The sequence below is a fragment of the Notechis scutatus genome, chromosome 14 (assembly GCF_049901735.1).
Source record: "Notechis scutatus isolate UNSWTSFEM ecotype Mainland chromosome 14, rNotScu1.2, whole genome shotgun sequence".
Classification (NCBI taxonomy): domain Eukaryota; kingdom Metazoa; phylum Chordata; class Lepidosauria; order Squamata; family Elapidae; genus Notechis; species Notechis scutatus.
Window position 1 is genome coordinate 5,438,876 of NC_142022.1, and position 62,894 is coordinate 5,501,769.

At 43.9% G+C, this 62,894-nt stretch overlaps 4 protein-coding genes across 6 annotated transcripts in view; 1 reads left to right on the plus strand and 3 right to left on the minus strand.

The window, feature by feature from the left end:
* Positions 1–7,835: 7,835 nt before the first annotated feature.
* LOC113427645 (mucosal pentraxin-like) lies at positions 7,836–10,386 on the minus strand. The gene is made up of 2 exons (XM_026690155.2): positions 10,311–10,386; positions 7,836–10,137 (listed from the first exon to the last, which is right to left on the minus strand). Exons 1-2 carry the CDS (start codon positions 10,384–10,386, stop codon positions 9,533–9,535), a joined length of 681 nt encoding a protein of 226 aa, XP_026545940.2. The 3' UTR covers positions 7,836–9,532.
* Positions 10,387–13,299: 2,913 nt separating this feature from the next.
* CAPN1 (calpain 1) lies at positions 13,300–49,553 on the minus strand. Of its 2 annotated transcripts, XM_026690166.2 has the most exons (23): positions 49,205–49,534; positions 43,110–43,188; positions 39,969–40,265; positions 38,925–38,994; positions 36,326–36,444; positions 34,663–34,796; positions 34,190–34,358; positions 32,738–32,821; positions 31,253–31,338; positions 30,484–30,558; positions 29,511–29,671; positions 27,358–27,533; positions 27,226–27,237; positions 24,554–24,765; positions 22,911–22,950; positions 22,603–22,668; positions 22,097–22,154; positions 20,207–20,271; positions 18,933–19,001; positions 18,580–18,658; positions 17,233–17,349; positions 15,968–16,026; positions 13,300–15,477 (listed from the first exon to the last, which is right to left on the minus strand). In XM_026690166.2, the coding sequence occupies exons 3-23, from the start codon at positions 40,233–40,235 to the stop codon at positions 15,451–15,453; spliced, it is 2,145 nt and encodes a 714-aa protein (XP_026545951.1). In that variant the 5' UTR covers positions 40,236–40,265; positions 43,110–43,188; positions 49,205–49,534; the 3' UTR covers positions 13,300–15,450. The 2 variants fall into 2 exon arrangements, with proteins under 2 accessions (XP_026545951.1, XP_026545953.1); XM_026690168.2 differs by lacking the exon at positions 43,110–43,188 and having other exon boundaries at positions 49,205–49,553.
* Positions 49,554–51,517: 1,964 nt separating this feature from the next.
* Positions 51,518–60,345, minus strand: SPDYC (speedy/RINGO cell cycle regulator family member C). 2 transcript variants are annotated; one of them, XM_087943284.1, is made up of 7 exons: positions 60,050–60,308; positions 57,874–58,131; positions 56,628–56,686; positions 55,030–55,115; positions 54,083–54,254; positions 52,757–53,039; positions 51,518–51,859 (listed from the first exon to the last, which is right to left on the minus strand). In XM_087943284.1, the coding sequence occupies exons 2-7, from the start codon at positions 58,085–58,087 to the stop codon at positions 51,798–51,800; spliced, it is 876 nt and encodes a 291-aa protein (XP_087799410.1). In that variant the 5' UTR covers positions 58,088–58,131; positions 60,050–60,308; the 3' UTR covers positions 51,518–51,797. The 2 variants fall into 2 exon arrangements, with proteins under 2 accessions (XP_087799410.1, XP_026545946.2); XM_026690161.2 differs by having other exon boundaries at positions 51,541–51,859; positions 60,267–60,345.
* A 1,701-nt stretch (positions 60,346–62,046) lies between these two features.
* SYVN1 (synoviolin 1) overlaps positions 62,047–62,894 on the plus strand; it is a 23,273-nt gene continuing 22,425 nt past the window's right edge. The window contains 1 exon segment of the mRNA XM_087943586.1: positions 62,047–62,101. The gene's annotated coding sequence lies outside the window, so the exon portion shown is untranslated.

The window sequence follows — 62,894 nt, forward strand, 5'->3', positions numbered from 1 at the left end:
ACACACATTTCTTATAACAGTAGATGCCTATTCCAACTGGCTGGAGCTCCACAAAATGAAGAGCACCACCACAGAAGCAGTTGTCAAAAAACTAAACAGACTATTCGCTACGCACGGGTTACCAGATGTCCTGGTCTCAGATAATGGCCCCCAATTCACTGCTCTGGCATTTGAACAGTACCTAGCAGACCGGGGAATACGCCATGCTTAACCCGCTGGCTCACCCGGGCCAATGGCAGGGCTGAACGCATGGTCCAATTCATAAAGAAAACGCTACACAAGATGGACCATGGGGACATCGATGACAAGGTGACCAGGATGCTTCTCCTCCAGCATATCACCCCAAGCAGCACCACAAACAGAACCCCGGCCGAACTGCTCATGGGCCAAAAACTTCGCTCACATCTTGATCGCCTACACCCTGCCTACACGCTGGAGAAGCCCCTGGGGTCCAGCAGCAGATGTCGCACATTCAAGGTAGGCGACCTAGTCTTTGTAAAAAACTTTTCCGGCGACCCATTGTGGGTCCCTGCTACCGTAACCCAAACTACGGGCCCTCGATCCTACCGTTTACAAACCGATGATGGAAAAACGTGGAAGCGCCACATCGACCAACTTCGCTCCCGACTAGCACCTACCCCCATCACAAGCCCTGAATTTCAAACCAGGGGGGGGAAGGGAAACCGAAGGGACCGGAAGAGAAGTAGCATACGACCCAGTAAGCGAAAACCAGCAATCAGCACAACCAACCCGGGGATACTCACCGGCCGAAGGAGAACCAAGCCAGGGGATCGCCTCGCCACAAAGCAGTACTGCAACTGAAGCAAATCCAAGGAATCCAAATGACAGCCGTGACGGAAGCAGAGATGACAACCCCGAGTCACCCAGCGAAGAGGTTGGACTATCGTTGCCATCAAGTCCGGCACGCAGCACACCGGAACCAGAGCCAGGGCAAAGACCGGTGGAGCAACGTAAATCGAGTAGACAGGTGAAACGACCTGCCTATTTGGAAGAATACATCACCCCACCCCTCAGACGGAACCTAGGGGGAAGGGGTGTTACGAACTAAGCAAACGCACTAGTTTTAAATCCTAATAGTTTTACTTCCACAGCAGGCTCGTAATCCTGCACTTCTCATAGGATTAGCAGATCGTGATTGGTCGTTTCCGACTAGTCTGATTGGCTGATAGCGGGTCGCCGCTGATTGGACGCTTCCAGCGCGGCAAACTTAAATCATTGGACACTGTGACAGCAGCCAGCTCTATAAAAGGAGCTGCGAGTTGTTCTCTTTCTGAAGTCACTAATAAAGAGTTGAGTCACTATCCGATGCCTCGTCTCCGTTCCTTGCGCCCACTCCTCCAGATCTAACATTTACAATAGCTTTACAAACTTCACAATAAAGTAGAATTACTATAGCTCACCTGGTTTTGTTTCCTCTGGTCTACCTAGCAGGGCTGACTTGCAGCTGAACTTTTTTACAATGCGATTGTGAGTGAGAGAGATAGCTTTCGTACACAAACTTTGGGGTGGTGTAGTTGAGGAGCCCATCGATTTTCCTTTTACGGGTGATTTGTGTGTGTTTTGCGTTTTTTTTGGACAATACAGTTTTTGTTAAAATATTTTCTTTTTAAAGTGTAAGCTGGCTACAACTATTTACAACCGGGTGACCTCTAAATTTCAAACAACAGTTACATGTAGTTCTTGACTTATGACTATAATTGAGCCCAGAAGCAAGCAAATGTTGTGGTTGTTTTACCCAGGGATGGTTTTTATGCCAGAAACTGGCAAAAAGCGCCCAACATTACAGATGTCTGTAAAGATGAGCTGGCTGCCAAGCGCCCAAAATGGAATCATGTGACAAGCATGTGTCTGGATGGCTCACTGTCCTAACTCCGAAATTGAGCTGTAAGTGGCTTTTTACAGTGTGTGTTGTAAATACAATGGTTACTAGGTAAACCATTGCAAATTGAAGAAGACCTGCAAGAGGAGAGAATCCACCTTGCCTATGAAGGGTCTTATCTTTATACAGAATTTATACAGGCATCTGATGCACACATCCTCAAGGATTTGACCAACTCCCCTTCATAGGCTGGAATGGGGCAGCGAGATCTTCACCCCCATCGCATCCGACCTAGCTTTCATTCTCAGCTGGCCTCTACCAGCAGTCCATCCTCGGGCACTGGGGTCCACCGTCCTCCTCCACTACCCCACAGCCACATGATCATAGCCAATTTACCCAGGGAGACTTAATCATGGCCAATTCGCAGTGCAGGAAAACTAAATGCCAGCCCATACCCATGCCAAGTGATGGGTCTCTGCCTTCTCAATGGGTGGTAGAGGCCTCGGGCGCCGGAGAGGCAAGGGACAGAGCGTTGGGGTCTGGAAAGACCCACGGGTGGGTACGGCACCACACTTCTCCCTTCACTGCCCTGCACTTCACACCAGCCCCGAAACGCCTCCAACCCAGCGCAGGAGACCTTAACGAGGGGCAAGGTGGCCTGCATTATAGGAAGTGGACCTCAGGACTAAATGCAAAGGACAGGGCAGGAGAGGCAGAAGCACCGGTACCGGACCAGCACCAGTGGGGCTTTCCAGACCCCATTGCTCTGTCTTCCGCCTCTCCGGGGCTGTTGTGAATCAATAAAAAGTAACTAAGCCCAAATGCAAAGCGGGTTTTGAAAGCCTGCACACCTGATTGGTCCTTAAACAACGAACAAGGATTGGTCCATAACAAGTCCCTGATTGGCCCATATTAGGACACTTCTTATTGGGTATTAGTTGAACTTGTTGCACATATTATTGGTTAATAAGGTAGCAGCCAACCCTATAAAAGGGTTACTGCTGCCCATAGCCTTGCTCTGTTCTGTTCTATCTACTGTTATTAAAGAGTTGAAGTCACTGGTCAGATGTCTGGTCTCCATTATTCTCCAAACTTAACAGGGCCCCAAGGCCACTGCCATCCACCGAGAAGACAGAGGCCAATCCCTCGGCACACGGATTGACTGATATTTAATTGCCCTGCTCTACCAATTGGTCAGGAGTTAAGTTTCCCTGGGAGAATCAGATGTGAATATGTAGCAGGGAGGAAGGATAGCTGACCAGTGGTGAGGGGACAAGAGAACGAATGCCCAGGATAGCTCAGGCTAACGTGGACATGAAAATGTAACTGCAATCAATTGTCCTTGTGGTGCCTTCTCAAACCCTAAGAACCACAGCTATGGCCAAATTACGCCAGGCAAGGAAATTATAACATCTATTCTCCATCAGCAGCCACAGCTACCATTAAAATGTAGAGAGGAGGCAGCATCACGTCGCCGGAGCTTGTAGAGTTTTTGGATGGTAGCGCAGTTTGCTCTACGGAGTTGGTTGGTTCAGTCAAGCCCTACCCTGCTTTCGGCTGATCTCTCTGTTCTGCGAGTCTCGGGCAGTCTGGGTCAGCTCCTCGGCCCCCGTTTTGGCCTCTTGGAAATGGCCTGCCGCAACTACCAGGAGGGCACGTCTCCATGAGGCAGCTGGGTCAGGTGTGGAGTCCGGTTCATGTGTTAGCGGTTGAGGAGGGGTGGGGTGTGACCACTGGATGGTCTGGTTTTCTCTCTGGGTGGCCTGGTTCTCTCTGGGTGGAACTTATTTGGTTAGCTGGAAGCGCTTTTTGATGGCTTCCTGTGAAAGGCTTGGTAAGTGCGGGGTAAGAAGGGTGAAGAGTGCCTTCCTCATCATCCTCTTCCTCCCAGAGCCTGTTGGCATGCCGTCACAAGGCCTCATCGTCCTTGAGGGTCCATGCCAGGTGCTTAGTGGGTAGGACAGCTACACGCTTAGCATTCACTTCTGCTGGGTGACAGTGTGACTGGTGTTTGCCGAGGGCCCGTTTCACCTTGAAACGGAGACCACACAAGCACGGGATGCTGGGATTTTCTGCTCTGTTCTGGGTGCTGGCATCATTGGAACCCCCATCTCTACTGCTGGGGTCCGAAAGTCCAGGGGGATTAGGACTCATTACTTTAGTCATATCAGCAACCAGCAGCAAACCCTCTACAAGGTGGCTGGCCTTGCAGTGGGGTGGCTTGGATCTTAGCCCCAGTACGGCGGGTCAGAGACACCATCCATACCTTTTCCAGCGGTCGCCACGGGGAGGCGCCCAAGCCGTGCAACTATGCTTCAATTAAGAGAGTCATAGTTACTCCCGCCACCTACTCTATTATCAGCCAACAGCTCTACCTGGCATTAAAAAGGGCAGTTGAGGCTTTCTCTCTCTGGTTCTAAGGACCATCGCCATGGCCAAATGACGCCAGGCAAGGAAACTCTAAAACCTATTATCAGCCAACAGCCACGCCTAGCCTTAAAGTGGGCCGTTCAGCTCTGTCCGCAAGAAACAATCAACAAGCCCTAAGAGGCCTGTAGGGGGCGTGCATAAGCGCACCAAGGTGCCTACCGTCCCTGTCCTATTGTTTCTCTTATTCTTCTTTTATTTTTCTTATATGTACCCATTTCATGTATTCACAACTATGTATACACTTATACTTATTATCTTGTAAACAATTGGCAAATCAAATAAATAAATAAAAATAAAAATAAATAAAAGCTAACATCAGACCAACACGCAGGAAAGAACTGCCAAACATGTAAATAACAAATAACTCAACCAAAGAACCTCAAGACTACTTCTACCAACAATGAAACAACAAGCCACTAAAACATAAATTGAGAGCAAACTCTTTTCCTCCTAGCGCTTCACTTGTTGGTAATTAAACATCTGCAAGAAAACCACTAAGTCCTGAGAGTACCAAGAACGCCTCATTTCCAACCTGAGCCACAAATGTTGTCCTGTACTGTATACAGCGTTGTATTGAAATGTATCCCCATGTTTATTTTCTAAGAAGTCTGGTTGGTATCGGCATTCTTTTTAAGGAAGTGAAGGTGGGAGGGAGGTGATCCAAAAGGATTGGCGTCCAGTCGGAGTACTGAGGGGGTCCTCAGGGACTGGGGGAGGCGTGCAGCTGAGCCCGCTTGACTCCTCCGGGCTGATTCGCCCTCAGTGCTCACTCAGTGACTTGGAAGGGTCACCCAGTGGAGGCCATCCTGTGCAAGACTCCCAGTAGCTCTGTGTGTATGTTTCTGCATCTGTGTGTTTGTGTGTATGTGTGTGTTCAGGGATTGAATGAGACAGGCAGCAGTCGTCTACCTGGCTCATTCAGTCCAACCGTCAGAGACCGGAAGCTCAGGAACTAAATGACCTCCCCTACTTAGAAATTTATGTGTTTTAGATACATTGCTACTTTAAGCAAGGCCCCAAAGTTTTTTTGCCATAATTAATCCCATGTTGCCAATAGTACCTTATCAGGCTTCTTGGCTAAATGTGGTGCTGGATAGTTAATGAAACCAGTGACTCACCTTTGGTGTCTTCAGTTTTGACTGATTTTACTCAGTGAGTGCCTCTGAAATAAAATAAAAAATAATCATCACCAAATGTCCACCTGATGTTCAAAGACTAAAAAACCAATTCAACAATTTCACAAAGAGGCTTTTGTGTGCTTTACACGGCCGGTAAAAAGAGCAAGATACAGTGAATTGGAATGTTGTACCCTTGAGCATAGCTCAGACCCACAGTTCCTACTGTTCCCAAAGTTACCACAGGTGCTAAAATTACTCCCTGAGAATAGCGCCCCCATCGCACAACGTCTAAGAGTCTCGCTAGAATTACCTGAGGTAAGAGGCTACGGCACGGTCCAAGGTCATCCAACACACCAAATCTTCAGCTGCAGAGCCGTTGAGCTCACTTTCCTGGTTCCAAGAACAATGGCCAAAGTTACGCCAGGCAGCAAAACTCTAAAATCTATAGTCAGCCAACAGCCACAGCTAGCCATAAAGTGGGCCGTTCAGCTGTTTTCTGGTTCTAAGAACCATCGCCATGGCCAAATTACGCCGGGCAAGGAAACTATAAAATCCATAATCCTTCAGAACAGCCCCACCTACCATTAAAAAGGCCCGTTGAGGCGGGAGTTCCGGTTTGCAGCGCTTTGGGGCAGGCAGGAATCTGCAATCGTGCACGGTTTCTGCCTGCGCTCGCCGCTGGAGTGCCCCGAGCCACCCGGCTTCAGGGCTAAGCCACCCCGTAGAAGGTGGTGAAGACAGGGGAGATCTGGCAGGGTCGAGAGGAATCGCACCTCTCCTCCCCAGCCGGCTAAACTCCCTTTTCCGAAGGCGGTAGAGCGGCGGTCAGAAATGGCCGCCTCAAAAAAGCACTCAGCCGGAAAAGAAAGTGCAGGAGGAAATTAAGAAGTGAAAGTTTTTGGCTGACCGGGACAAAAAGCAACAACGAAGGTACCCTGGAATTTAAAATTTGCAAAAGATATATCGTTCCCAAAGACTTGCAAACGGCAAATGAAAGTTAAAAGGGAAAGTTCTTTTTTTTTTCACTCTCCTTCCTAACGTTGACAGCGAACAGAAATGAATGAGAAATCGGAAAAACCCGCTTTGGCATCAATAGGTAACTAAACTGGATAATTAAATGTCAAGGGGATAATAAGGTGAGATAATGGGATAATGACAGTGAGAACAATCAAGTAATGGAACAGACGTTGCCCTCAGAAGTTGTGGGAGCGTCATCACTGGGGGCTTTCAAGAAGAGATTGGACTGCCATTTGTCAGAAATGGTGTAGGGTCTCCCACTTGGGTGGCAGGTTGGACTAGATGACCTACAAGGTCCCTTCCAACTCTGATTATCTGTATCTGTAGTTAAATGTTTTCAAAAGTCTGCCCCAAAGTACAAAATAACAGATGGTTGTCTTGGCTGTGTTTGTTTATTTGTGGTTTACATTTGGTTTATGGAACTAGCCATAAACTAGTTTATGGAACCAGTCTGTCCTTCAATGACAATTTCCGATATGGCCTATTTTAGCAGAGCACCCTGAGTTAGAAGTGGGTGACTGATTCCTTGTGTTGGCCAAACCCAGTTATTGATTGACAAAACTGGCTGTTTTCTATCTCAGGCAAAATATCAGCAACCAAATTGACAAAAATGAAAGTATAGTGGAGGGGGAATTACAGGTCGTCCTCCTCATACAACTACAATTGAGCCCAAAGTAATGTTAAGTGAGTTTTGCCCCATTTTATGACCTTTCTTGCCATAGCTGTTAAGGGAATCGCTGCAGCTGTTAAGTTAGACACGCAGTTAAGTGAATCCAGCTTCTCCATTGACTTTGCTTGCCAGTCAGAAAAAGGCAATCAGGTGACACTGCAACCGTCATAAATATGAATCAGTTGCCAAGCGTCTGAATTTTGATCATGTGACCATGGGAATGCTGCAATGGTCAAAAGGTCATAAATCATTTTCTCCAGTGCTGCTGAATGGTCACTAAATGAACTGTTTGTAAGTCAAGGACAAACTGTATAGCAGCGGGAAGATTACAACCTGCTTTGAAATGCTACCCGGTAATTTTTTTCCTCCTCCGGGGGCCTATTTCGTGGTGTCAAGAGAGTCCTTCTAATAACGTATCATTTTCAAAATTTACAAGCCAAATAATAACACAACAAGAAAAAAACATAAATACAGCCCTGTTTATTGCAGAAGATCTCGTAGGACAGGTTGCCGCCTTTTCCAATGTAGTTATCGGTTTGTTCCTTTATTGCTTTCGTCCAGAAGATGCAGTCACAAGGGGCTACATAAAATAGGTCTGAATCCCCAGCCCAGCAATACTAAAAGTATAGATATAATTTCTTACAGCAGTGATCCCCAACCTTTCTTATGCCGCGACCCGGTATCTAACCTTTTTATGGCGCGCTGCCCGGCAATCCCCAGCCAACCAATACTAAAAGTATAGATATAATTTCTTACAGGATTTTTCAGTGGACAGAAAGAAATAAGATTGATTCATTTAGCATCGCATTAGAAAAAAATGTTAAAGGAGCAATTTTCTGTTGTTTTTTTTAACCAAAATAGTAAACTCTCTGTCTCTTTTCATCTTTGGGTTATAAGCTATAACACCCCCCACACCTCCACACACAATTCAAAATGTTTCCTATGAATTGAAAGACAAAGAGTCACAAGGATTAAAGATCTTTGTTGAAAAAAAAGATTCCATATTGTAACAGAAAACTGACCACACACCCAAGGTCAGTAAAATGCACCAAGTTTTGTACAGGTAGTCCTCAACTTATGACCACAATTGAGCTCAAAATTTCTGTTGTTAAGTGAGACATTTGTTAAGTGCATTTTGCCCCATTTTACAACTTTTCTTACCATATTTGTTAAGTGAATCACTGCAGTTGTTCAATTAGTAACATGGTTGTTAAGTGAATCTGGCTTCCCCCATTGATTTTTCTTGTCACAAAAACTGATCACATGACCTCAGGACACTGCAACCGTCATAAATGCAAGCCAGTTGCCAAGCATCTGAATTTTGATCCTGGGGTAACGGTCGTTACTGTGAAAAACGGTCATAAGTCACTTTTTTTTCAGTGCCATTGTAACTTTGAATGGTCATTAAACGAACCGTTGTAAGTAGAGGGCCACCTGTAATTCCAGCTAAGGATAAAAAATCGAAAGCCCCCTCAAGAGAATTTCATCATAATTTCCTAATGATGCTGACATATTTTTTCTTACTGCATTGAAGGGAAAGAAAGGGAAGGTGGGTATATAACAAGGAATCTTATATATCTTATGATTATATTATTTTGTTGTTTGTAGGTACAGTGAGAACTTATGCACCAGAGACAAATTTCTTTTATGTCCAGTCACATTTGGCTAATAAAAAAACTATTCTATTCTATTCTTTATTCCATTTCATTCCATTCTGTTCTGGTTTAATCTATTTGCATTAGAAAAAGCTCATCAGGTATGCATCTTTGCAAAGAAGTCCTTCAAAATTGCAAGCCATCCCTTTTCCCCTGCTAACATTTCCTGTTATATACTTGAAGAGGGTTTTGTTCCTTACCGTGTTTATGCTTAAAATTCCTTTCAAATTAAAAATCTTCACGTTTTTGGGTCTCAGGGCCCCTTTATGCTCTTAAACATGGCTGAGGAGCCATACAAGGTTTCCTTGGCGTGGGTTATTGATATTCGCCATATTAGAAATTGAAAGAGAGATGTTTGGATATTTGATTTGATTTGGACTCCCTGAAAGGCTCCTGGAGACCCCCCAGCAGAAGGGAGATGGGTCGGTTATGAAAATCCAAATAAAAAAATAAAAAAATAGCACTGGGTGTGAAAGCAAGCATGGCCAATCGCATACCCTGTGGGGCAAGCAGGGGCCTAGAATCAAGGGGGCTACTTTGGAGCTTGCAAAGCTGCTTGGTTGGTTAACAGGTTCAAAGCAAGGTTGAGAGGCACCTGAAGATGTGTGAACTTCAACTCCCAGAATTACCCAACATGCCTTAAGATGTACAGACTTCAGTCCCCAGGATTCTCCAGCCAACCATGCTTGGAGGAGATTCTGGGAGTTGAAGTCCAAACATCTCCAAGTGGTCAACGTGGACATCAGGCCTGCAGAGAGAACTTCTCAAGGAAGTCGCTCCTCCTGCTCTTTGACGGATGGCTTCACAAGGGCTCCATCAACACGTAGCCTTGGATTTCAAACTTCAGCGAGGTCCAGGCCACTAAAGGGGCCGGCGTGGTATGTTGCTGGATGTTGCGTATCTGTTCGGCAGGCAGGACGTTGTCCCAAAGGTAGACCTCCGCGATTTCTCCCACGAAGGACTGATCCGCATCAAAGGTGCCCCCGTAGGAATCTTGTTCCTGCCCCAGCATGACCACCAGATCCACCTTGACCTCGTAGCCCTTCGCTGTTGCTTTCCTTGGCAGGCGCTGCCCATTCAACCAAAGCTGAACTATCCCGGTAGCTGAATCCCAAGTCGTACAAATCGATTCCCAACTGAAGGTAGACCGGGCCGTGAGTTTGGGCATTGTGAAAATGGCGCACTCCCCTCCCACACAAGTGTGGTATTCTTCAGGGTGTCGCATCAGGAGAATCTCGTTGTCGTGATCCTGGGAAGCAGCCGAGAAGAGGACAAAGCTGCGGGTCAAATCGGTGAAAAATTCGAGGGAGAGGGTGAAGTGTCGCAGCCCTTGTTGTAAGTTGGGCTTCAGGAGAACGTAGGAGTTGGTAGAAGCCTTGGGGAACACGAAGACCTTTCCTTCCAAAACTAAGGAAAAAAGGGGAGAAAGACCATCAAAAGGTGGACTTGCTGCCCACGGAGCTATTCAAACACACCTTGCAAGAACCTGCGGTGGATTCAAGGTAGATTCATGGAAGGTGAAGGTCCTGCTACGGAATGAAAACTTCCCAAGGGACCCCCATTTTTCACCCATAGCTTACTCTTCTCAGTCAAGATCCCGGAGATGCAGAAGGTCACGAGAAGGGCTGTACAAAACCATGGGGGCTTCTTCTCCATGATGTCACCCAACGTTGCCCGTTCCTGAAGTCTGCTACTTGGAGATCCACTGGGAAGATCCCGTCAGTCCCTAGCTTGGCTGCCTTGGTTGAGTTAGAGAGACGTTCTCAACGGTGTAGAAGGTTCCTCCTGCTTTTGAACAGAGTCCACAAAACGCCCTCCGAAATACTTCCAAAAATGGCAAGGAAGTGCCACGGGCACAAGACAGATGGAGAGGCAGCTGTGAGATACACAGCCTACAGTGTGGTCATATAATGCCATAGCCGCTGTGTTTTTTGGCATAGTTCGCAACCAGCCTTACAATGAGGCAGTCAAATCTGCAATGACCTGATATAAAACTTTCCCTCTCCAACAATCCCCACCCAATAAATTTTATTTATTTATTTGTATCCCATCTTTACTATTTTTACAAACATATCCAATACATCTTTCTCCACTTATTTTCCCCGTAACCACCACCTTCTAGGGTGGGTTGGGTTGAGAGAAAGGGACTGGCCCAAAGTCACTCAGGTGACTTACATGGCTAAGGTGGGATTTGAACTGATTTCTCCCACAAAGGACTGATCCGCATCAAAGTTGCCCCCGTAGGAATCTTGTTCCTGCCCCAGCATGACCACCAGATCCATCTTGACCCGCTTTCCAGCTCAGTGATTTAACCCAGGGGTCCCCAACCACTGGGCCCCGGACCGATATCGGTCCGTGGATCATTTTGTACCGGGCCGCCTATATTGCTTGGGCACCGCCATCTTGTTTCGACGGCGCTTGAGAAAGTGCTTCCGGGTGAGCTTGTCATCGGTTGGAAAGCGGCGTTTGGGTGCTGAAGGAATCCTCGCGCCTTAGTTTTGTCGAAGAGGGGAGGGGGCGGCTTCGAACGAAGAGCCGTCCCGATGGCGGTGGAGTCTCGCGTTACTCAGGAGGAGATTAAGAAAGAGCCCGAAAAGCCCATCGACGGCGAGAAGGTACAAAGGAGGAGTTGAAGGTGGCAGGGAGAAGCGGGGGACGGCTGGCTGGCCGCTCGCTCGGCTCGCCTTGCCTTGGTCGTGCGTGCTGATGCCGGTACCGGTCCGTGGATCATTTTGTACCGGTCCGTGGTACAAAAAAGGTTGGGGGACCACTGTTTTAACCACTACACCAAGCTGCCTCTCGTTCATTCATCTCAGTGACCTTTGGAGCTGAAACCTCAAATTAACAGAAATAAAATTGCAGCAAAGAAAAACAATAGGTAATTAAAAAAAACCTCAGCTAGGATTTAAAAAGGGCAAGTGGCCAGGCTGAGATGACCCGAAGCTCTGTTTTTTTTGCCATTTTAGAGAATTGCATCTTTCCTTTTTTTTTTGGCTAGAATTTGTGCCCAGATCCTGCACTTTTTCACCCTCTTGCTGTGTGGAGAATGAAATAAGCAGCAGGTCTTGGGCGACTGTGGGGAAAAAATGTTTCATGGAGTGGCTCCGATTGGAATAGAAACCACGAATTAAAAGGAAATTATGGAGCAGGGGTGTCCAACCTTGGCAATTTTAAGACTTGTGGACTTCAACTCCCAGAATTCCTCAGCCAGCTTTGCTGGCTGAGGAATTCTGGGAGTTGAAGTCCACAAGTCTTAAAATTGCCAAGGTTGGACACACCTGTTATAGAGGGGAGCAGGACTCCCACAGTGAAGGCTAACAAATGACAAGATTTAAAGTCAACAACTTTGCAGCCACCCTGGGAAGCAGTGGGTGCAAATCTAGCCGACACATCTCAAAAAGAAAAAAAATATATATAAAGACAGGTGGAGCGCTGGGGGGGCAAGGAACTTCAGCGAAAATGTTGAGATTACCACGCACACACAAAAAAAATACAGAAATAATAAAAAAGAAGACTTAACAGGAAAGGTCCATGACAAGCAGGATCCGGAAAGGCTTGAATTCTGAGCCCTATCCAAGAAAATGCAATTCCGTGGGTGAGAAAAGTAAGGCTTTTACACATAGAGAAGAAAAATGAAATGCACAGAGAGCAGCTCGCTCAATTGTAGTAACTGCAAGAGGGATCTTGGGAGTCCTAGCGGACAATCATTTAAATATGAATTAGCAGCGTGCGGTGGCAGCCGAAAAGACCAACACGGTCCTAAGCTGCAGAGGGATAGTTTCAAGATCACGAGAAGTGATAATGCCACTTTATATTACACTGGTGTGAAACTACACTTGGAGTATTGCATCCAGTTCTGGTCACCACGATAACAAGAAATTCTCAGACCCTAAAAAAAGTGCAGAAGAGAGCAACAAAGATTATTTGGAGGTTAAGCGATGAACAATTATTGGAATTGGGAATGTCTAGTTAAAAGAAGAGGTCTCTGGTTGACATGATAGCAGTGTTCCAATATTTGAGGGGCTGCCACAAAGAAGAGGGGGGGTTACTTTATTCCCCAAAGCACCTGAAGGTGGAGCAACAGATGGAGACTAATCAAGGAGAGAAGCAATCTAAAAATAAGGAGGAATTTCCTGACTGTGAGAACAATTAACCAGTTTGCCTCCAGGAATTGTGGGGTTCCATCACTTGAGGCTTTAAAAAAAAATTGACAACATAGAATGGTAAATAAGATATGAAATGGTATATAAAGTGAGTATGAATTTGATTTATGTCTGTACAAAAAGATGTAACCCGGGACTAAGCCGCTTTCCAAAAAGAAGTTTTATGTTTTCATGTTTTGTGTTTTGTTTGTGTATATTTGTTTATTGAAAATTAATAAAAATTTATTTAAAAAAAACTGACAACCATTTGTCTGATATGGTATAGGGTTTCCTGCTTGAGGTGGTTGGACTAGAAGACCTCCAAGGTCCCTTCCATCTGTTATTTTGAGATGTGTCCCCCCCCCCAGCCTCCACCCCCCCCCCACTTCTTGGTGGAAAGTGCCGCAATAACCACAAGTAGACAAAACAGGTGTAGTGGTGTTAAGCATTACCACAGTTTCTTTTATATTGGCATGGAAGTAAAATCCATTTCTACCATACAAAAACACGCGTAAGAACATAAATGGTGGCACCAGAGAACTTGTGAGAGAAGTTAAAATCAAGCCCTGAACACGGGATCGTGTCCAAGAAGCGATTCCGAGGCTACAGAGGTTCTCCGATCATGGAGTACAACTAACAACCCCGGATGGGGGCTGCGACGCAAACTCTTCATCAAAAATATTGGGCAGCAAGCGCAACAGACAGGCAACGAGTGTTTTAACAGCTGCAGTCTTTAGGCACCGGGTTTCCCAAACTCACCTTTGCAGAAAGGAAAATCTCCCACAAAGGCCTGGAAGGGAGGTTGATTAGGCCCTGAAATGCTTCCAGAAGCTTTCAGGAAATTACACACATATATATGTATATATATATATATATATGTATATACGTATATATATTTATATATAAATACACACATGCATAACAAAAGGCATGAAATATTGCTTGCTCTGCTGGAGACCAATAATTCCTGGTTTTAACGCCCCTTGCAAACAGGAGGGGTGGCCTGTTGAGAGAAATTTGAAGGATGGACATAATGCAAAGTAGGGTCATTTCGTTGGGTCAGTTGAGTTTACCAGCAATCGTGGCGTTCTCTTAGTGGTAAATACAGGGTAGTCCGCAACTTACGACCACAATTGGGAGCAGAGTTTTAACTGCTAAGCAAGGCAGTTGCTAAGCGAGCCGTGCCCAATTTTGCAACCTTCTTTTCCAGCGTTGTTAACAGAACCAATTCAGTTGTTAAGTGAACCAGGCAGTCATTAAGTGAATCCGGCTTCCCCTGTTGACTGGGCTTATCAAAAGACAGCTGGGAGGGTCGCAAGTGGCGATCACATGACTTCTGGATGCTGCAACTGTCATACATACATGCCAGTTGCCAAGTGCCTGAATTTTGGTATCACATGACCATGAGGTTTGTGCAGCGGTGGTTAAGTGCGAGGACCAGCCGTAAGTTATTTTTTTCAGCGCTGTTGTAACTTTGGTCACTAAATGGATGGTTGTAAATTGAAGAAGTTTTAAAAAAATTGAAAAGGAGTCACAGACTGAAGTGCTCAACTATAAATTGGCAAAGATGCTTGGTTCACCATCAACAAGATTAAATATATATGTATGTATGTATGTATATGTATGTATGTATGTATATGTATATGTATGTATGTATGTGTGTATGTATGTATGTATGTATGTATGTATGTATATATGTGTGTGTGTGTGTGTGTGTATAAATATATATATATTGTCTATAATTTTGCAGTTCTCAAAAATGGGTGAGTTTTCCAGGTACAGGTAGTCCTCGACTTATGACCTCAACTGACCCCAAAATTTATGTTGCAAAGTGAGACATTTGTTAAGTGAGATTTGCCCCATTTTACGACTCTTCTTGCCACATTTGTTAAGTGAGCCATTGCAGTTGTTAGCACAGTTAAGGGAATCTGGCTTGTCAGAAGTTCACAAAAGCGGATCACAGTACCCCAGGGACAACTGCAACCATCACAAATGTGAGTCAGTTGTCAAGCATCCGGATGCAAATCATGTGAACATGATTCACATGAGTATTATGCAACAATCTTAAGTGTGAAAAACCATAAATCCTTTTTTTTTTCAGTGCCTATAAATTTGAAGGGTCACTAAACGAACTGTTGTAAGTTGAGGACTACCTGTATTTATACTTTGCCAAGGCTGGGGTCTTCCAAGAGGAACCCCACCACCCAAATCTTGTTAACCTGGGGAATGCTGCCAGAAACTCCAGTTCGGTTGTGTGGCAAGGCCATTTTGTGGCTTTCGCAGAGCATAGCCTGATTCCTGAGCAGCCTCACAACACAGGTTCTTCAAAACAGACGTGTGAAATGAAGCCGCATTCAGGTCCCCAGGACTGGTAGGAGCCCACCTAAGAAATGAAACAACGGCAAGTTGAAAGTGTGTGTGTGTGTGTGTTTGTGTGTTTCCTCTACTTGCAACAGAAGCCGCAAAAAGCGTTTAGCGCAAGGCACTTGCAGGTAAAAATCTTCTCCACTTTCAAAATTAAATGTCCAGCGAGAAGAAAAAGTCCAAAGAATTGCACAGGACGTGATCTGTATCTTTTTCAGGCAAACATGGTCAGCTGTATCCACTGCGGAAAAAAACAACACAGAGAGATATTTTTTCCCCAACAATGCCACAACCAGAAAAAAAAAACACAGTTCCTCCTTTCTTAAAAATAATAATAATAATCTTTGAGAGCATTCTGGATTTCATTCTTTGACCCAATAGGCTCATCAAAGAGGTTACAAATATCCAAGCCTTCTGGGGTTAGAAGTGGAAAGCCACAGCACGAGAGGAAAAGGGCTGGGGAGGGAAGAGGAAAACAAAGGATAAAGGGACCAAAAAGAGGAAAGTGGGCCTGGCATGCAAATTTACTCCCAACATTGCAAGACCCCTGCAAGTGTGTATTTGCACACCCCATTGCCAAATCTATTCTCAGTGCACTCAATACAGTTATTTGCTTCTATTCAGTGTTTCCTAGACAGCATGCTGTGAAGTGGACTTCAACTCCCAGAATTCACCAGCCAGCAGGGTTGGAAACAGTAGTCCAGCCCACCTGGACACCCCGATGTGGTTACCTTAATCAAGTCGAATGTGACAATCCCATCTTTGTCCGTGTCCAGGGCTTGGAAAAATCCTGGAAAGGAACGAGAGGTAAGGATTAATCAATCAATACATTCATAAATCGTTAGATGACTTTTGACTCTTGACGAATGTCTCTTTTCTTTTATGTACACTGAGAGTATTTGCACCAAGACAAATTCTTTGTGTGTCCAATCACACTTGGCCAATAAAGAATCCTATTCTATTCTATTCTGTTCTGTTCTGTTCTGTTCTGTTCTGTTCTATTCCTATTCCTATTCCTATTCCTATTCTATTCTATTCCAGTCCAGTCATAGTCTAGTCTAGTCTAGTCCTAGTCTAGTCTAGTTTATTCCTATTCCTATTCCTAGTCTATTCCTATTCTATTCTATTCTATCCTATTCCTATTCCTATTCCTATTCTATTCTATTCTATTCCTATTTTATTCTATTCTATTCTATTCTCTATTCTATTCTATTCTATTCCATTCCATTCCTATTCTATTCCTATTCTATTCTATTCTATTCTATTCTATTCCTAATTCTAATTCTAATTCTAATTCTAATTCTATTCTATTCTATTCTAATTCTAATTCTAATTCTAATTCTAATTCTAATTCTATTCTTTATTCTACTCTACTCTACTCTATTCCGTATTAAAAGACAGCATCATAGGGCTGGAAGGGGCCTTGGAGGTCTTCTAGTCCAACCCCTGTAATTCATAGAACAGAAAAATAACAGAAAACTGGAGGATGCTGAGAACACAAGTCGTCCTCAACTTACAATTGTTCAATTAGTGACCATTTGAAGTTACACTGGCAGTGAAAAAAGTGACTTATGACCATTTTTCACCCTTAACAACTGTTGCAGCATCCCCACGTCAGACGAGCAAAATTCAGAACCATGGCGACTGACTCACATTTCTGACGGTCGCAGCACCCCAGGGTCACCGTGATTTCCCCTTTGGCGACCTTCTGACAATCCAACTCAAGAGGAAAAACTAGACTCACTTAACAACCGTGCTCCTCACTTAACAACCGCGGGGATCCACTTAAGAAATGAGGCGAGAACGGTCGCAAAAAGGGGGCAAACCTCCCTTCGCAAATGTCTCGCGTTAGCAGCAGAAACGTTGGGCTTGCTGGGGGGTTTGTAAAATCGAGGACTCCCTGTACAATAAGGTGGCTTAATTCGGGGTCTTCTGGTTTACTCGGTTGTGCCCCACCCTCCCCAAACACCGGGGGGGAGGGGGGGGGAGAACTCACGGAACATGGTTTCCAGCCGCACCAAACAGCAGACAAAGTTGTCGAAATCTAAGGCCAGGTCGGGCTCCGCGTAGCGAGTGATGATCAACTCGTAGAGTCTCTTGTTAAGTTTGAAACCTGCCGGGAGGCAAAGAGCGGTGTGTCAATTTCCCATTCAGGGGAAGGCAGAGAAGGAGAAGGCTAAAGTTAAGGCATGTGCAGAGTGCAAAGGGTGCGTGTGTGTGTGTGTTTTACAATCGGGCACCAGCAGGATGTTAAGACATTCAGGCAGCGTTTTCACAACTCCAGCAACTTTTAAGAGGTGTCCACTTTTACTCCAAGCATGCTGGCTGGGGGGATTCTGGGAGTTGGAAGTCCACCCGTCTTAAAGCTTGCAAGTTAGGGAATTCTGGGAATTCCACCCATCTTAAAGCACGCTGGCTGGGGTATTCTGGGAGTTGAAGTCCAGCCATCTCAAAGCAAATTGGGGAATTCTGGGAATTGAAGTCCACCCATCTCAAAGCAAACTGGCTGGAGAATTCTGGGAATTGAAGTCCACCCATCTTAAAGCAAACTGGCTGGGGAATTCTGGGAGTTGGAAGTCCACCCATCTTAAAGCAAATTGGGGAATTCTGGGAATTGAAGTCCACCCATCTCAAAGCAAACTGGCTGGGGGTTTCTGGGAGTTGGTTCATCCAACTTAAAGCATGTTGGCTGAGGAATTCTGGGAGTTGAAGTCCACCCATCTTATGACACACTGGCTGGGGGATTCTGGGACTTGAAGCCCACCCATCTTAAAGTTGCTAAACACTATTCTAAGATATTTAAACTTTTCTCATCCCTTTAAAATCGAAAAAGTTTCTTTCTCACCTCACTGACACTTAAAGCAAGATGGCTGGGGAATTCTGGGAATTGAAGTCCACCCAGTTTAAAGCATGCTGGCTAGGGAATTCTGGGAATTGAAGTCCACCCAGTTTAAAGCATGCTGGCTAGGGAATTCTGGGAATTGAAGTCCACCCGTCTTAAACTTTCAGAAGTTGAGAAACAGAGAGTGAAGACACTGGAGACCCAATTCAAGTCCCCTACTTGTTTGGGTGATGTGGGGCCAAACAGACATTCCTAATGTGACCAACACCACAGGACTGTACTTGTCACACCTGTGGGGTTTCCTGGAGCTCTCACAGAAAAGGTAGGATTTAAATTGCAATGGATTGAATTTAAATTAAATTAATCCTTGTCCAATTGAAAACCTGGCAGGGCTTTAATTATTACTGGTATTTTTAGCCCTCCTTGAGGACTAGTCTGCTGCACAGGCAGTTGAGAAACGGGGGGAAAAAAGCCAAATGTTCCAAGAAATGAGCACGTCACCTGCAGATTCCAGAGCCATTCGCATTTCGTAGGAACTCATGCTTCCTGACTTGTCCAAGTCAAACTTCCGGAAGACGGCCTGAAAAGTTTTTAAAGGAAAGACAAATGAGAGGGAAGGGGATTCTGCAGAAATTCAAACAGCTTATTATTACACATGGACGATGTCCATAGTTTTAGGAGATAAGAAAAAAAAAACAAACCCGCTAAATAAAATCATGCTGAATATAATAAATATTTCTGCTGAAAAAATCATAATATATTATTATTTTAGCTGTTTATGAAATGCAAACATGGTTTTGCAAACGTGGCTGAGATGTTCCTGTTTTAAATCAGCTAAGTGGATGGAAACTTACCAGATAGTTTTTAATCTTTGTCCAAAGGACATTAAACTCCACCAAGCCGAGTTTTCCATTCCCGTCTTTCTGATAGAGGAAGGGGCTGTTAAGGAGACACTCTTGAGGAAATTCACCCCTCCCTCCCAACCACAGGAAAAAAAATCCCTTTGTGATCATTCAGCTGAATCAAGGTAGCATCCGTCCTTATCAGAGAAAAAAGCCTCCATTCCTGGTTTGAAGCTGGTTTGGAACTTGCTAAAGATCCTAAAAACCAAGATTAGATAGCCAACAACTGGGATAATTTGTACAGAGAGGGGAAGATTGGGGGAAACAAATCACCAGTTAATAATAAGGAAGCCAAGAGGCTATATGAATATTCTTATTCGTGCACAATTCTTTTTTTCTGTTGTCTGCAATCTCGATGACTTGAGCAAGGGGTTGGTCTAGAAGACCTCTAAGGACCCTTCTAAATTCTGTAATTCTCCTGATTTCCAGAGCATTTTCAATGTGGGAGAATAATCAGGAAGACTGCAGAACAATATCAGGACCAAGAAGAGAAAATAACAATTCAAGAATGGCATTGGGGGTTCTTGGTGGTCTCTGAGCTTGCTTGTTTTCTTGCAAACATTTCATGACCCAAACCAGGTAACATCATCAGTGCTAGAAGAGGGTGGAGTTTGCGCTTTTCCTTTCTAGCACTGATAAAGTTACCTAGTTGGGTCATGAAACGTCTGCAAGAAAACAAGCAAGCTCAGAGACCACCAAGGACACCCCCCCACACACACACACAATGTCAATCCTGAGCTACAAATATTCTCCTTGATTAATTTTGATTAATTTTCTAGCATCCTTTGGAGGTGATGTTTGTAATGAAAAATAGTTTTCAGAGAAATCCGGAAGGAATTTTTAAAGCAACCCCAGGACAGCAGTAGAAAGACTCAAGTCTGTTTCGCCAGGAAATCATTTTTTTAAAAAAGAAATAAAAAATTTTTAAATTTCACTTAAATTCAATCCAAGATTATCAAACAGAGATCCAACCTAGAACGAAGAAGGAACTTCCTGACTGTGAGGACGATTAATTAAACTTCTATCCAGAAATTGTGTGTGCTCCATCACACTTTTAAAGAAGAGACTGGACAAACCGTTTGTCTGGAATGCTATGGGGTCTCCTGCTTGAGCAGGGGGTTGGACTAGAAGACCTCACAAGGTCCCTTCCAGCTCAGTTATTCTGTAATTCTGCAACCCAAAGGACAAATGGGCCTCCCCTTCTCACACTGTGAAAAATAGGATACATCCATGAGGTTCACCATACTTCGGCAGGACTCCAAGCTGAATCCTTTTGTGCGCAGGTCTTTATCTATACCATTTACAACCGAGAAAGGAAAGAGGGTGAAGTCATCCCATACAGGTGGTTCTCGACTTACAACCGTTCATTTAGTGACCAAAGTTACAACAGCACTGAAAAAGGGGATTATGACCGTTTCACACACTTATTAAGAGCCTCGGTGGCGCAGTGGTTAGAGTGCAGTACTGCAAGCTACTCTTACTGCAATTTGGCAGTTCGAATCTCACCGGGCTCAAGGTCGACTCAGCCTTCCGTCCTTTCGAGGTGGGCGAAATGAGGACCTGGATTGTTGGGGGCAAAAGGCTGACTCTGTAAACCATTTGGAGAGGGGCTACGCACTGTGAAGTCTAAGTGCTATTGCTATCTTCCTTCCTTCCTTCCTTCCTTCCTTCCTTCCTTCCTTCCTTCCTTCCTTCCTTCCTTCCTTTCTTCTTTCTCTTTCTTCCTTCCTTCCTTCCTTCCTCCACCCTACCTGCTTGCTTTCCTTCCTTCCTTCCTTCCTTCCTTCCTTCCTTCCTTCCTTCCTTCCTTCCTTTCCTTTCCTTTCCTTTCCTTTCCTTTCCTTTCCTTTCCTTTCCTTTCCTTCTTTCCTCCCTTCCCTCCCTCCCTGGGATTAGAATACAGTATTGCAGGCTAACTCTACCCACAGCCAGGAAGTTCAATCCTGACCAGCTTAAGTTGACTCAGCCTTCCTGTCAGCCTTCAAGATTTTCTTCCTTTGCTTTGCTTCTTTCTGGCTGTCATGAGTAACGGGAGGTGGAAGGGGAAAAAAGTATGGGAAGTGAGCTGGAGGGGTTACTAACTTATATTGTATACACTGAAGATGGTTTCTATTTCTTGCTTAGCTTTCTCTTCTCTGCGCAACTGCAAACCTTTATCTGAGTAAGCCAAGGTCAGCTAATCATCACCACCTGAAGATGTCCACATGATGAGGTTCACAACTTTTAATTGGAAGAACCGTTTGAACTGTTGGGGGTGGGAACATTTCACTCCCTTGATATATGTGATGTGCGTGCCTATTTACCCAGATTCAGAATTCTCTCCTTGCTACCACCTGACTTCCAGTAAAAGACATCTTTTCTCTAACTACAAGAGTCTTAAGTATTTCTTTCTTGGATTTTGAACGGAGCACCAGCTGACATTATTCTGAATCTGAGGAAATAGGCACGTACATCACATATATCAAGGGATTGAAATGTTCCCACCCCCAATAGTTCACCAGCTGACACTTCCATCCTTCCAAGGTGGGTCAAATGAGGATCCGGATTGTTGGGGTGGAATAGGCTGACTTTGTAAACCGCTTAAAGAGGCCTGTAAAGGCACTGTGAAGTGGTATATAAGTCTAATTGCTACTATGACCACTGCAGCATCCCTATGGTCATGTGATCAAAATTCGGATACTTGGCAACTGGCATGTACTTATGATGGTTGCAGTGTCTTAGGGTCATGCGATCCTCTTTTGCGACCTTTCGACAAGCCAAGTCAACGGGGAAGCCGGATTCACTTAACAACTCTGTCACTAAGTTAACAACTGCAGTGATTCACTTAAGGACCGGGGTAGGAAAGGCAGTAAAATGGGACAAAATTCACTTCACAAATGTCTCACTTAGCAACTGGGCTCTATTGGTCATAGGTCGACCCGTATATTGGTCAACCCAATACTCCTGGTGCCTATTTTACCCACAACAACCCTGTGAGGCGGATTGGGCCGAAAGCAGCCTTCCCCAAGTTTCAGGATTTGCAGCAAAACAGTTATTTTTTCTCTTTTTTATTAATGCACTGTTTTATTTAAAAAAAAGAACCGCAGAGAGAGGCGAAATGCTATCTTGGCACTTACGTTTTCCAATTATCTTATTGAGGATGGTTTGCAGTTCTCGTGGGCTGATCTCCATATCCTGGAAGGAAAAGGAAATTAGATTAGATTATATCACGTGTTCCTTTGGGAAAAAAAAGAGGATTTTAAAGTCTGTATCTGAACAGGCTTAGAGGTGGAGCGATCAGGAGGCTGTGAGATATTTCTCTCCCTGGGCACACTGAGAATTTATCTGCTGAACAAAACTCCCCATTGGTGACAGGAAGGGCATCCGGCCAGTAAACAATCTGGCGAGCTCCATTCAGTTGCCCAGACTCCACTTCGCAAGGGATTATGGGATCGTTAAATGAAGGTAATGATTAGAATCTCTCTCGCTTTAACTAGACAATTCAACCAGTAAATCCAAACAGAGGCAAAATGATCCCCCACCTCTTTCTCTCCAATTTTTACGGCCAGTTCAATTTTTAGTTTTTTATTCTTTCATTTTAATTTTTTAGAATTTGTGCCGTTTCTCATCTTCGCATACTTACCGCCCCTGCCAGCTGCTTAAACAGCTGTTTAAAGCCTTCATCAATCTCACTTTCCGAAAGTATTTTCTAGATAAAACGGGGAAAAAAGGAGACCGCGTCAGAAAACGAGGACCGGATTTCCGACGAATAAAATCAACGATGGAAGCCAGATTAAAACCCTCCATCTTGTCCCAAGTGGATCGTTTTTGGAGATATGTCTCCCTACGAAGGAAGACACGTATTTCTCCTTTCAATGGAGAAGGGAAATGTATTTCCTGCTCCTGAATTCCCTCAAATGTAGAGAAAAAATGGTCACCGGAAGCTTCTACCTCATCGGGAAGGCTGGCTTGGATCTGGTCATCCATCTCCCTGCAGAAGGACGGAAACGAAGAAAGAACAAAATGAGACTCAGAAATAACTCCCTCAAAAAACACAGCCTAAAATACAGATAATCCTCATTTTATGATCATAATTAGGGGGGGGGGGGGGGGTGGGGGGGGGGGGGGGGGGGGGGGGGGGGGTTGGGTTTTTTTTTTTTGGGGGGGGGGGTTGGGGGGGGGGGTGGGGGGGGGGGGTGGCGGCGATTGGGGGTTTTTGGGGGGGGGGGGTTGGGGAGGAGGGGGGGGGGGGGGGGGGGGGGGGGGAGGGGGTTGGTGGGGGGGGGGGGGGGGGGGGGGGGGGGGGGGGGGGGGGGGTTGGGGGGGGGGGGGGGGGGGGGGGGGGGGGGGGGGGGGGGGGGGGTTTGGTTGTGGGGGGGGTGGGTTTTGGGGGGGGGGGGGGGGGGGGGGGGGGTTGGGGGGGGGGGGGTGGAGGGAGGATGTTATTTTTTAGGGAAAAAAAAAGGGAAAAAATTTACACTCCTTTTTGGGGGGGGGGAAATACAAATTTTAGTGAAAGCCACAAAACAGGGTTAAATGCTGGTAAAATAGAAGAAACACACACCCCCAAACCCAGAATTCTACCTTAGGAATCTTAGTCTAAACTGTGTGTTAATATTTTGCCCACTGCATCTCTTGCACTTTTAAAAAAACACCAATATTTAAAAACACAAGTAGGCCTCCACTAGTGACTGTTCAAAGTTACAACGGCACTGAAAACAGTGACCATTTTTCACACTTAGGACCGTTGCGGCATTCCCTATGGTCACGTGAACAAAATTCAGGCGCTTGGCAATTGATTCATATTTATGACGGTCGCAGTGCCCCAGGGTCACATGATCCCCCCTTTGGCGACCTTCTGACAAAGTCAATGGCAAAGCCAGGTTCATCCAACAACCGTAGTGGTAACTAAACAACTGCACTGATTCACTTAACAACCGTGGCCAGAAAGGTCGTAAAACGGGGCAGAACCTCCTTGACAATTGTCTTGCTTAGCAATGGAAAATTTGGGTTGAATTGTGGTTGTTAAGAGACAAAATTCCTTACGTGTCTAATCGCACAAATAGAAGTATTCAATTCAGTAAGCTGGGAACTACCTGTAATTAATTCTGAAAACCGATTTAACAGAAAATCAGAGTTGGAAGGGACCTTGTAGGTCATCTAGTCCAACCCCCTGCCCAAGCAGTAAAACCTACTTCATTTCTGACAAATGGCAGTCCAGTCTCTTCTTGAAAGTCTCAAGTGATGAAGCTCCCACAACGTCCGAGGGCAAATTCTGTTCCATTGGTTGATTGTCCTAAGTTTCTCCTTATTTCCAGGTTGAAACTCTTCTTGATCAGTTTCTATCCATTATTCCTTGTTTGGCCTTTGGGTGCTTTAGAAAATAGCTTGACCCCTTCCTCCTCTCTATGGCAGCCCCTCAAATATTGGAAGGCTGCTATCCTGTCTCCCCTGGTCCCTTCTCTTTCACTAGACTAGACTGGAAAAATTTAGGGCAGACTTATAAAATGAAGGACGTTTTATGAGGGTTTTCCCAAGCAAGCATGATTCCAACCCACCAGAGTTTTTTGAAGCCCTGGGAAAGGACGACTTACACTGTGCCGGCTTTGTTCTCTGAGAACACGCGAAGTACGAAGTCCCCTTCCTTGTTGGGCTCAAAAGTCGAAGGGACCACGATGTATTCACCGGGAGGCAGCCTGAAACGAGTGCTCACTTCCCGCAGGTTGATGAACTGCTCCGATCGAGCCCGGGACGAGTTGGACAGGAAGAAATCCCGCTTCAGGTGGACGGAGGGCTGCCCCTTGCTCTGCCAAGGAAAGAGAGGAACCGAGATCCAAAGAAATTCCATTTGGACGGAGATTCCCTCCCTCCGAGATCCCCCGGGAGATTAAAAGGGATCCAGAAGCCAAGACTTGCCTGCAAAGCTGGAGATCCGTCAGCGATGAGTCGGCAACGGAGCCGAATGAGACAGATCGGTTTGGACATTCCTAAATCTGGTTCTCATTGAGAACCATGAGGACTAGCATCTTAGTTCTTTTTTTTTTTTTTCAGCCACGGCCCAAAATTACAGGTAGTCCTCGACTTACGACCACAACCGAGCCCAACGTTTCCACCGCTAAGCGAGACAGTGATTAGGTGAGTTTTGCCCCCTTTTACGACCTTTCTTGCTGCCGCTGTTAAGTGAATCCTGCAGTTGTTAAGTTAGGAAAACGGTTGCTAAGTGAATCTCGCTTCCCCGTTGACTTTGCTTGTCAGAAGGTCGCAGAAGGGGAACCTGGGACTTTGCGACCATCATAAATATGAACCAGTTGCCAAGCATCCAAATTAAGATCACATGACCCCAGGGATGCGGCAACAGTCATAAGTGTGAAAAACCATACGTCACTTTTTTCCAGTGCTGTTGTAACTTTGGACGGTCCCTAGATGAACGGTTGTAAGTCAAGGACTACCTATATTGGGGACTTCTGGTTTGAAATCTCTTCGGCGACAGACATAAATCCGTGATCGTGCGCGGTTTCGGTCTGGGCTCATCGCTGGAGCGCCCCGAGCCGGCTGGTTTCGGGGCTAAGCCACCCCGTAGAGGTGGTGAAGAGTGGGGAGACCGCCAGCAGGGTTGAGGAGAGCTGCATCTCTCCTCCTCAGCTGGCCATTACTCCCTTTCCCGAAGGCGGTTGCAGCGGTGGTCAGAAATGGCCACCACAAAGAAGAACTGGACCGGAAAAGAATGTGCAGGAGGAAGATAAGAAGTGAACGTTTTTCTTTTTTTAAGATTATAGTGTGTATTTTAAGAATGTACCAAGCAGAATCTGAATGGAAGTTATGTATTATATTGAATGTTATAACTTTAGGGTACATATTGAAGCCTAAATAAGAGTTAAATGGATAAACTTAAAAGATATAAAGGCGTCATACCCCAATCAGTAACTACAGGAGAAATTTTGTTTAATGAGAAAAGATAATAGATAATTGAAACAGGACAGACAAAAAATATAAATACAATGATTTGAATTGAGATGAGATAATTAAAATAAAATTGAGAAAATTAAAAGAGGGGAGAAGCTATGCAGAAAATGTAAAATAGTAATAAGATGTGGAATAGAATATAAAAATGAGCATGAACCTGAATTTGTGTCTGTACGAAGAAATGTAACCCGGGATTATGCTACTTTCAAAAAGATGTTTTATTTGTATTTTTTCTCTTTGTGAAAACTCAAATAAAATTTACAAAAAAAAAAAAAAAAAAAGGACTACCTATATTGGGAGGGCAGGAGTCTACAGGGTGTCAGCAACCCGTGGCTCTGGAGCCTCATGCGGCTCTTTGGGTGATCCCACAGTGGCTGGCCCCACCCCTCGCCCTCTCCTCCCCCTCATTCCTCGCCAGAAGGTAAAACACAAAAACCAGAAATGAGGGAGGGAGGGAGAGACCCATTTCCCACGGGAAACACCGGGAGCCACAAAACCTGGGTAGACGTGGCCGGGGGTGTCATGTGACTGGGTGGGAGTGACATTGAGTTGGTCACGCCCACCCAGGTTTTGTGGCTCCCGGGGTGTTTTCTTTTCTGTGGGGAACAAGTCCACATCAGAGGTGGTATTCAGCCGGTTCTGACCAGTTCGGGAGAACCGGTAGCGGAAATTTTGAGTAGTTTGGAGAACCGGCAAACACCGCCTCTGACTGGCCCCGCCCCCATATCTATTCTCCGCCTCCCAAGTCCCAGCTTTGGCTGGGTCTCCTTTGGTTGCCCTGCACAGGAGAACGGAGCTGGAAAGCAGGTTAGCGGGGTGGGGAGAGAATTGAAATTTTACAGTATCCTTCCCCTGACACGCCCACCAAGCCCCGCCCACAAAACCAGTAGTAATTTTTTTTTTTTAAAGTCCCCACCACTGGTCCAAATGGTTCTTTGAGCATTTAAGGCAGGGGTGTCCAACCTTGGCAACTTTAAGACTTGTGGACTTCAACTCCCAGAATTCCTCAGCCAGCTTTGCTGGCTGAGGAATTCTGGGAGTTGAAGTCCACAAGTCTTAAAGTTGCCAAGGTTGGACCCCCCTGATTTAAGGGTTGCAGACCCCTGACCTATACCCCACTGAGACTGAACTATATTTAATTCAGCAACTGATCCTTATCTGAGGCCTAGAACCTTCAAATCCCCTTTTTATTCCTTGGCATCTCCAAACGGGAGAAAATATTTATTGGCCTGGAATCCTGGAAAACCATGACTGCCGCTGGGCTTGAACCCATGGCCATACCAGCTGCTCTTGGCAAACCTACCTCCGGGGGCACCTGGGAAAAAAAAAAACAGGAAAAAAAAAGAAGAAAATCAGCGCATTTCGAACGAGGAACCATCCCAATTCAGGGGGGCTTCCGGAGGAGGAGAAAACCCCTTGGGGGTGGGGGGGCTACCTCGTAGACGGCAAAGCCGATGGTCTCCATGTCCTTCCCGAACCGCCTCTCTTTGCGACGGTGCTTCTGCATCAGGGCCAGAAGGAAGCTGCAGCCGGGCTCTCTCCGCCCGTCTTCGTCCTCGTGGTCGATCTCGTCAAGGCGAATTTTAAACTGCGGGTTAATCCAGAACGTGGCTGCAGGAGGAGAGAGACAGAGAGAGTAGAGGGAGGAAAACATATATGAGAGAATATATTTTCAAGAAGAGATTGGACAAGGCATTTGTCTGCTGGAGCAGAGGGTTAGACTAGAAGACCTCCAAGGTCCCTTCCAAGCAGAGGTGGTGTTCAGCAGGTTCTGACTGGTTCTGAAGAACCGGTAGCAAAAATTTTGAGTCGTTGGGAGAACCGGCCAATCCCACCTCTGAATGGCCCCATCAACCTCATTTCTTCTCTGCCTCCCATTGAGTCCCAGCTGATCAGCTGGGTCTCCTTTGGTTGCCCTGCACAGGAGAACGGAGCTGGAAAGCAGGTTAGTGGGGTGGGGAGGGAAGGGGGATTTTGTAGTATCCTTCCCCTGCCACGCCCACCAAGCCAAGCCGCGCCCACAGAACACCACGCCCACCAAGCCATGCCCACAGCTGATCGGCTGGGCCTTCTTTGGTTGCCCTGCACAGGAGAATGGAGCTGGAAAGCAGGTTAGTGGGGTGGGGACTGGGAGGGTCTGGGGATTTTGCAGTAACCTTCCCCTGCTACGCCCACCAAGCCACGCCCACAGAATGCCACACCCACCAAGCCACACCCACAGAACACCATGCCCACCAAGCCATGCCCACAGCTGGTCGGCTGGGCCTTCTTTGGTTGCCCTGCACAGGAGAATGGAGCTGGAAAGTAGGTTAGTGGGGTGGGGAGAGAATGGGATTTTGTAGTATCCTTCCCCTGCCACGCCTACCAAGCCACGCCCACAGAACCGGTAGCAACGTTTTTTGAATCCCACCACTGCTTCCAACCCTGTTATCCTACGTTCTATGAAGAAAAAGATGGAAGGAAGGCCAGCGTGAAAAGATTGGCGTGGCCAGATATTGGTCAGGGTCCTTTTTAACCTGACTTGCACACATGTCATCTTTGAATTACCACCATAATGCACCCTGGAAATGACGGTCCTGGTGTAATGATCGTAAAGCAGGCCAATACTCCTCAATTTACGACCATCATGCACCGGTTTCCAGTGAAAACATCGTAAATCGTGATCACGTGACTCCTACAGGATGCAGCAAATGACTGTAAATGCGCTGGTTGCTAAGGGTCCAAAAATGTGCATGTCTGTAGGACTGCAAAGAGATATGGCTCGTTCTTCCAGGATTTTTAAAAATATATTATTTGATAAGCTTGAGCAAGGGGTTGAACTAGAGAAGACCCCCAAAGTCCCCTCCATTTTTTTTTATTAAGATTTTTATCCTGCCTTTATTGGTTTATAAGTAACTCAAGGTGGCAAATTTATGTGATACTAGCTCGATCCCCGTGCTTCGCTGTGAAACTATGTGGTCGGGCTTAGTTTTTGGGGAGGAAATTAAGGGGAAAAAATTCTGCCTCTGCCTACCAGCATCCATCAGTATTCATCTGGCTAGGGTCCTGTCAGTGTGTGAGAGAGTTGAGGGCTGTTTGGAAACTGAACGAGTATTTGCTGTGTGAGCAAGGAGACAGCAAGGAGCCTGGGCGTGGCTTAGCTCAACTGTTCTGTACTAAAGCTGCTTGCTGCTATGAAACTGAAACTCCTCTGCTTGTGTTTTGCATTTGGAAGAGATTTCTTTTCAGGTGGGGAGGGGGAGTAGAACTCCTTAGCATGTTAATAATAATAATAATAATAATAATAATAATAATAATAATAATAATAATAATAATAATAATAATAATAATAATAATAAAGGAAACACTAATGCTCTGAGGGTCATTTGGAAAAATCCTTTCTTAGTGAGCACCTAGAAGCCAAGAGGAACCTACGAGCCAAATTTCAAGTTTGTAGGCTTTACGGTTCTGGAGATTTTGTGATGATGTGTGAGTGGCATTTCGCTTTTATAGACATAAGATTCCTCCCTCCTCTTTTGCCCACAACAACAACCCTGTCAGGTAGGTGGGTTGGTCTGACAGAATTACATCCGCTGCCATGGGAGATACCTGGGAAATTCCTACAGCCTCCGGCTGTGCTCCCTCGTCGCCAGGTGCCATCGTACAGCGTGGTGTTCCATTTTCGGAACCTGCGAGACTTCAGGGCATCGGGGGTGAGGTTGCAGATCTCCAGGCGGGAAAACTCGCGCAGGAAATCTTGGAAGGACATCCTGCAAAGCCAAGGTAAGAAGCAAAAGCCAGAGCTGTGTTTTGAAGCGTGCAAAGTTGCAAGAGGAGAGCAGAATCTGTAGCCTTCAGATCGTTGTTGGGAAGAGGCACAGCCTGGGAACTTCCCTTGAGAGTAGAAAAATAGCACGCGCCCCTCCTCCAAGTAACACAGGATTTCCCCCCTCCAAACGACTCATGCATTTATTATTTTATTTTTTAGAAAAAAACTAGAACTTTCCTGCCCAACATCCAAGGCCAGACATCTCAGTCATTAATTTGCCTCATTGAAATAAAAGTGCTATAACTTCTATCTATCTATCTATCTATCTATCTATCTATCTATCTATCTATCTATCTATCTATCTATCTATCTATCTATCTATCATCTATCTATCTATCATCTATCTATCATCTATCTATCTATCTATCTATCTATCTATCTATCTATCTATCTATCTATCTATCTATCTATCTCCATCCTCCTTCTTTTCCTTCCTTCCCTCCCTCCCCTTCCTTCTTTTCTTCCTCCCTCTTCCTTCCTCCCTTTCCTCCCTCCCTCCCTTCTTTCCTTCCTCCCTCTCCTTCCCTCCCTTCCTTTTCCTCCTCCCTCCCTCCCTCCCTCCCTCCCCCCCTTACTCTGAAAAGTGAATCCAGGCGGCTTACAATAAAAATCATAAATATTAAAATAATATTAACAGTAGATACAGAATTAAAAACCATCCCCAATGACTGTACGGTGGTGGCATCTTCTCCATTAAGTTTTTAAATTTCAATAAAATAAAAGGTTCTGCTAAAACTCAGGTAAAAGACCTACCAAAACTCCCCATCCTCCATTTTTACTCTCAGCTGCTGCCCCACAGCCGGCTCCACCGCATTCCACTCTCCAGAACTGTTAAAATAAAAAAATAAAAACAATGGTTGTGAAAAGGCTCCTTAAATTCACCAGGAAACAAACCAGATTTTAGGCAGGCTGAGGGTTGTTAATGAGGCCGGGAAGAGTTCAGCGTGTGCATCCATCCAGGAAAAGAAACTGGCAAAAGCTTGTGAAAATTTAAATTACGAAAACAAACGAATAAAACCAGAAACAAGCTCTTGAGTCCAAATTTCATTGGGCCTGGGTTTTTTTTTTAAACCCTTTATCGATAGGGATTAAAAACGGTAAGACTGTCAAGATTGCAGAGAGCTGGGTTCGAATTCTAGCTTATTAAAATGTTGATTAAATATGACACCCGGAGATGTTTTGAGAACAACCAGGGAGACCACCAAAAAACAAACACACACTTGATTGATAAGCTCTGGGTTGGTCTATTCTAATGTTTTTTTTTTCAACCTTGGCTGCTTTAAAATGTCTGGACTTCAACTCCCAGAACGCCAAGAGTTGAAATCCACACATCTTAAAACTAGCAAGGTTGATCTTCCTACTCTAGAGACTGGGGAACGTTTATAGAAATGAATGAAACATGGATAAAACTCTGCTTCATTCATTCTGGGGATTTTCTTCTCTCTAAACCAGGCAAGGCCACTTCATGACAAAGGATGCTGGGAATTGTAGTTCACTGGCAACTCCAGGATGCCCACTTCACCTGTCACTCCAGGCTCCCGTCCATTCTACCTCTCCCCACGGGTTTCGTATCCGGATCAGGCTGACACGCTGTCCTCGGTAGTTGATCTATTGGAAGGCAGAGATTGTCATGAGTCATTGAGTACCCACGGAGGTGATTTCGTGGTGGTTTTATGTAATTAAACCATGGCCAATCCGATGCGTACACAGCATGGTAACCAGAAACCAGAAAGGAGCAAGTTGATGATGTCTATGAGCCACGGGGGTGCAGTGGTTAGAGTGCAGTACTGCAGGCTACTTCTGCTGACTGCCAACTGCCTGCAATTTGGCAGATCAAATTTCACCAGGCTCAAGGTTGACTCAGCCTTCCGTCCTTCTGAGGTGGGTAAAATGAGGACCCAGATTGTTGCGGGCCAGAGGCTGACTCTGTAAACCGCTTAGAGAGGGCTGGAAAGCACGGTGAAGCGGTATATAAGTCTAAGTGCTATTGCTATCTTCCTTCCTTCCTTCCTTCCTTCCTTCCTTCCTTCCTTCCTTCCTTCCTATTAGAATGCAGTATTGCAGGCTAACTCTGCCCACTGCCAGTAGTTCAATCCTGACCAGCTCAAGGTTGACTCAGCCTTCTGTCCTTCTGAGGTGGGTAAAATGAGGACCCAGATTGTTGGGGGCCAGAGGCTGACTCTGTCAACCACTTAGAGAGGGCCGTAAAAGCACTGTGAAGCGGGATATAAGTCTAAGTGCTACTGCTACTGCTATTGAGAGCTGAGTGCAAATCTGAAAACAGACTGGGAATACTTCTTAGTGTCAAAGAATAAATTCAACATGATTTCTGAGACAATCACGTTCCAGGTAATCCTCAACTTACAACTCCAATTGGGACCCCATTCCCAAACAAGGAGGCTGTTAAGGGCTTGATTTTACAACCCATTTTTGCCACGGTCGTTAAGAAAATCACTGGAGTTGTTAAGTGAATCGCACGGTCGTTCAGTGAATCTGGCTTCCCTTATTAACGTTGCTTGTCGAAAGCCAGCTGGGAAAGTCACACATGGTGATCACATGACCCCAAATACATTTTTACAGTTGCCAAGTGCCCGAATTTTGAGCGTGGGATCCTGGGGATGCTACAACGGTCATAAGCGTGAGGATTGGTTCTAAGTTGTTTTCAGGACTGTTGTAAGCTCAAATGGCTGTTAAATGAATGTTGTAAGTCAAGGACTATCTGTACATGGCATGTAATATTATATTTCTGTAGATGGCCCAGCTGAGCCCGAAGGGTCAAATGTGTCATCGGTCGTGAATCCCTTTGTACCCACAAGTCCATCCCACCATGAATTCCTTATCTCCCGCTAATTTTCCCTTGGCTGTTAGCAGTTCAGATTCTCGCAGAGAGCTTAAGCTTGCGATAATTCTCTATACCCATTTGAACAGTCTGGATCTCCCGATTTCCCTGGCGCTTGGCATTATTCTTCTCTTTCAAGTTTGTTTATGACGCTTCAACGTTTCTCACCTGCTCACCTCCGGTGACCGAGTAAGCATGGCCTTTCACCAGCTTCTTGAAAGTGACCGCTTCCATGTCAAATGCACTTGTGATCTGGAATTCAGAGTGGGAAGGAAGAAGGGTTAGAAGAGAAAAACTGAAATGATGAGCTCTGAATGCCCAAAAAGAAGTGGAATGGAGCTACGGGTAGTCCTCGACTTATAACAGACCATTTAGTGACCATCTGAAGTTACGACAGATTTCCACGGCATTTGCTTAACAACCGGTTGTAAAATCGGGTCAGTCGTATGGATGACCCGATTTAAGACTATCACAAACTATGATCCAGATTCGTTTTAATGCATGCCAATTAGTGCACATTCAAAATGACAATAAAGTTATTCTAAGCTTAAGTAAGTCAGGCTCCATTATAGTAGTAACTCAAGGACTCGCTATATACAGTAAGTCGCCCAGAGCCACCTTGCATAAAAATTTAATAAGTAATAAAATGAGAGTCGGCATCAGAATTTCATTTTTTAACGTGTCTGCCAGTGTATTCACAGAAAAAAGTGACAATTAAGGTTATCTTATTTAATCTTATTTTTATAACTTATCTCATCTTATTGTCTTATCGTCTATCTTATCTTGTTATTTTATGTTATCTTATCTTATTCTATCATCTATCATCTTCTTCTACCTTATCTTATCTTAGCTATCACTCTGCTAAACAAATAATTCCCTCAACACTGTCCCAACTATTTACAAAGTCTGCACTACTATTACTGTTAAACTTCTCATCACTTCTTATCGCCCATACCCTCCCACTTGTGACTGTATGATTGTAATTTTGTCGCTTGTATCCTTACAATTTATATTGACTGTTTCCTAGTATGATTCGATTGCTTATTGTACCCTATGACTATTATTAAGTGTTGTACCTAATGATTCTTGACTCTTGACGAATGTATCTTTTCTTTTATGTACGCTGAGAGTATTTGCACCAAGACAAATTCCTTGTGTGTCCAATTACACTTGGCCAATAAATAATTCTTTCTTTCTTTCTTTCTTTCTTTCTTTCTTTCTTTCTTTCTTTCTTTCTTTCTTTCTTTCTTTCTTTCTTCCTTCCTTCCTTCCTTCCTTCCTTCCTTCCTTCCTTCCTTCCTTTTTTCTTTCTTTCTTTCTTTCTTTCTTTCTTTCTTTCTTTCTTTCTTTCTTTCTTTCTTTCTTTCTTTCTTTCTTTCTTTCTTTCTTTCTTTCTTTCTTTCTTTCTTTCTTTCTTCTTCTTTTCTTCTCTCTTTCTTTCTCTCTCTCTCCCTCTCTTTCTTTCTATCCTTACCTTACCTTAATTTTGCCTTACCTTATTAGTAAATAGTAATAAAGCTTGCCAAGTGACCAATGACTTAGGAGTCCACCCACATGTGCTCATCCTGCTAGGATGCCCATGTCTAAGAGAAGGTGAGATGACCTCCCTGATATACTCACGTCAATGGAGCATCCCATAAGAGATCCTCTCTCCAGGGCTTTCAAAATGATCTGAAAGAGATCGCTGGGAGGCTTCCGGAGATCGTACCACTCGGTCACCCCGCCTGTAAAGTCCTCAAACCCTTCTGAGGTGCTTCCTCCAGATAAGGCCTCATAGGAGCCATTCAACCTAGGGAGAGATCAAAGGATAGTTATCTATCTTATGCAATTCTACAGTGATTTTATCATGGCTTTGCCTTCATTTGTTTGCTGAAGCTGCACTTTATATTTGTGATTATATGTATAATATGTTTTATTACAGGGATCCCCAACCTGTGGAGCCCATTTCACAGACAGGGAATGCTGAGTCTTCTCCAGAAGCCAATTTTTGACAGAGTGGGGAGGGGGGGGAAGAATGCCAAATCTACTGACAGCTAAGATCGACTTTGAAACACTTTCCTCTCCAAAATAAAAATAAATCAAACGATACGTACTTGGCATAAGCTTTTTCGAGTAGGGCGCTCCAGAACTCATTTCCTTCGGCAGAATGAACAAACACCAGCTTGCCGTCTTTTGTCGGGAGCAAATCGTCCACCACCACGTCTATCCATTCCCCAAACTGCCAGATCTGTTTTCAGAAGACAAAAAGAAGTCAAGAATTTACAGGTCAGGCATACTCAGTGGCTGCTCTACTAGGGGAAACGTGTGATAAATAGACCACAATTGTGCAACCGTGCTAAACCCAACGATCTCGGCCTTTTTAAGCGCCTTCAAGTCAATGCAGGTAGTCCTCGATCTACAACCACCACTGAAACCAACATTTCTGTTGTTAAGGAAGACACTTGTTAAGTGAGTTTTACAAACCTCCTTGCCACCGTTGTTAAGGGGATCGCTACAGTTTTTAAGTTAGTAACATGGTTTGGCTTCCCCGCTGACTTGGCTTGTCGGAAGGTCGCAAAATGGGATCGTGCGACTTTGGGAAACATAACTGTGAAGAACAGTCATAAGTCACATTTTTCAGTGCCGTCGTAACTTTGAACGGTCACTAAATAACTGTTGTAACTCGAGGAATAGCTGTAGTTTCTCTCACTCAAAGGATGAAATGCACAGTCAAGACTCTGTTAATGGAATGGTATGATGAATATAGAGCTATAAGAACTCCTGGGCGGCTTCCGGTTTGAAGTCTCTTCGGTGACAGACAGAAATCCGCGATCGTGCGCGGTTTCGGTCTGGGCTCGCCGCTGGAGCGCCCCGAGCCAGCTGCTTTCGGGGCTAAGCAACCCCGTAGAGGTGGTGAAGAGGGGAGAACGGGAACATCTTAATTAATTATTGCTTTATAAAATATAAGTGAAGAGGGTGGGGGAATTAACTATGGAAAGCTTATAATTGTTCCCATAGAAGTATGATATTTAATTGAAAAGTAATGTTAAAGATGTTAAAACTTTAATGAATATTAATATTAATGATAGAATTGAATTGGAATGGAATGTTGTTTTAATTATATACATTTATAATTTTTTTTCTTTTTTTAAGAATACAGTGTGTATTTTAAGAATGTACCAAGCAGAATCTGAATCGAAGTTATGTATTATATTGAATGTTACAACGTTAGGGAAAAGATATAAAGGCGTCATATTCCAATCAGTAACTACAGGAGAAATATTGTTTAATGAGAAAAAATAATAGATAATTGAAACAGGACAGACAAAATATATAAATACAATGATTTGAATTGAGAAGAGATAATTAAAATAAAATTGAGAAAATTAAAAGAGGGGAGAAGCTATGCTGAAAATGTAAAAGAGTAATAAGATATAGAATAGAATATAAAAATGAGCATGAAGTTGAATTTGTGTCTGTCCGAAGAAATGTAACCCGGGATTACGCCACTTTCAAAAAAGATGTTTGATTTGTATTTTTTTTTTCTTTGTGAAAACTCAAATAAAATTTACAAAAAAAAAAGGACTACCTATATTGGGAGGGCAGGAGTCTACAGGGTGTCAGCAACCTGCGGCTCTGGAGCCTCGTGCGGCTCTTTGGGTGATCCCTGTAATTCTTCTCTGCACTATCTCACAAGGCTAACCCACTGCTTGTATTTCAAAAAGGAAGACGGAATAAACCCGTGGGCCCTGGACAAAGGATCAGACAGGTGTTCACCTGGAAGTGGAAGATACCAGCATATCCGTTCTGGAAGCTTTGTCCGTGGGGGACCACGCGATGGAGAAGGGGGTCATTCAGCGTGAGGGATGCGATGGCAGCTAACAGCCAACAGTCCCCTAGAGACAGAGAGAGAGAGAGACCAGAAAATTCAGCCTGCTATACAGAAAGAGTTCATAAAAAATATTAGAACATAGAATAACAGGATCGGAAGGGACCTGGGAGGTCTTCTAGTCCAACCCCCTGCTCCAGCAGGAGGCCCTATACCATTCTGGACAATAGCTGTCCAGACTGTTCTGTCCAGTGATGGAGTAGCCACAACTTCTGAACTTAGCTAAGCTGTTCCACTGATTAAACAAAAAACAACCTTTTCCCTCTTCTTTCAGATAGTCTTCAATTTAAGATGGTAATTGAGCCTGGAAGTACAGTCAGGTTAGTTGTTCAGCTGGTCATTACGTGACCAATTCATTTTTATGACTTTTTTTTGTGGCAGTCCTTACCTGAACCTAAATTCATGGGCCACAATGGACTTGGTTTTTTCCCCCAGAAACCAGAAATAAAAATCGGTTTCTAGGGGGGAAAAAATGCACAGCCATTTGCAGCATCCTGCAGTCATGTGACCACAATTTAAACACAATTTAGTGTTTTGCAGATCAATTTGTTTAATGACTGCAGTATTCACTTAACGACCACAGGAAACATGGATGCAAAATTGGACGTGGTTATGTGGTGACCCGCTTAATGACTGGCACAACTTATATTCTGGTTGTAAGTTGCGCTCTATCTTTACTCTAAACCCAGGAAATTACTATAGACTCATACAGATAAAAAGGCCTAATTGCTATATACAAAAGATCGCAGGATCAATGCTTGACATCTCCAGACAAGACTAAATAAACTAAAAAATAATAATAATCCACAGGGCTTCTATCAATCAAGAATCCTGGGCTGCAAAAATTTGCTTTGTGGACTCGGTTGTAACTTGATTCATACACCTTGTCAGTTTGAAAGGCTTTGCTGTTTGAAAAACCCAGCCAGCTGTGGCTTGTTAAGCCAAGCCAGGCTACATTGCAAGATGCATCCTTGGTTTGCAATGTTGCAATGATCGCAATTGGTCGGGAAGGACCACACAGAGGTAGTGGAGCTGCCAACCATGTCTGGAATTATTACAAGCTGCAACCTGTTTCTTAGCTCCAAAGTTGGCTTGGTGTCACAGGGTGGGGTGGCATCTCCATGCAGGCGCAGATCAGATAATTGACAGAAGGGTGTGGAAACAACCAGAGGGGAAGAACATTTCCTATAACTGCTGGGGCCAGAAGCAATGGGTGGAAGTTGCTCAGAGGTAGATCCAACCTGGAAAAAGGAATTTCCCGGCAGTGAGAAAAATTAACCCATGGAACTGCTTGCCTCCAGAAGTTGTGGGTGCTACAACACTGAAAGTTTTCAATAAGAGATTGGATAGGCATTTGTCTGAAGTGGTATACAGAATAACAGAGTTGGAAGGGACCTTGGAGGTCTTCTAGTCCAACCCCTTGCCCAAGCAGGAGACCTTATACCATTTCAGACAAATGGTTGTCCAATCTCTTCTTAAAGGCCTCCACTAGAACAGACTAGAATACTGGGCCATATTTAACAAAATAAAATTCAATGCAGAGAAAAGGAAAGTCCTACACTTAGGCAAGAAAAACCAAAAGGACAGATATAGACTGGGGTGAAACCAGGTTCAATAGCAGTAACTGGGAGAGGGATCTTGGAGTCTTCGTGGACAACCAGCTAAATAGGAGCCAGCCGTGTGCGGCAGCAGCCAAAAAAGCCAATGCAATCCTAAGCTGCATTAACAGAGGGATACAATTGAGATCAAGGGAGGGACTAATACCACTCTATAAAGCCTTAGTAAGGCCACACCTAGAGTCCTGCATCCAATTTTGGTCACCACACTTATAAAGACACTGAGACTCTAGAAAGAGTGCAGAGAAGAGCAACCAGGATGTTGAGGGGACTAAAACATATGAAGAACGGTTGCAGGAACTGGGCCTGGCTAGTCTAGGGAAGAGAAGGACCAGGGGAGACAGGAGAGCATCTTCCAATATTTGAGGGGTGGCCCCAGAGAGGAGGAAGGAGGTCAAGCTATTTTCTAAAGCACCTGAAGGCCAGGCAAGGAAGAATGGATGGAAACTGAACAAGGAGAGATTCAACCTGGAAATAAGGAGAAACTTTCTGACAGGGAGAACAATCAATCCATGGAACAGAAGTTGCCCTCGGAAGTTGTGGGAGCGCCATCACTCGAGACTTTCAAGAAGAGATTGGACTGCCATTTGGCAGAAATGGTGTAGGGTCTCCCGCTTGGGCCAGGGGATGGACTAGATGATCAACAAGGTCCCTTCTAACTCTGATTATCTGTTAAACACTGATGGAGCACCCACAGCGTCTGGAGGAAATTTGTTCCACTGGTTCATTGATCTCACTGTCAGGAAATTTCCCCCTTAGTTCTAAGGTTGCTTTTCTTAAGCTTTTCAGCTCCCGTCTGTTTGGGGGGGAAAAGACAGAAAAAGGGCCCAGGGATGTGAAAATCCAAGGGGCTGCAGGTCTCGCCACTCACCCAGAGCTCCTTGGCAAACATCTGTCCGCGTGGCACCATCTACGATGAAAAGTGGGTTCCGGCACACTTCCTGGAAGATTCAACGAGGGAAAAAAGCTGTTAAATGGCGGAAGAACTTGAGAACACCAGCAGGGTGTGAAGACTACACATCAGGCAACTGGCCCCTTTTAGAGGTCAGCTAGATGCCTTCAGGGAGCCCCCAAGTCTTCACCCCTACAGCCAGCACTGACCACCTCCTGTCTTGGATCCAAGAATCCATCCACAGCCATACCGTATTTATCCCTCCTGAACCCCTCTAGTCACTTTCCAAACAAGAAGACAGTCCCTTGATTATAACCCCTTTGTTTAACGACAGTTTGAAATTTATAACAGCTTTGGGGGAAAAATACTTTAAAAGTGACGACTATCGACCCAACCTTATGCCCCCCCCCCCTCTGGTTCACAATCTGGATGCTTGTGGCAACCAGCTCAGATTTTATGATGGTCGTTTGTGACCTGGAGACCACTGAGGACCCTTCAAAAGAACCCCTCTGTTAGGAATCACATGTGGGGAAATATGACAAGGATATCGTATATTTAATAATTCATATAATCACAGCTGCGAGATTGGCTTATGCACAACAACGGAAAGGTAAAGAAACTGCAAGTGAATTAGAAATAATTAGGAAAATCTGGATAGGTGCAGAAATGGACAAATAGACAAAGGAATTAAAAAATAAGGATGAATCGGATTATTACAAAACATGAGATAAGGTTTATGGTTGGTTAGAAAAAAAGAAAGGATCAAGACAATAAGAAATGATTAAATGTACATATATATTATATATAGAACGCAAACATGTACAATTTTTATATGTGATTTAGCAATGTAAGACAAATATGTGGGTTAGGAGGACTGTACCATGTTCAATGTTTTTAAAGTTTCTTTTTGTCTTTGTTGGTGTTTGTTTGTTTAATAAAATTAAAAAAAATTTAAAAAAAAGAGAGGGGGAAAAAAAGATGTTTTTAGAGGAAATTTCTGCACCCTAAAAATTTAAGGCTCACCGTTGGGCGCTTCCACTTGACCCCGTAGGTCTTAGAAGAATTTGGCCCCAGTTCTTTGAAACCCAGCGCAGAGGCCGTGGCGGGGAAAGTCTCGTCCCTGAAGAGGCTCCCGTTCTGCAGGCATTCGTTGCGAAGCGTCTCAAAATCCTGGCCCAAGTGCTTGACTGCGTTCTCATGTTTCCCCAAACCCAGGTCCTTGGCCCGTTGCTTCTGAACTTGAGCTGAGATCCCGGTGCAATAAATTGGGACGATGATCTCTTCCGACATCTTGGTTGATTATCCAAGCGATCAAATTCCCTGAAAGAGATTAAGAGAGGACTTAAAACTAGATTCCAGTTGGTAGGAAAACAGTCGATTGCTCGGTACAATACGGCATCTATATGTTTAAAGTCTCTAGTCCTCATGGTTACAGGAAATAACCCGAAAGCGTAATTGCACAGAATATCCAAAATAAAGACAGGGAGTTTTATTAGGTTGCTGTCAGCGTTCCAGGGAACATCCATTCCGATCAGTAATTCCAAGACAAGCATAATCTCAAAAGTACTTTTATTAGAATAGCACCTGGCACACATGCGGAATTCTGAAACTAAAAGTTACCCTGACTTCCCACAATGTCCCCTTTTTACAAACCACCCCCTTTTTACTCATCATCACATCACATGAACCAATCCCAAAGTAGGTTCCAATTCTTTCTGCGCCACACTCTTTGACCTTGAACTATCAAAAGAATTCTATTTTATCTACTAAGAGCTACTCAATTTATATCACCCCTCCTCCACTTTCTCAAGCTATGCTGCAGCGATAAATTAGGATTCCATAGCTAACAGTCGCAGACAAACCGCGCGCACACACACACACGCACACACAAAATGACAGAATTTATTATGGCCTCAGATCAGAAGTGAAAAGAAAAAATATGGACGGTCCTCGAGTTATGGCAATTGGGATCGGAATTTTGGTCGCTAAGTGATGTGGTTATGTAACCATGATTGCAGTTGGGCTGGAGATGGAGTCATCATGTGATTAGAGCAGATTTCCCGGCCATTTTTATGGTGTTAAGCAAATCCCATGGTTGTTAAGTGAGCATACCGTTGTTAAGTGAAATTAAGCATTGTAGAGCATTAACATGATTTATGGCTAAGCCATTTAAAGGTCAAACAAGCCAGGGCTTGATGTGTCATTGTGGAACCTCAGCCTGCTGCTGTTAAATAAAACCACAATGACTTGGCTCAGCCACAAACCATGGTTTATAAAGCAGGTCTGCACTAAAACTGCTTTATAAACCAGCCACAGGATAAAAAAACCTGCCAGCACGAAGATAAAATGATTAAATTAAGGAGTTGGCATGGTGACTGCTGCTGTCTTAAACACGTCTACGTGTTTACTGAAGGGAACATCTGTTTTATATAAGGAATGTCCTCCAAAACCCCGGAACTTCCCTAGAAAAACTTGAAATTCAGCAAGATAGTCTCGCACACAAGTCAGAGTGCCTAAGGAATTTTATTGTTGAATTTAGGTCATTCCAAAGAGTTCCCCTCCCCGCTTTCTTCATGCATGAAAAAAACAAGCAGAGTTAGAGAAACGAAGGAGGGGGGAAAATAACCAAATCTTGCAGTGATGAGCAAAGAAATGAATTTCCTTCCTTCCTTCCAAGTTTCTGGCCCTCATGATCGCCAAGGAGGGGCAAGGCCTGAGAAAATCTGAAGAGAGCAAGGGAGGAGAGCAATTGAAGCCACGCAAAAAGTTGGTTCCCTATGCCCAGGCTGAGTTTTTGTTTTAATTGTTTTTAGGAAGGTAAAACAGGTTCACTCCAGATCTAAGCGGTCTTTTTTTCAAACCAAGCGTGGAACATGCTAGCACTGGTTTCTCCTAATCCTTGTTAAATGCCACCTGTTGTATCCTTGGCATTCCAGTTTCCAGGCGTCAGAAGCCCAAAAGGACAGCACACAGGGACTCTGACTCACTCTCTCTCTCTCTCTCTCTCTCTCTCTCCTTCTCTCTCTCTCCTTCTCTCTCTCTCTCTCTCCTTCTCTCTCTCTCTCTCTCTCTCTCTCTCTCTCTCTCTCTCTCTCTCTCTCTCTCTCTCTCTCTCCTTCTCTCTCTCTCTCTCTCCTCTCTCTCTCTCCTTCTCTCTCTCTCTCTCTCTCTCTCTCTCTCTCTCCTTCTCTCTCTCTCTGAATTCCTGCCTGCATGGCTATCCCTGTTGAACGAAAGCCAAGGCCGATCGTTTTCCCTGCCAGCTCTTAATCTGTCTCAGAAGCTTCTGCGGGAATCCAAGATCCACGCCAGAGGCTTAGGAAGAGAAGGAAAGATCGTTTCGCGGGTTCCTCGACTTACAACCGTTCCAAAGCAGGATCGGATAAAAAGGGGCTCGTGACCACCGCAAGCATCCCTGCCGTCACGTGGTTTGCAATTCGGGCCCTGTCCCGGGGGTCCCAGGGTTGCCATTCGAGGCCTTCCCAGACAGCTTCCGACAAGGGAAGTCAACGGGGAAGCTGGATTCGCTTAACAATGGTGTGATTCACTTAACGGCTGCAGTGATTGGCTTAACAACTGTGGCCAAAGAGGTCGTAAAATTGGGTGAGATTCATTTAACAATCGCCCTATGGGGTGAGAGGTTGATGAAGCAGTGTGGTAGATTGTCAAAGGTAAGCAAACTTCCTTCCTTCCACCCCCCCCTCCCTCCCTCTTTCCTTCCTCCCTCCTCCTTCCCTCTTTCATCCTCCCTTCCTTCCCTTTTCCCTCCTTCCTTCCTCCCTCCTCCCTTTCATTTTCCCTTCCTTCCTCCTTTCCTTCTGTCCTCCTTACTTTCGCCCTCTTCCTTCCCTCCTTCTTTCATCCTCCCTCCCTCCCTTCCTTTTCTTAGCTGCCCACCTGGGCTGCATACAATATAATCAATACATAACAATGGATAAAATTAACATTAAAATCAGAATTAAGTTAAGATTCAAAAGATTTAAATAACACTGCAATATTTCAAAAGGTGAAAATTTCCAAATTCGCCTGGAGTGGTTTTCAGACAGTGTCTCCAAAATCTATCCCATCCAATTTTGGCACTGCACCTATTTTAAGGTGGTGTCTGTGTGTTAAAGTGGATGCGAAAAAAGCAACCGGTTAACACTCGATTAACACTGACCTTACCTGAGTTAATTGAAGGCAGGTTGGGTTGGCTAAGGCTTGGATGAGATACCACCAGGAGATTCTAGGGCTCCAGGCTGAGCTAGGAAGTCCAAAAGAAACAGACACAAACACCCTTTTTACTGTCAAGAGAATTACAACAATGTGTCTCTAAGTAAGGTAGTCAGTCCTTGACTTAGAACCACTTCCCTAGCAACTGTTAGAAATTATGATGAAAAAAAGTGACTTACAACCAATCCTCAGATTTACGACTATCACAGCCATAGTCAAGGGATTGCAATGAAAGAGAATATGTGCTGCTCAGGGTTGCAAGGGGTTACAATTCTGGTGCTTGGCAACCGGCAAGTATTTATCAATTAAATTTATATTCTGCCCATCTTGCTCTGCAAAGTGCCCTAATGACCCCTTGACTCACTTAACAGCCGCAGTGATTGGCTTAACAACGATGGCAAAAAGTTCAGGGGCGACTCGGTCAAAACTCCGCCTTGCTTAGCAACAGAAATTCTTCTCCCAACTGTGGTCGGAAGTTGAGGACTATCTGTAATTAGGGATCTGTTCAAGTGGGTAGATTTTACTTTTGTCCTTGGCAATAAATAGTCAATTTAATCTCATCCCTACCCACTTCAGTATTTTCAATATTTGTCCTGCCTATCAACATGATCCTCGTCTATGGAGATTCACAGTCATCCAGATCATGGTTGTCTCAAAGGTGCTTTTTTTTATTTTCAAGAGGAAACTGGACTTTCTGGTTTTTATTTGAAGACATTTCACTTCTCATCCAAGAAGCGAGTTGAAGAAGCTTCTTGGATGAGAAACGAAACGTCTTCAAAGAAAAAAACTGAAAGTCCAGTTGCCTCTTGAAAAAAAAGCAACCATAATCCTTGCTTACCGCTACATACAAAGAAAAAAAAAGCAAATATGAAAACCCCAAGCCAATGAAAAGTTATTTATTCCACTTTACTGCACCTAGGAAAATGCCTTGGCATCTCTGCAACCAGTTCACCTGGCATGCAGAATTCACAAAAGGAAAATGCCAGGTGAGCAGAACAGGGTTCTATTTGGCATTTCCTCCAGCTAAAGAGAAGGAAATGATCTACTTGCTTATTTTGGCTGCTTCCCAGAATCATCCTGGGCAAATGTAAAATTGTAGAGGTCAATTTGAATGTGTGTGAGAGAAAAAAAAAATGTAGCAAGGTGTTTTTTTTTTTTAACCTAACCTAGTTTAGGCGTGCTTTGAAATCTTGAAGACATTATACTTTCTTGTAGCTCAGCATAGCAAGATCACCCCACTCCCTGCCCAAAATCACACCTAGAATATTGCATCCAGTTTTGGTCACCACATTATAAAAAAAAAGATGTTGAGACTCTAGATAGAATGCAGAGAAGAGCAACCAGGATGACCAGGGAACTGGAGGGTAAAACATATAATGAACAGTTGCAGGAACTGGACATGGCCTAGGTCTGGAAGGGACTTCAGAGGTCTTCTAGTCCAACCCAAACAAAATATACGATGGACAGTTGCAGGAACTGGGCCTGGCTGCTCTAATGAAGAGAAGGACCAGGGGAGACATGAGAGCAGTCTTCCAATATTTGAGGGGCTGCCACAGAGAGGAAGAGGGGGTCAAGCTATTTTCTAAAGCACCTGAAGGCCAGAGAAGGAATAATGGATGGAAACTGATCCAGGAGAGATTCAGCTTGGAAATAAGGAGGAATTTTCTGACAGGGAGAACAATCAACCCGTGGAACAGAAGTTGCCTTCAGAAGTCGTGGGAGCTTCATCACTGGAAGCTTTCAACAAGAGACTGGACTGCCATCTGTCAGAAATGGTGCAGGGCCTCCTGCTTGGGTGGGGGGGTTGGACTAGATGACCTACAAGGTCCCTTTCAACTCTGTTAATCTGTTAAGTGGAATTTTACAGAATAACAGAGATGGAAGGGTTCTTGGAGGTCTTCTAGTCCAACCCCCCTTGCTCAAGTGTGAGGATCAGTTTTAAGTCCCTTTTTTCCACTGCCGTTATATCTTTGAACAGCCACTAATTAAACGGTTGTAAGTCAAAAGACTACCTGTAATGATGAGCATATTAAGGGGAGGCATTTGCGAAAATCCTTGAGATGATTCATGATTTCGGAAAGCCTTTGGCAGACTCGCCCATGGTAGGAAGAGGTTGAGACTTGCTCAACCGGTATCAGGAGAAGGTGGGAAAGACCAGATAAATAAATACGTACTTCACAATGGTCCGAAGTGGGAATCTTTCAATCATTTCAAACACCGATTCAATATTTTGACCTAGACAAATCTCACCGTATTTACAAAACTTAGAACAGAATAACAGAGTTGGAAGGGACCTTGGAGGTCTTCTAGTCCAACCCTACACCACTTCAGACAAAGGGTTATCCAACATCTTTTTAAAAAGTTCCAGTGTTGGAGCATTCGCTGTTGTTCCACAGATTAATTGTTCTGTCGGGAAATTTTCTCCTTCGTTCTAAGTTGCTTATCTTCTTGTCCTGTTGTTTGCAAAACACGCAGTTTGAGAAAGTTTGGCCGCAACTATAAAACCATCCACCTTGTCCTGAATCTTGTCCCCGAAGAATCAAAGCCACATGGAATTCAAAAGGTCAAAAATTTGCAATACGGGTCGCCCTCGACTTACGACCACAATCGAACCCCAAATTTCTGTTGCTAAGCGAGATGTCGGTTGAGCGAGTTTTGCCCCGTTTTTACGACCTTTTCTTGCTCCAGATGCTAAGCAAACTGCTGAGGTGGTGACGTTTGTAATCCGGTTGCTAAGTGACTTTGCTTGTCGGACGGTCGCAAAAAGGGACACTGCTACCGTCATCAATATGAGTCAGTTTGCCAGGCGTCTGAATTTTGATGACATGACCATGGGGTTTTCTGAAATGGTCGTAAGTATGAAAAACGGTCATCTTTGCCCAATACAGGTCCACCACAATTGGTTGGAGGAGATGATAAAACAAGAGATAGACTTAAAGCCAAGTTATTTCTATTGGGCACACTTAACAGGGAAATATAATAAGAAAACTCAGTCCTTGATGCTTCTTGTAATAACAGTGGAGAGGATTAGCTACGCACAAAATTGGGAAAAGAAGAAATACATCCACAGAGGAAACGGTAATAAGGAAAATACTTGAGTGCGCTGAAGTGGACAGGTTGACGATGGAAATTAAAGATAAAGGGGAATGAGATGACCCAGGACGTGGCACAAAAGCAACAAAGTCACAAAAATAGGTAAAGTCCCTTTAATTCCACCAACTTGGCCCCCAATGTTCAGTTATCATCGGCTGGAGAAAAAAAACTCTTCCAAGAACAGTTTTTAAAGGGAAGAAATTCAGTCCGAACCCAAAGTACATATAAATTATAAATAAAAACCAACACAAACCACACTGCAGCAATTAAGGAGACAGGGCAGGATAAGGAATTGAAGACTTCAAAAGATAACAAAACACACACACACAGTTGGGAGGACACCAGAACTCAGATAAGACTTGACAAACCAAAATAATTCACACTTTGCTTCCAGCAAGGAGCTGTGCGCAAACACCCTCTTTATCCTGTTTTATCCTGTTGCACTTTCTTTCATTTAACTTGTTTCTTTTTTTATTATTATTATTTTTCCCTTTCCCCAAGCACGAAAAATAATTTTGCTTCCTCTTTCTGCAGAAACACCTCATTGTAGGTCATAAATTCAGGACCTGTGTTCTTTTGGAGGTAGTCCTAGACTTCCAGCCATTCATTCGGGGACTGTTCGAAGTTACGACGGCACTGGAAAATGAGAAAAATCCTCGCACTTACAACTGGCGCAACCATCCCCAGGGCCACGCCATCAAAATTTGGGGTGCTTGACAACTGACACATATTTGTGACTGTTGCTGTGTTCCCAGGGTCACGTGATCCCCATCGGCGACTTTCCCAAGGGATTTCCAAAAAGTCAAGTCAAATGGGGAAAAGCTGGATTTGCTTAATGACCATGTGATCCACTTAGCAACCACAGCAATTTCACATAACCATCACGGCAGAAAAGGCAGTGAAATATTGAATTGCTAAGTAGGATATACAAAACTTTTGCTAGACCCTTATTCGAACACAGCTCATCAGTCTGGAATCTGCAATGTATATCGGACATTCATACAATTGTGCGAGTCCAGAAGTATTTCATGAGAAAAGTACTACACTCCTCTGCTCGCAACAGAATACCCTACACCAGCAGGCTTGAAATTTTGGGCGTGGACAACCTTGAACTATGTCGCCTACGGTTGGACTTAAGCGTAGTGCACAAAATTATCTGCTACAATGTCCTACCAGTCAACTGCAACTTCAGCTGCAACAATACAAGAGCACACAACAGATACAAACTCAATGTAAACCACTCCAAACCTGATTGCAGAAAGTACGACTTCAGCAACAGAGTGGTCAATGCCCGAAATGCACTACCTGATTCTGTTGTTACATCCTCTAACCCTCCCACTCCTTTAACCTCAGACTACTAACCACTATTGACCTCACCCCATTCCTAAGAAGTCTGTAAGGGGCGTGCATAAGTGCACCATCGTGCCTACCGTCCCTGTCCTATTGTCCCCATTTATTCGTACCTACTTCCTGTATTCTTACTCATGTTTATACTTATACCTATTATCTTGTAAGCGATTGACCAATAAAATAAGTAAATAAATAGCAGGCAATTTGCTGGCTGCCTTGCTTAGGGACAGAAACTCAGTCCCAATTGTGGCCGTACGTTTGAGGACCCCTTGTTTTTTTACTCCTCCGAAGGCCTGGCATGAAGTTTGTCTTTTCCACAAAAGGCCACACCATGCCAGCCTGGTTCCTCACCTGGCCATGTTTCATGATGCCCTGGTCTGAGTTTTAAAATGCACGAAGGCTTTTCAACTTCCTGGAAAGTTTGACTACTCTGGAGCAAGGGCTAGGGGCTCAAAATACCCAGGTTGATCTCCCTACCTGGAAGATCCAGGATGGGGCAACAAATTACTCTCCGTTTAAACATCCTGCCACCTTGGCATCCTCCTCTTGAGGAACTAATACATCAATGCAACCCAATTAAATTAGGCATAGAGAATTAGGATTCTACCATTGTGTTTCCAGGAACCGCTGTAAAAAATTCCCTGCTTCAAAGTTTGGGGGACAGATAGCACAAACATCTGCACCACAGCAGAATGTAGAAGTACCTTCAGATTTAAATCATCAGCCCCATGAGGACTAGAATCTTCACCGGATCATCATTTATAGAAGACAGACCACAGGACACCATAAAACAGACCCAGGTTTGCTTCCAGAAGGCCTGAAGTTAAACCCCAGAACTTCCAAAGAGTCTAGAAACTTGCTGATAAAATTTTGAAAGTTGTGTCTATAAAAACCTGGCTGGGATGCTCAAATGGGTGACTCAGTCCGCAGATATTTATATTGCTTTTCCGTTGCCTATAAAATATGCAGGCCCCATACATTTGTTATGTATGTATTTTCTTACAACTCGGCCACAACGTCACCGACATCTAACACAAAGCCGTGGGAAAGGAGCCCAGCAAGGCCCTCAAAATGCATGGACCACAACACCCATCCAGGCAAGAGGTGGAGGGAATTGTAGTGCAGATGTAGGCCAAAAGGGGAGGGGGAAATCTCAAAAACATTTGACACAACCCTTACTTTTCTGCAGCTCAAATAACCAGGCTGTCCCGCTGCTTTCACCCAGTTGGAGAGAGTAATTCTCTCGGGGAGAACCCCTAGGTTCTCTGCCCATGCTCAGAAGTACCCTTTCCCCCCCCCCTGCATTAAAGCCACGGAGAGCCACCGGGAGAGAAAGAGAAAGAATCATGAAAGCGAACTTGGCCGCTTTCGCGGCTTCTCCTTAAACCGGCGCGCTCGCTTTCCCCAAATAACAAATTTAACAATACTTTTATTTAAAGAAATAACAAGGCCAAGTTGGACCTCTCCAGGAGGAGCGGGTTGTGTAATAGGCAGATACTAAGAATATTTTTTTTTTCCCCAAAAGGCCAACCCCCCAACCGCAAACTCCAGCACTTTTCCCTCTCCAAATCTCGCCTCCCGAAGCCAAGCCCCGAAGTCTTTACCTGCGCCCCGGAGCGTCCCCTCGGCCTAGGACGGAGTAAAAAGGCCCCGGGATCTTTTACACCGGAGGAGAGGGTAAGGGAAGCTTTTTTCGGCGCAGGAGCGTCGTTCGGGCACCCCCTCCTCGCCGCCCGTCTGTGGCCCAGCAACTCCTCCCTCGCTGGGCGTTAGCCAAGGCAGGGAAAGGCAGCTGGAGCAGGGCGCGGCGGGGGAAGCCTTGCGCAAAAACGCACGAGTTGGAGACGGAAGAGGGGCGGCCCGGGCGGGTTTCTCTCTCTTTCTCCGATCCCGGGTTTGTTGGGGAGACGGAAGGGGCAAGAAGCGGGGCGGAGGAGGGAGCTGGGCGGCCGCTCTCCTCTTCCGCGGTTGGAAGCAGCAGCAGCAGCCGAAGTCGGCTTCCTCTCCTCCGCGTCTGCATTCTGCCTGCATTGCAACACCCGGGGGGAGCCGCGCCCGAGAGAGCTTGGCGGCGCCCCGGAGCGCAAAGTCTGTTTTCATTTCTTTGCGCGAAAAGAAAAAAGAGAGAGAGAAGAGTGCACGGGATGCGGACCTGCTAATGCGCGATCCCCAAAGCGGCAGGATTGCGGGGCGGTTGCAGCCCTCTAAGGCAAAACGGCTGGTTTTCCGACTTATTATTTTTTAGCTTAGCCTAAGAGGCGCGAAGCTGGACCGGCTGCATTTCAGCCTGGCTGCGGTTAGGAAACCCCGCCAGGGCTAGCTGGCTGTCCCCAACGGAGCGCTCTCCGACTACAGCGCCCATCACTCTCTCCCAGCAAATGAGTGTACACTACACAAGTCTGGCTTGTGGAGATTTCGGGATCTAACAAGGCGCTTTGTTGGGACGATTCCAGGTTTTCCAATGGGGCACCCCCTTTTTTGATAGGCGCCTCCAAGAAAGGGGGATTTCCAAGAAGTGGAGAAGTCTTCATCATTTTTGCCCACTTTTATATTAAATAATCAACTCAAGGTGGCGAACATACTTAATGCTGCTTCCTCTCCCTGTTTTCCCTACAACATCAACCTTATGAGGTGGGACAGGTTGAGAGAGAGGGATCAACCCAAAGACACCCAGCTGGCTTTCGTGCCCAAGGCGGGATTAGAACTCACAATCCCCTGGTGATGGGCCCAAAGTCACCCAGTTAGTTACATGACTAAAATGGGACTGGAATTCAGAGCCTTCCTGTTTTTAGCCTAGTGGTTTCATCATTAGACGAAACTGGTCTGCGAAGCTGTATGCAATTGTTTGGATTCAGACAACCACGGTCTGAGCCACTGTCTTGATGATGGCTTCTCCTTTGTATGGGTTGTGGGGAAAAAAGGAAGGACACTTCTAAAGTGCTTGCGGTTTGGACAAAACTGAGACACCCCCCACCCTGACCCCCCTCCAGCTGTTAGATCATGGGTAGGTTTTTTCTATTATAACCTGACTTTCTGCAGTAGGTTTGCCCACGGCTAACCATGGTTTAATTTTCAGGTTTTGTACACAGGTTAGCTAAAGCACAATTGGAGCACAAAGCGACCTGTTTTGTTTTCCAAGGTTGAGAAATGTGTCCTTTTATGCCAGCTCCAGTTCATTCCCCACCCAATTTGAAATTGTTGCTAGGGCCTAGATGACAGAAAACCATATTCTTCCAAAAAAAAAGGGTTAACTTTCCCCCCAAAACGTTGAAGGGTTTTTTTTGCCTTTCAATTTTACTCCAAATCAAGGTATATTTGTATGGGGGAAAATACAAGGAGTTAAGAGTGAGATGGATGGTTTCCGAATTTGATAAATAAAAATACGACACCCTTTCCAGCTATCATTTTCAGAAACTTCCAGCAAGTAAACATGTTTTCATTCAGACTTCAGGCCCACCTGTCACATTAATATAGTTAACGGGAAGGTGTTAATTACCATTTTTATCCATGACTTTCCATTTATTTGATTCTAGTTTTCTAATGTTTTGTCAGCTGCCTGAAGGGCCAACAAGGCACAAAAGTGAGTCAGAAATCTAATAAATAGCCATTGCATTAGGATATGGCTGAGGAGAGAAATAGCTTTAAATCTCTCCCCTCTTCTCACTTTCTATTCCTGTGCGCTGCCCCAAAATTTCTACCATAACATCAACTGCAAGGACTGCACCAGTAGCAGACTAAAAACTGTCCAAATTTTCTCTCCTTCTCTTGTTTTGTCCTTGTGTGTCTGAATACCTGAACTACTTTTTAATTGGCCTGCAAATCATTCCAGATTCCTTTGGGCTAAAACAGCTTGTAATTCTACAAATAAAACGTGCTACGAATGAACCAGAGTAAAATGTGATAAAAAGTTTGAAAATATATATCCCTGTAGCCTGTTCTTCTAGACGTCTTTATTAAGAGTCATTCCAACTGGCACTTTTTTTGACATTGTACAAGTCACAATTCATAAGCTTTTTTTTTTTAAATATATACAAATATAATAAGTATTACTAAGTGTCCTCTCTACAAACAGGAAGATAAAGTGCTTATAAATAGAATGCCGCAAATGTAGATGGAAGGACATCCATGAATACTACTACTCCGATGGGGGAAATCTGGTATGCCGGTGGTGGGGGGGAGGTCTTCAGCCATCAAATATTATGCCAAGAACTGCCAATCTTTCTCTGCTCCATCTGTCTCCATGGTGGGTCCCTGTAAGACTATATCAAAGGTTTATGTTGAGATTCAGTCTACGCAAGGCTTCGAATTGCATTGGGAGGTTGCACTTGAAAACTGAAAAGGATGAACATAACAGCTACTCTGGGGTTCCGACACTAAAACTAAATGTTAACTTCTTCAACACAGTGATAAAAAGGGTAAGTTCAATTTGCTCTAGGGTGGATGAACAAACAAGATAACTGTGAAATAAAGGAGTATTGTGGGTAGAACAGTTATGTGTTAAGATATCTAAAACAGTTATCAGATCCACAGAGTTAAACAGATCTTTCCGTCATTGGAAATCAGCCAAAAAACATGCTTATTCGGTATCAGGTTTATTTCTAATTTTTAACTCTACTCTGTTTAAACCAAACATGAAATGTGGAAGACTGATTTCAAAAGAATGTACAGGTGGTCCTTGACTTACGACAGTTCATTTAGTGACCATTCAAAGTTAAAAAAAATGACTTGTGACCATTTTTCACATTTACAACCGCTGCAGCCAATCTCATGGTTACCACCAGATCAAAACTCAAGACGCTTGACTCAACGTTTATAATTGTTGGGAGTGTCCCGGGGTTATGGGATCCCCTTTTTGCGACCTTCCGACAAGCCAAGTCAATGGGGAAAACAAATTCACTTAACAACCGTGTTGCTAAGTTAACAACTGTGGGGACTCACTTTACAACCGTGGCAAGAAAGGTCGTTAAAATGGAGCAAAGTTCACTTAACAAATGTTTTGCTTAGTAACACAAATTTTGGGCTCAATTGAGGTCGTTAAGTCGAGGACTAGCTATTTCATTCTTTTTGAAATCTAGCTTTCAAAAGACTGCATTAAGTAGAGCGTTTTTAAATTCAAGACGCCCCTAAAGATGAACCGAGCATGGTTAAGTGCTTACTTTGCATCACGGTGTAGTTAGTCTCTGAATCCAGCATTAGAAAGGGACAGCTTTCCAAATCTCCTTTCAACACTTCCGACGGTAAGAGATCACGGGCAGGGGGAGTGATCTGAGCCACGTTTCCTTCCATGTCCAAAACGCAGAGAAGGCACACCGAGGGTGTCACACCGGGCCCTCTGGGGACGAACTCGTCCTCATTCTTCAGGTAACTCCTCAGCGCCCCGCTGTGGTGAGATGCTCGTTCACGGGCCCAGGCCCAGTGAGAGGGCTCTCTCAGCATTATCTAGAGACAACAGGAAGCCGGATAGTAATGAGAGTTGGTTTCAGGAGACTGTTGTGTCAATATCACAACAAACGCCTCCCTTTTCGGGGGAAGAGACTTGCTGCTTTGCTGAGGTACAAGCAGGCAGATAGAAAATCTTTCTTTTGTGTGTGTTTAATATACACTGGAATTTACAAGTTCACACGGTTAATCATTCACACGCAGGAATTTTTCTGTAAACCCCATCTCTTTTTCTCAATAAATCTTGCTGAGTTTAGTGCATGTTTTCTTTTTTTTTATGCCCGGCATCTTCAACTTGTTTATCAACATGTAAAGATGCCAGGCAAGGTATGAAGCGTCACTAAAATTCTAATACAGCATGTATTAAAATGAACATTTGAATCTTCTCGTGGTTTAACGTGGAGTGTTACTCTTAACGTTACATGCAAGGAGACAGGTCCAATTCATTCATAAGTCTATTTTTATTTATTAAATTAGCATGCCATCGATGTGGACATGCCCCTGCGGTTTCCTAGGCAAGGTTTGTCTTTAGTGCTTTGCCCTTGCTTCTTCCTAGGGTTGAGAGTGGATGACTGGCCCAAGGTCACCCAGCTGCCTTTGTGCCTAAGGCAGGACTGGTAGCACTCTTGGTCTCCCACTTTCTAACCTGGTGTCTTAACTATTATATCAAACTCACCCTGCTAAAAATCGTACTTGTGAAAAAAAAAATATTTTTCATTGTTAGGCAACTACAAAAAGCACCTGATAATAGCTAGTATAGACCTTGTAGAGACAAGGAAGCTGTGTTACATCTAACGAGATTATTGGGCCATCATTTTTGCAGAACATCAGGGAAGTGTATTTTTTCTAACCCAAGGACACACCATACGCATACTATGCATAACGTTAAAATTCATTCCATTATTTGTAGTTTTCCCTCAGTTATCCTCTATTACTCCCCCACCCAGCTGCCAGTGTCTACTGTGGAGTTTCCTTTGCAGGAAATAATTCTGCCCTTCCCTCCATCAAGCCACCGGTTTTAATCAGATTAAACTGCAGCTGACCTCATCACAACACCGCCGGCTAACAAACGCTCTATACTTCATTTTAGCCCAAAAGCCATCTCTCATTTTTAAGAATTGTGGAAATAGTTTCCTCCAGTTGTCACCAAGTGCCCAGGGGAAGATTTCATATTTATAGTCTTCTGTGTCTTCTTCCATGTCATTGGCTAAGTACCTATAATTAGGACAAAAAGATGTTGGAAGCAGGGAAAGCCGTCGGGATTCCTTCGGTGACATAATACTGCATAATTTCTCAAGAAAAGCTGAGTCACTTTCTCAATTTGAAATACATCACTTTTTACAACTGTACAAAGTTATAATAGTCACAGTACAAAGTCAGATGTTGTCCACGTTCAAGGACAGCTTGGAGCATGGGAATAAGGTAGTGGATCACCTATCTTCCTTTGTAATGGAAAGCAAGGAAAAAATTCAAATAACAGCCTAAATAAGGAAGTATCAAGGAGAAAACAACATCGGCACCAACACTGACAGGGTAAGCTACTGCACATAAACAGAAAGCAAACCCCACTTCCTTTTATCAATAAAGATGTTATCTAGTAGTTGGGTAATGAAACATCTAAGAACAAACAACCAAGCTCAGAGAGCACCAAGGATTTTACAATTCAACTCCAAGCTACAAATACCCTCTTTTATTAGAGTACCAAATGGCTCATGTCAATATAATACAAATATTTTCCACTTCTACAGTACATCCTTTGTTCTACATCATCTAAAGATTGATTATGAATTATTTCTGAATAAGAATGCGAAGTCAACTCTGAATTCAGGGGGTCTCTGTCAAGATAAATTAGCCATTTCCAACCCTAAACGCTGTCCAGACATGTGAATATCTTTAAATGGCCTGAGCATTTAAAAAATATTGGAAGCAAAACAAAAGAATAACTATAGGAAAACCATGAAGCTCAAAAAATAACAACTGTGCCACTTACAGAGCTATGAAGAGATTGATCCGTGTATATTCTTTTGTATGTAGGCCAGCTCGTTTAAAGTACATCATAGTCATGGCTATAAGATACTGAATGAGAAAGTGGGTTTTAATATTTTTAAAGACCAGAATTGTAAGAGGGACAGGGAAGAAAAAAATCATCCTAAGTACATGCATAGAAACAGAACTGAAGAGCCAAAATACCATCTGCTTTTATTAGGAAAGCCATTATTGCTCTGTGGATTTTGAGATGAGAAATTAATAGTTACCCTGATATCACATAAGGTTATTGAAAGGGAAAGCTAAGTGGCAGCTTGCCAGCTAAGCTCTTCCTAGTAGGCTGTTTTTTCAAAATTTCCTTTACTACGGAAATCCACTAAGAACAGAAAAGTAACAGAAAAACCCAACAACACATTTTCAGTTATAGCATCAGGAGCTCTGTGTTGGGAAACACTTTATCTTCTCTTGAATGGTTGAGTTTGGATTGCTAAATAACATCACTTTAACTTAGCACAGAGATGTTATGTGAACAATGAAGCATGCTGTTGCCATGATACCAATGCAAAACATGGAAGAGCTATCATGGTGAATTTAAGTCCAAACTAATATAATTATTGTTAGCTGGTTTCATTCCTACAGCAGGACTAGAACTCATGGTCTTTTGAATTTTAACCTGAGGCCTTCACCACTAACCAACTGGCTCTAGTTTTGGGTATTAGTGTCCAATTTAAGAACAGGTTTTATTTCTGATATGCTTCTAACTATGATCAGTACAGCTATAAAACAATTGACACAATATATTTCAATTACATAATATAAATAATGAACTTCTACATTAAAAATGCAAATAGAACAAAAGCAAATAGAATGTAATAACCCTTCCTTGATATCTAGGTAGCCCTCAACTTACAATTGTGCCCAACATTTCTGTTGATGAACAAGATAGTTAAATGAGTTTTGCCCCATTTTACGACCTTTCTTTCCAGTTGTTAAGTGAATCATTGCAGCGGTTAGCTTAGTAACAGAGTTAAGTGGATCTGGTTTCCCCATTGACTTGTCAGAAAGTTGCAAGAGGTGATCACATGATCCCAGGACACTGCAACAGTCATAAATATGGGTCCATTGCCAAGCGTCTGAATTTTGATCATGTGACCATGGGGATGCTGCCACACCGTGCCACAGATTTAAATATGAAACACAGTCAGAAGTCACTTTTTCAGTGCCACTGTAACTTCAGTTACTAAATTAATGGTTGTAAGTTGAGGTCTACCTGCATTTGTTTAGGTGGGGAGGCGTTTGGGGGAACAGAATGTATAAAAAAGGAGATAACCAATATAACCTATTTTTCTGGAAAATGGAAGAATATACTCTGGAAAATGGAAGCAAAAATCATTTTATCCACTGTGTGCTAATTTTTTTTTAACAACAGCTGTTAAGTCTTTTATGAAAACAAATAAACAAAAGCTTATTCTGAAACATCCTGTCTGTTTGTGTGAAAAGTATGCTTCCAATATTGTTGATTAAAATTGAGCTGTAAAACTATGAATACAATATTGCTCTAATATTGGAAGCCTTAATACATGAACATAGCAGGAAACATACCTTATCTGAGATTCTGTAACATGTGTCTGTGGACAGGAAGTCTTGTACCAAGCCATCCTCTGATGAGAAATAAAGTAGAGGGATCCGATTTAAGCTACACAATTCATTCTTGCAGACAAAGTTTAAATTCAGGAAATACAAACTAACTTATAGTATTTATGCTATTTTATAGCATCTGAAAAATATTATTAAATAAACCTTACTCTTGATCATAATGCACAATAAGAGCATGACATCCTGTTACTATAGAATTTGCCATGCTTACACATTTAGAATCAGAAAAACAGGAAAGTGTTGAAATCATTAAAAGAGATTTGATATTTTAGCCCCCCACCCATCACCCCATGTTTGAATGAGAAAGAGATGCAACATTTTTCTGTACAGATTTTAAATGTAATTAAGCTTATTTTTTTGTTAATTTCACATAAACTTTCCCAGACATAGCTTTTAGCAATATTATCCCAAAGCTACCTATTCTAAAAAATAATAGTAATTCCCTAATCGACTTAAAATCAAACATTTTGCTGTTCTGAAGTGCAGAAGACATCTTAAATCAGCTAATGTGTGATTTACTGAAAAACACATGGCACAAGGCCATAAACCAGAGGTTGGACAGCAAACATTTTGGATCCTAGAAACCAGAGGTGGTATTCAACAGGTTCTGATCAGTTCTGGAGAACCGATAGCGGAAATTTTGAGTAGTTCAGAGAACCGGCAAATCCCACCTCTGACTGGCCCCGCCAACCCCATCTCTTCTCTGCCTCCCGGCTGGGCCTTCTTTGGTTGCCCTGCACAGGAGAACGGAGCTGGAAAGCAGGTTAGTGGGGTGGGGAGGGAATGGGGATTTTGCAGTATCCTTCCCCTGCCACGCCCACCAAGCCACGCCCACAGAACCGGTAGTAAAAAAATTTTGAATCCCACCACTGCTAGAAATCATGTGATTTTAATGAATGATCTGACTGTCCTTCCATTCAATCCCATCACATTTAAGTGAGAGAGTGTGATTGCATTTCTTTTTCAATTGGTGGGGAAGAGAGATTTGAAGACAAGGGTTTGCAATCTATCAGGCACTGTGCTGCCAATACAGAAAATTGGACAAAAGGCACAATGGTTAAACTTTGTGCTATCAATTAAGTCAAAGGCAGGCTAGTTGTGGTAGCTTTGCAGGCTAGCTGTGCTTTGAATGCTGTCCATCTCTGTCCCAAGGAGGGCTGAATCCCAGCACAAGTAGATACAACTACTGGACCTAGGAGCTTGAAGAATGCTTCTTGTTCTTCTCTGCGTAGCAGGAAAAATGGCTGCTGCGAAATTTTCAAAGTTGTCGTGGAAAGTTCCTTCTCAAGCCCCTGTGTAGAACCACCAGTAACCAAAGCACCCTGCGTGTTGCGTTGTCGTGTACACCCTGGCTTCACTACAGCAGTGACTGTAGGAGGAACACAAGTACTATGACTGTCTCGCATTTTTCTTTGAAGTGGTTGATAGTAGAGGCCTCAAAATGGCCTTCCTGGGAGGGGGAAACACATTCATGCGTCAAATTTAAAGCCGCCACATTAAATATTAGTTTTTAAGAAACTTTTCTTCCCAACACATTAAACTCCTTCAAGACTCGACTAGCATTATATATTACACTCCAATTTCTAACATCAGATTTACCTATTTTGTTTCTCAGTGCCCACACCAGAAGAAATGGGAAAATCTCAAAACAGCCACTTACATGTTGACAACTATTTGCTTAACACAAGATGTATATATTGCTAAAAAGACACAATACTGTACACCAAGCATTGGGTGGTGCAAAACAGAATTCTACAGTATACCGAAATGCAATTAAATGCAGTTAAAAAACTTTGGTCTTTAACCAATAAAAATGCACTCAATAAAACAAGCAACACAAAACTGTCCCCCTAACAACAAAAACTATTAGCAACTACAGCCCATATTCTTCTCTATTGCCAACTCTATAGAGACCTTTGTCATCAGTTGATTGCCTGTTTTATTTAAATTATCTGCATTGTTTAATAAACAAGATAAATTTCTGTAAAAGTAGAAACATTTTGCTACTTCTACGGAAGTTTATCTTATTAAACAGTGCAGATAATTTAAATAAAACAGGCAATCAACTGATGACAAAGGTCTCTATAGAGTGTGTAAGTTTATGTGTAAGTTTGCCCACAAATTATTGCTAATAGTTCTTGTTGTTAGGGGATAGTTTTGTATTGTTCATTTCGTTATTGGTCAGTGGTCAAAGTTCTGTCTGCAATAAAAGCAACACTTTATTTAAAAAGCTGATTTAAGGAGATTTCAAGACTCAAAAGCAATGTTGCAGCTATTCTGAGTTTGTACAACCACAGCTTAATATTAGTGCTCAATTAACTCTACTATCCACTTTCACCCAAAGGGAGACAAGGAAAGCCTTGTATGTTGTATACATATATTTTGGGTAAACTCCCAAGACGCTTAAGTGAAATGGGCAGTATAGAAATTTAAACAAACAAAAAGGACATACACTGTACTAAGCAACGATTTGTCCCAATTGTGGTATAAATTATTCAACTGGCTTTACCAAACACTCTAGTTACAAACCATGACTTAACCACAATGGTTAACTTTATGGGCTAATGCTAATCTAAGCATATTATAGATTACCTAGGAAAGAGGAATATTATTCCTATTTCATAACTCAATGCACATGGACAATACAGTATTCAAAAACAGGCCCAAGTTTGTTTTGAATGATAAACTTTAAAATCCCATCTGATTGTTGCCCTTAACATGCTGTCTGGTGGAAATAAAGAGAACAGATTTGTAATTTTGTAAGTTCAATTAGATATTTTTTATCACGCAAATTAGAATTCAAGAAGGGATCCCATAAAACACAGCAAATAGTTAGCTACAAAAAACAACACAGAAGTGTTTTATGCTTGGGGTTAAATGGCCCAAGCAGGACTCATCTGACGTTATTCCCAATTAATAACTACATTTTGCTTAACACCTCATTTCTAACACCAGCAGATATGAATTAAGTATTGCATAGTCATTTTTAAAGATATATTTTCATACTATTTCCAAACACTAAATCTGTCAGGACTGAGATTATCGATCAATGAGATAATCCTCAAACCTGCCCCAAACTGCATTCCTGCCAATTTTCCTCCTCTTCCTTTTTTTTTAAATGGACTAGCTCCTTTAAAAAAACAACAACCACTTGAATTCCTCCTAGTTAAAAAACATCCTTTGAGTTGCATTTCTCCCCTTTTGAATAGCCCACAGCAAGTACATTTCTTTTGGGGACTGCTTTTGTTGCCATCCTGACAGGACTGCAGAGTTTATGGGGAGGAAAAAACCCCCTCCCCAAAGATGTCTTATTTTGCTCTGATTCCTGGGTTAAATTGAGCTCCAGTTGCGCACACACAAACACACACCCTCAAATGGGAATGGGCGTATTCAACCAGGGGTTTTTCATGTAAAAAGAGCAATGATTAATGGCAGTCTCTGTGGAGAGCGTGAAAGGCATCAATAGAAGGAGGGGAAAAAAATGGCCCCGCTTCTTCTTCCACCATTCCCCACCACACCATTTCCCGCCAAAAATTTCCCGCCCTTTTTACCCCCCCTTCACCCCCCCTTCACCCCCCCCCCCACCTGAGCACAGCGACAACCACCCAAAGAACAGAAGGAAAGGGGGCGGCTCGAAAAGCACCGCTAGCCTCGCCCACTTTTCTCCTCAGCGCTACCGTTTATAGGCTCGACTTCCACCAATCCCTGCTAAGAGAAGGCGGGGATAATTCGGATAAGTCTCCTTACAATTCATCCCCCCTCCCTGCTTCCCTCCCTTCCCCGTGTTTCGGGCGAGCTGTCAATCAAGCATTGCTGACGCAAATGCTGCTTTGCTGGGTATTTTTTTTAGAAGTTTTTAAAGTGGTTTTTTTTTTTAAAATGCCAAATTGGGCTTCGTTTTAAGAGAGGTTCGCTTGCCAAGCTGGGAGAGCTTGTAATGTTTTTCTTAATAGCAATAACACTTAAACTTTGATATATTTTTTTATTTTTATTTTTTTTAATTTGTCAATTGCTTACAAGATAATAGGTATAAGTAAAAACATAGTTATGAATACATGGATACATATAAGAAAAATAAAAGAAACAATAGGACAGGGACGGTAGGCACATTGGTGCGCTTATGCACGCCCCCTACAGACCTCTTAGGAAAGGGGTGAGGTCAATAGTAGACAGTCTAAGACTTTTGGAGCCTCTGGTAATGTTTCCCTAGTGGGGTAATGAAACGCGTGCAAGCCAATAACCCAGACAGCACCGAGCATTCCGTGGTTTTATTTATTAAATGCATCTTGTTTGTTTATTTATTTATTTTAAATGTTCCTGTTGTGGATGGAGATAGGTGGAGGGTTTCAGAAACAGGACAACCATTTGACTGGACTTGTTTAAGCATCTCTCTGAGATGGTATATTCTCCTGCTTGAGCAGGGGGCTGGACTAGAAGACCTCCAAGGTCCCTTCCAGCTTCTATTCTATTCTATTTGATTCTATTCATTCTTATTCTATTCTATTCTATTCTATTCTATTCTATTCTATTCTATTCTATTCTATTCTATTCTATTCTATTCTATTCTTTCTGTTCTATTCTATTCCTTATTCCTTATTCTATTCTATTCTATTTATTCTATTCATTCTTATTCTATTCTATTCTATTCTATTCTATTCTCTACTGCCCTGAGCAGGGGGTTGGACTAGAAGACCTCTGAGGTCCCTTCCAGCCTTATGGTTCTATGTTCCAGAATGCAATTTATTTGCAAATAGATATCAACACTGCGATGAAGATGGAAATCAGTGCTGACTTAAGCATGTTGTTGTTGCATTGTTTTTGTAACTGGGCTCGCTTCCCTCCTGAGTAACGTCCCTACTCCAGCGTAAAAGAAAACTGCAGAAAGAACGACGCGTCGGCGCGTGCGCATATCCCATGCAAATTCGAACTCAGAACCCCATCCTTCTCCCGCCGCCTTCCTAGCTCCCCTTCTTCGCATAGCAACAGTTATTTTGTCCCAGTCGCCCTAACTTCGGCAACCATTTTCCCATTGGAGGAGAGGCCAGACTTTGGGCCAATCAGCGGGAGCCACGGGACCCTCTTTTTCCCTGTCCAGCTCGGGAGGACAACACCTCGGGAGCCTGTATGGGCCGTACCATTAGCAAGCTCTAGAGAGGGTGGAGAAGGCGAAGAGAAGGCAAACTGGGAGCAGTTCAGAAGGATTTTGTTAGAAACCATCCTTTCGAGACGCTTCCAGGAAATCCAAAGAAAGAGGAAAAGAAGCGGGAGAGAAAGATAATAAAAATAAAAGGGGCCGACCGACGCGCTTGGTACGCCCCGAGGCGGAAGTGAGGTGTCTTCTGAGCGTCGGGACTTCCGGTTGGGCAGAGGAGAAGAGTTGGTGGTTCAGGCTGAGGGGGCGCAGAGTCTTCCGAGGCTGGGTGAGTGGGGGCCGGGTTTGTCAGCAGGGAAGGGGAGGCGGGCCTGGCTCTGGCCTCCACTGAGGACCCTCCGCAGCGACTGTCATGGCTGTGGGGGGCGAGATTTCAGTTCTCTTCCCTTATGAACCCCCCCCCAAAAAAAAACACCTATGAGGAGGTAATAAGTGAGACAGGTAATAATGGGTGGGTAGTAATCTTCACATTGTCTGTTATGAGCAGCCTTTTTATTTTGCAGCTGGGAAGTGCCAGCCAGCCAGATAAGCCCTCATTCCTAGGTACCATTTTTATAGCTAGGAAGTGCCAGCCAGCCAGATAAGCCCCCATTCCTAGGTACCATTTCTATAGCTAGGAAGTGCCAGCCAGCCAGATAAGCCCCCATTCCTAGGTACCATTTCTATAGCTAGGAAGTGCCAGCCAGCCAGATAAGCCCCCATTCCTGGGTACCATTTCTATAGCTAGGAAGTGCCAGCCAGCCAGATAAGCCCCCATTCCTAGGTACCATTTCTATAGCTAGGAAGTGCCAGCCAGCCAGATAAGCCCCCATTCCTGGGTACCATTTTTATAGCTAGGAAGTGCCAGCCAGCCAGATAAGCCCCCATTCCTAGGTACCATTTCTATAGCTAGGAAGTGCCAGCCAGCCAGATAAGCCCCATTCCTGGGTACCATTTATAGCTAGGAAGTGCCCCAGATTCCTAGGTACCATTCTTACCATTTCTATAGCTAGGAAGTGCCAGCCAGCCAGATAAGCCCCCATTCCTAGGTACCATTTCTATAGCTAGGAAGTGCCAGCCAG

Bases quoted from the DNA above. Each gene is read 5' to 3' on its own strand.
- LOC113427645 (XM_026690155.2), bottom strand. From the start codon at position 10,386: ATGGAGAAGAAGCCCCCATGGTTTTGTACAGCCCTTCTCGTGACCTTC. The intron at 10,138-10,310 runs GTAAGCTATGGG...TTTTTTCCTTAG, and splicing joins CGGGATCTTGACTGAGAAGA to TTTTGGAAGGAAAGGTCTTC.
- CAPN1 (XM_026690168.2), bottom strand. From the start codon at position 40,235: ATGTCGGAAGAGATCATCGTCCCAATTTATTGCACCGGGATCTCAGCT. The intron at 34,797-36,325 runs GTGAACACCTGT...TTCTGAAAACAG, and splicing joins CTGGTATCTTCCACTTCCAG to ATCTGGCAGTTTGGGGAATG. The intron at 20,272-22,096 runs GTAAGTGCCAAG...TAAATGGTATAG, and splicing joins CAATAAGATAATTGGAAAAC to ATAAAGACCTGCGCACAAAA.
- SPDYC (XM_087943284.1), bottom strand. From the start codon at position 58,087: ATGCGAGACAGTCATAGTACTTGTGTTCCTCCTACAGTCACTGCTGTA. The intron at 55,116-56,627 runs GTATGTTTCCTG...TTTCTCATTCAG, and splicing joins GTTACAGAATCTCAGATAAG to TATCTTATAGCCATGACTAT. The intron at 51,860-52,756 runs GTAAGCACTTAA...CCTTTGATATAG, and splicing joins TAACTACACCGTGATGCAAA to TCTTACAGGGACCCACCATG.